The following is a 60,765-nucleotide window of genomic DNA, read 5'->3' as shown; positions in this document are numbered from 1 at the left end:
ACCCTCTCTTGATCCATTGCAGTGTTCCTCTCTGATGGCATCGGCCTGGCTGCCACCTCTTTGTCTCTCTCCGTCCCTGCTGCCCTCTCTGCCCATCTGTGTCTCTTGGTGCTTCTGCCTCCATGTTGAGGTCTCCTTGACTCTGTCTCCAGGTCACTCGTTGGGCCACTGTGTGTGTGTGAGAGTATGCATGTGTATGAGTGTGAGGAGGGATGTGTGAGAGTGTTGTGCGTATGAGTACATGTTTTATGTTAGTGAATGTGAGAGTACATGTGAATGTGTGATCCATGTGAGTACGAGCATTTGTGTGATGAGTGTGTGATTGAGGTGTGATCAGTGTGAGTGTGAGTGTGTGTGATGAGTGTGAGTGTGTGTGCGCACACTCAGGGCACAGCCGCACACCCACCCTTGCAGGTCCGGCTCCGGCCTCACCTCCTCCTCTGTCTCCAGCTTGTTCCAGCCTCGGTGCCCTGCTCACTGCCCTCGGGCACCATTCGAGGCCTCTCTGGCAGGCAGAGGGAAGTGAAGCTGAGAGAGCAGCGTGAAGACCACATTTACGCGCTGGCCTTCCTGGGCCGGGGGTGTTCCTGGGCCTGTTCCCCTCCAGGGGGTGAGCATCTCCTCAGGAGCAGGACCAGGTCCTCTGATCTCTTCAGCCAGGTGTTTGAAGCAGAGTAGCTACTCCATAACCTGCCATTGGAATAACATCAAACGCTAATCACATGTCAGTTTTCACGCATTGGGCCCAGCCTCCTGGTGCATGGTCACAACAGTGGTAGCAGTGCCCGTTTCCTGTGGGATCCTGCCTTCCAGGCATGTGTGTTGTGTTCTCTCCTTTAGTTTTATGAGGTAGGTACTACTGACGTGCCCATTTTACAGGTGAGGAACCTGGGCCTCAGAGACATGAGGTAACCTGCTCCTGATGCCACAGCTGGAAGGGGCAGAGGGCAGGCTGGATTCCAGGTGTTCTAGACGGCACACAAGTGTACCTGGAGCAGGAATCCTCTGGAAGCTTGCTTCAGTCCATTACTGCTTCTCTACCCAACAGTGCACTCGATCTAAAGACTTGGTGCCAATTTACAGCAGGGGAAGCCTGGAGAATGGTGGCTCCCTGGATGTCAGAGCTGACAGAGACTCGAAATAGCATTCTGCTCCAGCCCAGATGGGGAAGTTGAGGCCCAGACAGATTAAATTTGGAGAGAGGAAGACACATGCCCATGGACTGTGGAGCAACGTGTGAATGCTGAGTAATCCAGAGGCCTCTATGGAAATGTCACGTTTCCAAAAGTGTTCAAGCCGGGGCCCCTCCGGGAAGAGGCACCATAGAAATATGTACTAACAAGCCTCTCCCCAGCCTGCTGGGGATAAGGAGGAGCAGGAACAGATTTTAGAACAACAAGAGGTGGCTAGAAAAGGCCCAGGCTGGGAGGAGATGGAGGCCTCCACCTCCAGGGTCTCTTTCACGTGTTGAAAGTCACCAGTACCCAGAAGAGCGAGGCGAAGAGCCGAGTCCTGGGGGTCAGGCTCGGGGCTTAGAGAAGTGCTGGCTCAAGGCTCTCAGTGCAGATGGAAACAATCTGCCATCTCAGCCACTGCTCCTCCCCACCTCGCCCCCCATCTCAGGAATCGGGAATCACCCTTGACTCTGCCCTTCCTCTCACCTCCCCCCACCCATTCTCTACACCCCAACCAGGGCAATCATTCCAAATCCGGATCCGATCTTGTCCCTATCTTCTTTAAAAAATTCTAGTCACTAGCTGTCCTTGCCCCAGGATAAGAGGACCACCCCACTCCCCACATGCTAGGGGATTAAATAAGATAATGCTTCTCAAGTGCTCAGGTGTCACCTTCCCTTGAAAGTTGTCCTCAAGGAACATTAGTCATTGTTTACTTAGAGATCTGTAGTTGGTAGAATGGTGGCCTCCCAAAAGATACGGCCGTGTCCAAGTCCCTGGACCCTGTGCATATGACCTTATTTGGAAAAAGAGTCTTTGCAGATGTGATTAAATTATGGATCTTGAGATAAGATCATCCTGGGTTACCTGGGTGGCCCTAAATCCAGTGACAGGCGTCCTTAAGAGAGACACACAGAGGAGAAGACAGGCCCAGAGGAGGAGCTGATGTGAAGACGGAGGCAGAGGTTGGAGAGATGTGACCACAAGCCAGGGAACACCTGGAGCCCCCGAAGCCAGAAGAAGCAAGGAGGGGTTTTCCCGAGCCCCCTGAGGGAGTGCAGCCCTGCTGACACCTCAACTCCAGACTATTGGACTCTAGAACTGTCAGAGAATAAGTTTCTGTTGTTTAAAGCCACCCAGTTTGTGGCAATTTGTTATGACAGCCACAAGAACCTAAGACAGGATCCAATAGTGCATTTTCCATACCTATATTTAACACTTGCTAAGATTTGTTGTAATTTTACATGACTATCACCCTACTCGCTGGACTTAAGCCCAAGGTCAAGGCTTTTTATTCACCTTCATACTTGGAATGCCAGCCCCCAATAGATTCTCAATAAACCTCAGTGAATTAAGAAAAACAAGTCTGCTGCGTCCTCCTCTCCAACCACGGAACTTCTTCAATTAGGGAACAAATGTCCCGGGCACCCTGAGCCGTGCCAGGAGGTGCCAAAGCCACAGAATCCACCTCATAGTTATTCCTGGAGTTCAATTTTACTTGAAGTGATTTTTTTTTTCTTGGAGGGAGTTGAGTGATTTAATTGGTAAGTAATTTTAATCACAATTTTTACTATGAAACCATCAGGGATTGATTGTGAAGTGGAATGCACAAATTTGTATCTGTTTTAAGGTACAAGACAAGACTGGAAGAAAATGAAGATGCCGCGGCGATCCTGCGGATCATACATCTCCTGGAGGCTCCTCTCTACATCCGTAGGAATGCCAGAGACTCCCGAAGTCCACGCCATTCCTCGGGCCTCCCTGCCGCTGCCCCTGCTCCCTGGGCCCCAGCCACGCTGAGCCCCTCCCAGTTCTGAGCACACACTTCATGCCCTCATCTCTTTGAATTTGCCGTTCCCTCTGCCCAGATCTCCCTTCCCCACTTTGTCCATCTGACAAACTGCTACTCATCGTCTAAGACCCCTGCCCGCATCACCTGCTCTGTGAGGTCTTCTCTGATCCCCAGGCAGGGGCAGCCCCTTGGGAACCTGCTGTGAGGACAGCCTGCTCGTCTGTCTCCCACTCTGGATGAGTCCCTCAAAGGTGGACAGTATGTTCTCGTCCATCCCCTCGCCCTCTTTATGTTTCTTTGTGGTGCATTCTGCCTGAAATGATAGTGTATAATTATTTGTCTGTAAGTCTTATTTCTCCCCCATAGAATGTGAGTTCCGTTGGAAAAGGACCCTATTTTGTTTTGTTTAACTGCTGATTAGCATTTGGTGCTGCTGAGCACCAAGTTGGCCCATAATAAGTGCATTCTTTTTCTATAGCTGCTATAATAAATTACCACAAACTTAGTGTCTAAACAGTACAAACATTATCGTACTATCAAAATCTTGCTATTTTATTATCAAAATGGGTCTCACTGGGCTAAAATCACAGCGTTGGCAGGGCTGCATTCTTTTCTGGACATTCTAGGGGAGAGTCTATTTCCTTACCTTTTCCAGCTTCTAGAGGCCTCCCACATTCCTTGGCTCGTGGCCCCTTCCTCCGCCTCCAAAGCCAGGACCGTTACATCTTTCTGACCATTATTCCATAGCCACGTCTCCCTCTGACCAGAGCCAGGAACGGTTTTCCAATTTTAAGGAGCCATGTGATTAGTCGGGACCCACCTGGATAATCTCCCCATCTCAAGGTCCTTAACTTAATCACACTTGCCATGTAAGGCAACATATTCACAGTTTCTAGAGACTAGGATGATGTAATTTAGGGGAACCCTGTTCTGCCTATCACAGTAGGCTCCTGATACCCAGACAACGCTAATTAGAGCAAGCACCGGGGTTAGTTAATTCCTCCTATACAAATCTTCCCTGGATGTTTCTAATCTCGGTGCTGCACTAAATGACACTGGTAGCTTAAATCTGGAGATTGTAAAGCATCTTAAAAATCTGTGAAAAGGTGCTTTTTTTGAGAGGAAAGAGGCCCTTGAAATCTTTTAATGCAAGAGAAAACTGTAGAAGGAATTCCCCTGCCTGTGGTTCCCCCTCCCTCTCTGTACCATGTTACCTGTTTCAACAGGACAGATCCATTATTCCAGGAAGGCTGGTTGGGAACAAGAGGCTACAATGACATGGAGCCAGCAGAACAATGATGCCTGAAGTTCATGGGATTCATTCCAAGGATTCATTCCATTCTTCTCCAAACCCCCTTTGTGCTGTCCTTAGAATTGTTTCCAAGAAGCACAGTTCAGACTGTTTCATTTCTTCAAAAATGTTTATGGTTTTCCTACTGCCTTCAGATTAGATTCTAAAGTCCTTAGCATCCAGAATATTCCTCGATTGGGTCCCAACCTACTTATCTCATGTGATCTTCACAACAGTCCTATGACATAAATATGATTATGATGTCCATTTTGGGAATGAGACTAGGTTCATAACTTGCCTGAGGTTCCATAGCAGGTAAAGGGCACTGCCGAAGTTTACACCCATCCATCTGACCCCAGGGGCCTGGCACCGAGGCACTGTGCAATCTGACTTGCTCAGGCTCATCCGTCATTGCTGGAGGAATGAGGGACTCGATGGCCTGCCCCTCTGCTTAGATAGGGGTCAAGTTAGCGCTGGACCACAGAGGGTGGGTCGGGGAAAGCAAAGCAGGAGGAGTGAGCAGTACCGGAGGGAGGCTGGGCCTTTGCCTTAAGGGCATGTCTGTTCAAGTCCAGAGTCATCCTCCCCAGCCTGGGAGGTGGGAAGGTGGCCCAGTAGGAGGGGTGGAGAACCAGACAGGGCAACACCCGAGGGGAGGGCTGCAGCCCAGCCAGGAAGGACTCAGGCCAGCTTGATTTACATACTGCTGACCCATTTTCATATCTTAAAATAAGAGACACTGAGCACAAGCTCTGGCAATCATATTTATCAAGTTAGAGCAGACTGAGGCCCGGGTTTGTGAGGCTGAGGTTGATCTGTCCCCCTCGGTCTTTTAGGGCACCCTCCCTTCCCCCTCTCCCAGCGTCTGGGCTTCTCCCCTTCTCTTCTTCCCTCTCTCCCTCCTCCAAACACAGTGTCAGGACCAGATCCCAGAGGGTGATCCACGGGGGCATGGAGTGCTTTGAATGTTATTGCTGAGGTCTTGGGACAATCATTAATTCCTCCTCTTCCGTCTCCTGCTTCTGAGCCACTGGGGAAGTGGACCCAGGAACCGGGCAGATGGGGCATGCAGATCCGCTTCATTAGGGACGGAAGCTGAGTTGGAGCCTGGGGCTCAGGTGTGTGGCCACAGTCTGGGATAACGCTTCGCTCTGGACCTGAACCCCCTCACCCAGTCCCAGGCATGTGGGGTGGCCATAGGCCCCAATGGAGGGGCAGAGCCTGCCCTGGAGGGTACGGAGGTAAGAGAACAAAATGCAGCCCATCTCCTCACCCAGCCAACAAATGTGAAATGAGAGCCGAGCAGATGGGGCTCAGTTCCTGCTCCCCGTTTCACCAGCAGAAAAGTCAGTGAGGCTAGGAGAGACCAGGGGGTCTCTGTAGAAGCAGAAGACCAGGGGGCAGAGAGAATCTCCACTAATAGTGATCTCTGCACACACAGACACACACACCTTCGAACCATGGTCAAAGTCATAGCTCAAAGGAATAAGTCAGCGTGGTGGCATTTCAGACTTCAGTAAATAGATAAAGGATGAAGGTATTTTGTAGGCAGGGTGGCCCTCCAAGCCCCCTTCCCAACATATCAGAGCATATGATCTAAAATGTACAGCAGTGATTGTAGAGAAGAGGTCCCTGCCTCCTGTCCAGGGCTGACTCCTTCCCTGGGCCTGGAGCCCACCCCCCGCGTCCCCCACTGGTCCTTCCCCTTCTCTCCTGGCACTTTCCTCTCAACAGATAAAGCTTCTTCCATCTTAAATCACAAAGAAACAACACTTCTAGACCCTTCATCTCCTCTAGCTGCTACCTTGTGTGCCTCCCTCCTTCTAAGTCACGTTTCTTGCGGAAGTTTGCTAAACCGCATTCATAATGTTTACTTCAAGATCAGGGCCCAGAAAAGGCTCTGCAGGGCCATTTGAGAAGGAAAAGGGGGGAGAGTGCTTGCCCAGAGATGAGGAAAGGACCCCTAGGGTAGAGGGAGCAGTGCGAGCAGGAGTCAAGTCCTGGGAGCGCATGGGAACGGCGAATGAAGATGGATGGCGGGGAGGCGCAGAAAGGGAAGTCATGGCAAGGCAAGAATGGTAGGGAGGGGCCAGATCACAGAAGGCCTTGAATGCCGAGCTAAAACAGCTATGGTTGGGCTTCACATTTTACAGTCATTGACAATTCATTTGAGTAAATCACATGTCCTGATTAGCTATCTTCTTTCACAGGATTGATTTAGGATAAAAGACGGTTTGGAAAAGGAAGAGACCGTCAAGGGAAAACTAGCAAGAAGGCACAAAATAATAACTACAGTACCAGAAGACGGTGGTCCAAATTTAAGTAATGCCGTCTCGGATTCATTCCACAAAGTTCTCAGGCCTCATGCACGAGATGTCATGCTGACTTACACTCAAATTAGACACGTTCAGGTTTTTGGTTAAGCATATCCATGTGTTTTTGCAGATAGTAATTTTTGTAACTATTAAATAATTCATGCTGGCATTGTTTTCCCTTTTGTGTTCTTAAAAAAGAGGCTGTTTACTGCTCAAGTGGTGGCGGAAATAAATTAGCGACCCGCTTTGCCATCCCTTTTCCAGTCTTGCTGTGCCACGTGGGGGATGCCAGGCACAGCAGGCGACTTTCTGAAAGTGTTATAATCAGTAGAATATGTGCTAAGCTTTTTCAAAACCAGACCAAGAACTTAGTCCTTTTTTTTTTTAAAAAAAATTACAGCTTTTCTTTTAATTTTAAAAATTTATTTTTCACTCTATTAAAACTTATCTCAGTGAAATGAGTTCAGAGTAGGTTTTAGCAACTCTGTCTGTCATCCATTCTCCCAAGATGCCCCTGGCTTTACATGCAACCAGCCTTGCCAAGCGGAAGCAAGTGACGGCTTTACTCACAGTTGAGCGAGGACCTGGACCCCCTCTCTGGCCAAGATGGCGCTGACTCTTCCATTCATTAACAGCCCCGTGGAGCCCACACTACCTGTCAGCTTTACATCTGTTTGGACAGGAAAGCTTATAACCCTGCTCTGCTATTTTTAGGAACTGCGAGCGTTGACTCAGTCTTTCTGCTGGCTTGGGGCCCTCTGCGCTTTCTTTCTCGTGCTGTCAGAGACTTGCTCTCCTCTTTGGATAGTGAGCAGTCTCCCGTCTCCCTTGCCCGCTCAGTTCTAGCCTGCATCCCCCTCTTTATCTTTTTTTTTTTTTTCATTTCATTATTTTGTTGAGGTCATATTGGCTTATAATATTTTGTAAATTTCAGGTATACATCACTATATTTCAGTTTCTATATAGACTGCATTGTTTTCACCACCAACAGTCCAGTTTTTATCTGTCACCATACATATGTGCCCCTCTACCCCTTTTGCCCACCCCCCACCCTTTTCCCCTCTGGTAACTACTAATCTGTTCTCCTTATCCATGTGTTTGATTATCTTCCACATAGGAGTGAAATCATATGGTGTTTGTCTTTCTCTGTCTGGTTTATTTCGCTTAATATCATACCCTCAAGGTCCACCCAGGATTTTGCAAATGGCACAATTTTGTCTTCTTTATGGCTGAGTAGTATTCCGTCATGTATACATACCACATCTTTATCCATTTGTCAGTTGATGGGCACTTGGGTTGCTTCCACATCTTGGCTATTGTGAATAATGCTGCAGTGAATATAAGCATCCCCCTCTTTATCATTTCATAGGGCAGGGGCAGGTTTTCAGAGATCCATATTTCTTTGCTTCTCTTGATAAAATCCTCCCCACAAGTCATGTACATTAACCTGGATGGAGTCGGAGACTTTTCATCTTGTTCACAATTTTGCATTAATGTAGCTATAAGTGGGAATTGTTTTTGTTTTTTTTTTTAAATCAAGTCTAAATTCAAATTTGCCTTTAAATGAAAAATAATTACATTTAAGTAACTTTAGAAAGAAAGATATAAAGGAGGATTTAAATGTTAGCTATAAATTGATATTCATTTTTTCATCCTGAGTATAGCAGAGTGACTGGCATAGAAAAGGCACTTAATAAATGCTTGATGGAGGAAGAAAAGCTTAGGGATAAATGAGTACATTCTAAGGTGTTAAGAGCTTGGGGATTTATCCCTCTCAGGGGTAAAACTTGTCATTTAACACACAGAACTTTTCTTTAATAAACTGCAAATAGCAGGGTTCTCAGGCATCTGTCCTGGGGTGGGATCAGAGAGGTTTTCAGCAATTGGGTTGTATTACAGTTGTTGGGATGATTTCTGTCGTAAGTAACCCCAAACTCAATTCAAAATAGCTTTAACAGTAGAGAAAATGTATTGCCTCTGTAACAAGTCTTTATGTAGGCCTCTATCCTGTCTTTGGGTAGGGCAGGTCTAAGCTTGGTGTGGTGGCTCAATACATCTTTAAGGTCCATGTTACTTTCCATCTTCTTCCCTGCCACTCTAGGGTATCAGCTTTGCCATCACAGGCTAACTCTCCCCATGCTGCAAGACGGCACCACAATACAGCATCATATGACATTGCTCCACAAAAGAAGAGGAGCAGTTCCCTCCTGTGCCTCTCTTTTCAGGAGTACAAAATTCTTTCCCAGAAGCTCCTTAGAAGAATGCCCATTGTGTCCTTTTGGCTAGAGCAGTGTCACATGCCCACTTCCAAACCAATCACTGGCAATAGAACTGGTACAGCCATGGACGGCCTCGATCACTCCTGATATAGCACTGAGCCACACAGTGGAGGGACAGACACCTGGACAACATTAGGACTCTGCCAGCAAGGAAGAAGGGAGGGATGGCTATCGGATAGCCCATCAACAGTGTCAGCTCTGATGCCCTTCAAACGCCAGACCCGATTCCTGGCAAAGCCAACTCCCTTGTCGTTTTTCTGAGGAGCTTCTACAAACCAGGGAAATACTTAGAAAAATTTCATCAAGAAAACTACACCAAGATTTGATTGGTTAATGAGCAACATATTTGGGTGCTAAGGACACCCACACTTTTCTTATTTTCTTACTCTCAGGCCCCTTTTCATCAACATTCAGTTGTATTCTGTGACTTTTTTTCATAATTGGTTGGGAATTATGTGGTTGAAGATCTACAATCTCTTTCACAGTTCAGCAACAAAAGTCATTCATTCATTCATTCATCAAATACTTACTATGCTTTTATTAGGCAATGTGGATGCAAAGATAGAAAAGATAATGGGAGACCTCTGCCCTGCTGAGGAGAAAATCTACTAAATGTGCCTGGGAAGCAGAGGTGAGTCTAGAAAAATTTCAGAGGAGGAGGCATTTGAGAAAAGTTCAGTAAGAGTTTGCCAGGCAAAGAGGAGAGGGGAGAGAGGGTGTGTCTTAGTCCACTCAGGCTGCTATAACAAAACAACACAGACTGGGTGGCCTAAACAACAGATATTTATTTCTCACAGTTATGGAGGCTAGAAGTCCAAGGTCAAGGTGCCGGCAGAGTCAGCTCATGGTGAGGGCTCTCTTCCTGGCTTGCAGATGGCTGCCTTCTTGCCATGTATTCACATGGTAAAGAGGGGAAGCTCTGGTGTCTCTTCTTCTCCTTATAAGGACACTAATTCCATCAGAGGGGCTCCACCCTCATGACCTCATCTGAACCTAATTACCTCCAAATATCCCTACCTCCAAATACCATCACATTCGGGGTTAGGGCAAATATGAATTTGGGGGAAACAAACATTCAGCCCATAACAGTGTATCAGGTCGAGGGGCCAGCAAGTACAAAGGCATAGTGTGTTCAGAGAACACCAAGAAGTTCAGTGTGCATAGCGCAGAGGAAAGGGTAAAGTGTAGAGATAGAAGATGGAAGGAGGTGGGATCATGTCAGGCCGAGGCAGTGTGGTGCTCTGGCAAAGAGCCTGGGCTCTGAAGTCAGGCCCCAGTTTGAACACAGGTTCCATTCTTATAAGAGCTCAATGACTGTATTAGTTTCCTCTGGCTGCATTTACAAACTGGGTGACTTTAAACAGCAGAAATGCATTCTCTCACAGTTCTGAAGGCCAGAAGTCCAAAAATCAGTGTGTCCACAGGGTTGGTTCCCTCTGGAGGCTCTGAGGGAGAATCCATTCCCTGCCCCTCTCCAAGCTTCTGGTAGCTGCTAGCAACCATGGGCATTTCTTAGCTCGGGGCTTTGTAACTGCAGTCTCTGCCTCCATCTTCACATGGCCTCCTAATCTTTGTGTCTCTGTTTGTTTCCCCTTCTCTTCTCTTACACGGACTTGTCATTGGATTTGGGGCCCACCCTAATGCAGAATGAGCTCATCTCAAGATCCTTTCCCTAACTATATCTGAAAAGACCCCACTCCAAATAAGGTCACATTCTGAGGTTCTGGGTGGACATATCTTTTGGGGACCATAAGGCAATACTACGGAGGTATTAGATAATTTCCTTAACCTCTTTGAGCACGTTTCCTTATCCATAATATAGGGATAAAATGTTTATCCTAAGGGGTCATTGTGAGTTTCAAATAAAATGCTCTTGAACTGCTGAGGAAGTACTTGGTCTATAGTAAGTGCTCAATAAATGGCAGGAACTTGGACTTTATCCTAGAAGCAACAGAAGGCTTGAAAAGGCAGGTGTTTGAGGAGGGGGAGGAGAGGAGTTACCTCCCCAATTTGTCCTTTTTTTTTGACAGCACAGGAGCACTGGGCTGGGCCCCAGGCAATGCCCTGTCAGGCAGAGTCTCTCAGGATAGGAACACTGCAGAGTTGCAGCTGGCCGCAGAGGAGCAGTGATGGCCCAGGCTGCTGGTCCTGGGTCCCGCTTTGAGAATCATCGTCCTACACATTCCCTCCGTTCCTGAAGCACCCACTGTGCTTTGCAAATAGCGGGTGCTCAGTCCTGGCTGCAATGAATCACACGCTTTGGGTTAAAAAGACTATCAGAGACTTAATACCCATTGATAATGCTGATTGGAGGCTGCTAGGGAGTTAAGTCGGGTCTTCCTGCCTAGTAATTTAAATCATGATGGAAATTAGTTTGATTTCAACCAGATCCATCCCACTAAATACATTTTACAAAACCTCAAACCTTGCTGCTTTAAAAATTCCTTGGCAATATAGTGCATACGCTTCCTAGTGCAGGGTTGAAGGGCTTTGGGGCGTTGGATTAATTTCATCTGGTCTGTAGGGACAATCACAAGTGAGTCACCTTTATGCCTCTAGTAGTGAAAACAGAGTGAGGTTTTAAGTCTTTAGTGGCAATATTGTCAAAGACTGTAATTAGTCAACATAATTGTGAATGCCTCCTGCAAGTCACTGTGAGCAGCGCTTTGAGAGATAAGACGTGGAGACACAATCCACCCCCGAGCTAACCGTCTAGCTGAGGAGGTGAGATAAAAGGGAGGATCTTGAGGGGTGAGGAAAGCTTAGATGTTGGAGGATGCATAAAAGCCCTGCCCATTCCCACACTTTCCTGGGGTAAACACAGGGCCAGGTTGGAGTTTGCTGTATCACAGCTCATGAAGCTGTCGGCACATCTCTTCCCAACTTGAAATCCACCCTCACAAGAGTGTTTATACCATGGATATTGGGCAAAAGCCACAAATCAGGGCTTCCCCGCCCCTCCCTGAGAGCCAGTTTTCCAGCACACCGGAAACTCCTAGGGCCTGACAGAAAAGTTCAAGGCGGCTTCCAAGGGGTAGCCTGGGAGGCTGGAATTTCCTGGAGAAGCCTGATGTGAAGTTGCACCTGACACAGCACCAGAGCCATGGAGTGGTGATGGATGAAAGGGGGGCTGGCCTCATGGCTGGGCTGGGGGGAAGTGGCCTGGAGTTACTGACCCTCCAGGTGGGCAGGGTGCAGAGGTGCTAAGAGGACCAAGGAGCAGAGCCTGCTATATGAATACGGTCATGTGTCACTTGACGGGGGTACGTTCTGAGAAATATGACGTTAGGTGATTTTGTCTTGATGTGAACATCAGAGTGTACTTCCACAAACCTAGATGGTATAGCCTACTCACCTAGGCTATGTGGTACTAATCTTACGGGACCAGGACCACTCTCGTACATGAGGTTCATCATTGACTGAAACGTCGTTATGCGGCGCATAACTGTATAACTGGTAGAATTATATGCAAGAAGTCTGCGGGACATAGTATTTGTTGGCTTTGTAAAATGTCATAAAATAATGGTCTTTTGAAAGGAAGTCAGGTGTTATCTAACCAACAGCCTCATCTAATGATGGAGGAAACCGAACCTCAGAAGGTGAACCCACTTGCCCAAGGTTGCTCTATTAATTAACAGGACAGATAACACTCTATCCCAGTCTTCTTATTTCAGTTCCGCTGCTTCTGTGTTATATGAGAGAGTGAGTTTATGGATATGTAACTACGTTAATTTGAAATTTCAGCCGGAGAGCACCGATTGCTATGTTAGATTGCTATGTTAGCTTTTCAAAAAACTTTTAAGTGACTAAAAGCTTTTTTCCCCTTTAGTCTTAAGTTTCTACTTAATGTAAAGAAGCAAGATTTAATTACAGCCCAGAGCCACCATACTGTAGAGGTCCCCACAAACAGCTTCAGAGTGAGTCTCTCTTTTTTTAAACTGGTGCTATATTTAGTTTTTGGTTTCATATAACTTTTTAAATGATTCAAGTCGTTGACATCATTGGGAAATCTCAAATAATATAGACAAGCAGAGGGCAAAAAGTCAAACCATCCTGATCCCACTCCTAAAACCTACTTCCTAGACAATCACTCTTTACAGTTTGGTGAATATAAACGACTTTTTCCTCCTTTAGTGTAATTCTAACACAAAATGCTTCTCTAAGCTTTGGGTAGAGGTAGGGAGGGAAATAGCCCTTTTATAGCTTCTTGGGTTCTAACTATGACAAAAAAATAAATTAGGGATGTGAAAATCACCCAGAAACAAAATCCTTAGGCTGACATATACTTAAAGGGACCCGTCTGTCCCCCCCATCACCTTAATTTTAATTTCTTAGATTCTCAGGCTTATTTAACCTTCAGTTGCTGGCTTGAGTGGATGTCCCTGAAGACATGATTTTCAAGGTGTTCTAGAGGCATCAGAGGTTCTGCAAGCGTTTGTTCAAAATTTCACTAAAAAAACCCTGTTAATAAATATATCCAAATGTATTACATTCCATATTTTAACATACTGTTAAGTTGTCATGTTAACTCCCTCTTGGCTTGGGCACACCTCAGAAAGAAGTTTCTTTCATTCCTATGCACCCATGCAGCATTCGAACTTGTCATTGATGGGGAAAATTGTACCTCTGTGGTCTTTTAAAAAATACAGGCCTATTTATGTCCATTTAAGCAGCAGGTACAACATTATTTATGAGTATGAAGTAGAATATTTCAAAATTTGGATCCTGAGGCTGATATTGTAGAGTGGGAGCCTGAGTTCTGGAGTTGGGAAAGCTTGGGTTTGAACAGCTTCCTGTGTGACCTTGAGCGTGTCACTTAACCTCTCTGAGCCTCAGTTTTCTTATCTGTAAAATGGTGATAACATTATAAAAGACATCCATGTTCTTCAAAGTCCTTTGGTTGTTTTGGCCCTGAGAACTTCTCTTTGGCTATCTTTCTAATCTAATTAGATTTTATATTAAAAATTATTAGATAATTTTTAAATTATCTAATGTCTTTCCAATTATCCTTCTCAGGACCCCAGCTTCCTGCCCCATCTTATCAAGTCTTTCTTCTTTTAGGCAGCCCCAACTCCTAGAAGTCTTGTTCACTTGTTATGACGAGCAGCTTGGCTCTCTGCCTCACTACACAAAGCCATAGTATTGTCCCTTATATCTAGAATGTTATTAGGACACTTCATTAGACAGAGTCCCTGTCCAGCACTGCCACCAGTATAGTGCCTGGCAGAACCTCTTAACTTTCCTGAACCTCATCACCTTCTCAGGCAAGGATTCTCCCCTCAGCGTCTGTGGGCAGGAGGGAGTAGCATGGGGATTTATCATCTTCTGATATGAACGCTGCCGTCTCCCTTAGGAGGCAGAACTGCCTGATAGGTTGCTTTTATAAGGAGTGATGTTGAAAGTGTGAACTTATAAATTTATCCTAATCGAGTGTCGCTCTTCCTGATTTTCTATAAAGGTCCCGTGGTGCAGTTCACCAGAAACACTGGGCTCTGTTGATGAAAACATTTGACAGCCACTGACTTGGGACTTTCCTATCAGCTCCCTGCTAGTCAGAACACAGAGCTTCTTTTATTTTCCTTTTGAACCACTAAGATGCCTTCTCTCTTTAGGATTTGTTTTATTAACCTTTTTGTTTTCTCTCGTACTCTGAAACCAGCAGAGTGCTCACATCCTGGGGCATCTCTCATCTAATTTCTCTCAATCACAGCAGACTTTTACTTTCTCTTCCCCTCCACATGCTTTCATGGGCTGCATCTGCCGATTTCATAATTATCACTTACAACTAACTGTTTTGGATGCAGGGAAAAATAATTTTCTTAAAGTCACAGCATGCTTTAGAATAGTCAACTGAGCAGAAATTTAACGGAGTGATATCGGAGGTGCACACTATTGATGTAACTAAAACAATGATCAGATTCTAGATATTTTCCCTCAAAATGAATACGACCTTATTAACTCCTAGGAAGAATATATTAATATTTTAATTATAAATACAAAACATCTAAAGAAATCTCTAAAGTCTAGAACTTTTTCCTCCAGGCCAACATGAAAAACTGAGCTTCGTATAATGATAATGGTTAAGTTCTCAAAAAAGAAAATTAATACAGCATTTTAACTACTTGATCTTCACTATGTAGTAGCAATCAGAATATTAATTGAAAAATTGCATATCTTGAGGAGTTCTCAAAAAATGCAGATTTTCCTCTTCAGAAACAAACCTATAGAAAAAAGGAATCTTTCTTCAAAACTTCACAAATGAAAAAAAATAATGCCACCAGAATGTGAGCTTCCTAGGGCAGGGATTTTGCTGGTTCTGTGCTCAGCTATGTCCCCACTGTCTAGAACAGGGCCTGCCACAGAATAGGTGCTCAATAAATCCGTGGTGAATGACTATTTTAACAATAGAGTTTGATTGGAAATTTAAGAAATTAGAAGTGCCCCTGAAAGGCAATGGATCAAATGGAGACCAAAAAGCTAGATAAAGTTCTGCATCTCAAATGGACCCTGAAACAAAATGATTAAACCTAATTTTTCTTTTCAGTTTACAACTGGTTATTATTGGTTTAAAACATAACCAAAGACTGCAGTTGAGGAACACCAAGTATTTGGATATATTTTCATATATAAAATGTTGTAATATACTTATCAAATATTGTACCAGTCTACAGACCACAGCTTTCACATCCTTGCTTACGACCCTTACTATCTATTATTTTCTAACAGTCCTTTAGTTGCAAGTTATAGAAAACAAACTCCCACTAACTTAACCAGAACACGGGCGGGGGTGGAGGAGGGAGGTGAAGATCTATTGGAAGGATTCTGGGGTGGCTGGCGGGCTTGAAGAACAACCAGTTTAGGGGACCTTGGGGCTAGAAGGCAGGCCATCAGGACTCGATCTCTTTCTCAATGTCTCATTCATTCTCTCAAATGTTTTCCATAAAGTTGGAATTGAGCTTGCCAGTTTGGCTCAGCTTGGGTGACATTCCCATCTCATGGACCAATCTCTGAGGCCAGGGAGGAAGGTGGGTCATATGAGAATTTGGCAGCTCCCCTTTCGAACATGTAAGCAGGATGGAGAGGGTAAACAGTTCCCCAAAAGAGTGGTGTGGGCATCCTCAGGAGAGAACGTATATTGTTCATAATGAAAATTAAAGCTCTCATTTGAAACCTTCAGAGATAGACCGCCTTCTGCGGGTTGGCCCTACAAGGCTCTCACTTTCAAATTCTGGGTTCACAATAGTGTTACTTAAGGATTCTTGTTGTCCAGGGACTAGTTAAATGAATTATTAAGTTAATCAGCCAACATCTGCATTATTAAAATGAGTTAACAATACTTTCATCTGAATTACAATTAGTATCTTTCTGTAGGAGATCAAAACACTTTTAAGTATTTAGAGATCACAACTTAATAAGGTTAGAATAGCCTGATGAACCAATGAATAAAATTTCCTCCATTTACCAAGATGTCTTATCAAAGGTCTCAGTTGGTGAGGAACTGGATTGGCTTCTAGACTAGTATATTTTACAGTAAAGACCAGCATCTCGACAAATAACTGTAGCCCACAGACCACTGTTTGATATTTGGCTTTACTTTATAAAAATACACAACTTAAATACATATGACACTCTCTATACAAGACATAAACAATTGTTAGATTTAACATTTTCAGTTATTTCAACAGAAAGCAAATACGCAAATTACCTCGTAAGAGCAAAGGGTTTCTTTAGAAACTCTGCATTCATAGGCCAAGGGGAAGAATGCCCCGAGAGCAATCAATGCAGGAAGCTAACCCAAACTGTCCAACCTTCCAAGTTATTTCACCAACAAGGCCTTTATTGCACAGCTTACTATTGCACTGCTTGTTAGACACAATCTAACTTACACCACAAGTTTAAGCTTTTATCTTCTCTAGAAATGTTTAATGGAAAAAACCAATGTACAAACAGAATTAATATGTCTTACAATTGTGCTAAATATCCATCATGAAAAGCCTGAACCTCTCTTCACTTTGCAAAACTTGCAATGGAAGGTGATTAGCTATATGTTGCAGCTAAATTCCTTTTTAAAAACTTTCATGAAAACGTTGGCAGACGCAGAGTGAGCTAGATGGAGTGAGCGGAGAAGCGAGTGACATTCCAGCGCCTCCTGAGATTACCTGTAAGAAGGGCGCTGTCACTGTCAGAGGCACTGTGCATGCGGCTCCAGCCTTTCTAACTCGAGCCTGAAATGCGTCCCTGCCCCTCTAGACTGTGTCATTGCTCTGTGAGGAGCAGCTACTTCAGTACCGACTCAGAGTCTCCAGGGCTGCTCGCTGACTCTGGCTGTTTTTAGGAAATTTAGCTGCCTTATCGATGGCTCATTTAAATAACAATGAATTAGGTACTAGTTTATGGGTATAAAGCAATATTTGCCAGTTGAGAATTCAATGCATGAGAACATACTCAAGTAAGTTTCCTGAGGTAAATGTAAGCCTGCAAGAATAGTGTGCACTCTATAGAATTATAGCAATTTATCTTGGGTAGCAGCACAACACCCCCAAGTCTGGACTTTCACGTGAACAGGCTAACAAAACCAGGGACACATTTGTGTGAAGAAATAAAATGACCAGGCTGAAGTAAAAGAACTACTGACAGCTGAGAATACCAATTCAAAAGGAGGCACAAGAGGAACAGGAACAAGAGGAGGGTGTATTTTAAAGTGCTTAGGTAGGTTGGACGATTAATGGAAATGCCTTGAGGGATTTCTAACAAGTTTAAAAATGTTAACTCTTGGTGACTCAGACATGGAAGAAATGGCTTTTCTTTAATAATAGCTGTTCAACCTTTTTACTCTTTTTTGAAAAACAAGATTCTCTATAAATTTTTCTTAGCTATTGAAATTATTCTGCTGGTTGTTACTCTCACTGATGTATGTTGAAATCCTAACTGGCTGAAGAATTTTAATAAGATTGAACTACAAAGTACATACTTGCACCAAGAATTTAAATTAATGCACAGAGGTCTGTAAAGTTTTGTATGAAGTTAGTACCAAGAAAATTTTTCATTGCAGATCATGCTTCATTATATCTTGATAGTCTACTCCAGGATTATGGAAATCAGAAAAATTCTAGGACCCTGAAGCTTAACTTTCGTCTTTTCTTTCTTTTACATAAATGAAGTAGTACATGGCCATCTTTAACATTACTAATGAAGGTGCTGGGAACTGAGTCCCAAACCTAAGAATCAAAATCAGACTAAATTTCAACAAATCACTCATTGTGTAAGGATACGAATGGAAGTCACTTATTACGTAAGGATATGAATGGAAGCGCTAAAGAACTCTCTTCGCTATAACTGCTCATCTGCAGAAGGTAGCTGGATCAGGTGACCAATCTAGTGTTTAACAACAGGGCCACATGCTCCCTGAGCTCTCTCGTCAATTGGGCTGACACTGCCATGCACGATCCCTCATTCACATGAGGCCTAAATTCTGTTGCAAGAACAGATCTATGTTTAATTACTTCAGGCATGATGAAGGCCTTAAGCAAAATTTAGGTCCAGAAGAGCTTTGGGCTAGAGTTCTGCAGTCCCAGAAGCTAGTTAAAATTAAAAAGCCAGAGGAAAATCCCACAAGAAATCATATCTCAGATCTCAATTCATAAAAAAAAATATTTTCAATATCACCAAGATGCAAATTCATACTAGAAAACAATGCTCTTGTTTCCTGACAAGGAGCTCAAATGCACCCCAAGTGCAGCCACACAGAGTGAAGCTGCTTGGGGAGGGGAAAGATCCAGAACACTGCAGGAGGCTTGAATTAAACAAAAGTGGCTTATCTTCTTAGATGGTAAGGTAAATGCTATTTGGCGATCAATATAGGATAGCTGTTTAAAATTCACAGACAGTAACGTTTTATATACTTTAAAGCCCCAATTAGTGCAGTGTGGTCACAGCTAAAAATATGAGTGACATAATGAGAGTGATGGTGTAATGAGTCATGCAGTGAGACTGGTCCTGTAAGCTCTGGAAGAAAGGCTCCTAACACGGGGCCTTCAACCATCCCTTGGATATCGAGGAGGAGACTATGACAAGAGATTGTATTTCTTTATGGGAAATTAATTTTCATAACCTGTAGTTAAAAATATTACTATTCAGAAATCTGGAGCCCAAGCAAAAATCACAAAGATTCCTTCCACTCAGGCCTTAAGATCTCTCCCCTCACCCCCACCCAAAGGCTCCATACTTGCCTCTGGTCAACCAGGCCCAGGTCAAGGCTTGTAAGAGAGGATGGAGGAGGCAGTGGCTGGAAGCCAGGGATTCAAGAAGAGAGAAATGATGGCAGATGTGGTCTATAAAAAAAATGAGGAGAAGAGAAGAAGAGGGGAAAAAATAGGAAACTAACACTGATGAGGACGAGGAAGAGGAGGCCTGCCTTGTTGAGAAGCCCCGCTGCCTTTCCCACCTTCTCTGTCAAATGATGCAGAAACAAGAAAAGGCATAAGCCTCATATGGGGGCTGTCCTAGGGCATCAAACATGCCCTAGCCAAGCTGGCCGTGCCCTCTGGGGATGCGTGCACAACTAGTGCGACCTGCAAGCACTTCTGTCTTGGGATCTGATTCCCAATTCCTAGGTGAACGATGCTCCCTACAGCTACCAGCACCCACTTCCACGGCTAGGGAAAGGCCTCAGATCCAGGGCAGGACTAGTAGGCACCAGTGTACCCAGAACTTCACTCTTTTAGGACTGGCTTGTCTCTCCCCCTGGTGGTTGGAGAAGGGGAACAGAGTGAATGTCATAAAAGGGCTGCTCAACGTTGTATGGCCTCGGTTCACAAACTTCCAAAGGGCTGCCAAGGGTTCGTTAATTATAGATTGATGGTTAAAATACCACCTAAGGAACTCATTGTAAAAGGAGTAACTTGCTTGTGAGGTCACACCAAACTTTTAGGGGCTTTGATATTGTCTGCTTCCGTTTTTGTTATTTTCTTCTCTGATGATGAATTTAAAAAAAAGGAAAAAGTGAAAGGGTCCTCTTGCCCTCTTTCCTCCCTCCAGAATCCTCATGGACTTTCCTGAGTGAAGTGCCTAAGGGATGCTACAATTACAGAGCTTACAAATGAAGGAGAAAAACAATTCAGATTACTTGGATATACGAAATGAACTACAGTGTGTAAGTGGCGCTTGGTTCTCTTCACTTCATCTCTGTAAAATGTCTGTGAAATGGTAACAGGCACCTGAATTACTGATTTACAAATGATAACACATGAATGAAAGTGCACTAAGATTTTTGTGGAGGAAAAGTCCGTGTTGGCTATTTTACCTCTAGGGAAAGTCTGTTTGTACTTGAGGCCAGCACTTGTCTTGTTTTCTACTTTCTACTTGATGTTTTTCAGGAGGGCTGTCCGGGCATTCACGACTGCTTTGAAGGCATCTTCACTACCGGGCGCTACACATTTGTCAGGGTGAAGCAGCACAGCAAGCTTCCGATATGCTTTATTGACTTCATCCCTGTGAAAAGAAGCAAAGCTCTACGTCAGTAACAGGGTCGGCCCCCACCCTCCACCCAACGCACTTTAGCTGTTGGATATACAAGAGATAAATAATATCTCTTGCAGTAAGCATATCCCAAATAAGTTTACCCTTTCTCAAAGGTGGGACAAAAGGACTAGGAAACAAACAACAAACAAATAATATGTAACATACAAGTAGGAAAAATACAATGCAAAATGGGTATATAAACGCTAAGAAAACGCTAGGTAAAAAATGATCAGATGAAAACAGACAGTACTTGGCACCTAGGAGGTGCTCAGCAAATCTTTGCTGACTGAAGGAATGAGGGCATGAGGCCATCAGGGCAGGCCCCTGGAGTAGGGTTCTGGAAGAAGGTGGGGCTCAGAGCTTAATACAGCAGTGGGGAAACACAGAACAACTGGCAGAGGCTGGGAACGAAGCATGGACTCGGTATTTAGTTCCACAAGGAAACTGCTGGGAAGTAACAAGAAACAAAGTTGGCCAGGGAGCAGGGGTCAATAAGTGAAGGGCCTTGAAGGAGAAACAACAAAAAAGTTGGATCTGATGAACAACGACAACAGCAGGTGTTTCATGACAAAATGGTGCTGGGCAAGTTGTTTCTTGAATTTGGAGACAGGTGGAAGGTTGTTACAATAACCCAGGCATGGGTACAAGAGTTCAGACTAAGGTGTTTGTGGAAGCAAACAAGGGAAGATAAAAGAGATAACATAAAGAAAGAATTGGCAGAAGCAGATGATGAGCTGGATATACGGGTGGAGAAGACATAAGAAAAAGGGCTGAAATGAGTTCCAGGGTCGTGGAGAATCTGAGGCCCACGGAAGATGGTGACATCACTGATCAAGAAAGAGACACTGGAAAGGGATACCTAAGAGTTACAGTGAGCTCCCTGAGACCAAAGAAGAAACAAGAGAGAAATTAATATTATCCAGAGAGGAAATGAGCAGTAACAATGACTGTTTCTCCAAAGACCAGCAGAACTCCAGGAGAGATCTTTAGGCTTCCGAGCTCCTCAATGAGCAGGGACTGGTTGGGGCAGGGGCCTGGAGACCACCTGTCCCTGTAACTCAGGTGTCAGGCCTCTGAGATCCTTCTAAGTACCCAGCCACTCCCCTGGTCACAGTCTGGCTCTGTCGCTACCACATAGTTTTATTTCTCACCTTTCTTTTGTAATTCAGGGTTCCAGTTATCCCATAAGCCTGCATATGGTGCTTTTCCAAATGCCCTAGCTTTTCTCCTATATTTTTTATCAGAAGGATTTCTAGTTAGGCTCTCCAAATTAGGGAGATGGTGTTTGATATCTTGGATGTGATGGAAAGTCTTACGTGACAACTTGAAGAGACTGAGGTCACGGGGCCATGTTAATAGTTCCTCATGTCTTAGGCATATATTCTAAGGCTTTCTCTGCTTTCTGCTCTTAGGAGAGTCCTTCTGAATTTTGTTTTAACCTTGCATGTAGCCTTTCTACACAGCTGATTCTTACACTACCTAACAAGAATCACATTCTAAGAGTCTCTGTTCTTGAGGCAGGTACAGCATCCTCTCTTCCCCATGAGTGAGTCCTGGGTAGGGCCCCTCTAGCCACTCTGCTTCCTGAGGGAACATGCCCACATGGGGTTAGTAGTTAGGTCTGGTCCTCTGCACTTGGAGTGCCTTTCAAGAATTCTGGGTAGCAAGAGAGACTTTCAAGGAAAATTTTTGGAGAAATAAGACTGAGTCAGGTGTGTAACAAATATATTAATTCTACTGAAGATGAAGATTTTCTTAAAGTTCAATAGAAAAATTCTCAGGGCTGGCCCGGAGGCGGAAGCGGTTAAGTGCGCGTGCTCTGCTGCGGCAGCCCGGGGTTTGCCGGTTCGGATCCCAGGCGCGCACCGACGCACTGCTTGTCAAGCCACGCTGTGGCAGCGTCCCATATAAAGTGGAGAAAGATGGGCACGGATGTTAGCTCAGGGCCAAGCTTCCTCAGAAAAAAAGAGGAGGATTGGCATCAGATGTTAGCTCAGGGCTGATCCTCCGCACACACACAAAAAAAAGAATAGTAAAATTCTCTATAATTTAAAAAAATGTTTTTAGGTTTTGCCCAAATGTGCTCAATGCCATACAAAATTAGTTTGATAGACCCAGAGAAACAAAGGTAAGAAAAGTACATGTTTATATTGCTTAAGGATATGGAACTTATGGAGGTCTTGTAAATTTTGGTAGATTCCAATTAACCTCAGTGAATAAATAAGGAATCAGAAGTTTCTTTATTCTTAATAAATATTGTTCTAAGTTAGTTAATAGGTAAAGTAATAGTTTATCAGTTTTAGAGCCAATATCCCTTGGAGATGAAATGGAAAAATTTAGAATGAGACTATGGAAGTCTAAAAGGACATTTAAAAGACACCAATTAACTTTGTGCTGTATACATGAGGTCATCTGAATTCCTTCACGTGTTTAAAGCATCCTCAGTAACACCCGGCAAGTCAAGGGTGACTAATAACTGTCATCCTCTTCCCCTCCCCTCTTTCCTTCTGCACTTGAAGATATATGCCATGAGACCAAAATGGAGAGGAGACACTTAATGCTGTTGATGCTGATAAGTCAATTTCAAGACACATTTTTTTCTTTTGTGGGAATCAAGGTAAGAAAGTAGAAAGGGAGAAGCATGTGGAGGAAAGCTATGGTGCAAAATGCAAAGGTCTGAGAACCTTATAAATTATAATATGCACAGTAACAGTAGTAGTGTATCATTAAAAGTTATATAACCACTGAAAGTTAGTAAGAGGCTAGATCCCAAGAGTGCTCATCACAAGGAAAAAAAACATTTTCTTTTTCTTTTCTATCTATATGAGATTATGGATGTTATCTAAACTTATTGTGGTAATTGTTTCACAATATATGTAAGTCAAATCATTATGCTGTATGCCTTAAACTTATACAGTGCTGTATGTCAATTACATTTCAATAAAAATAGGAAAAAAGTGATATAACCATACTGAATAATGATTTACTCTTGCACAAGCAACAAAGAGTAGTGATGGTATTTCTTTTTCTCCTGAGTAATTCTTTTGGCTAAAATAAAATAATTTAACATAAATACACACAGATGAGGAACTAGCAGGATTACTGAGAGAGAGACAGACAGAAGCAGAGACAGGCAGACACACAGTGTTCAGGGTCAAGAACCAATGTCCACCACTAACTCCGGGGGTCCTTGAATGTGTTTAGTCTCACTGAGTCCCAGTTTTCCCACCTATAAAATGAAATGTTTGGACAAGTTGATTGCTAATATTCTAAGATTTAAGAATTCTAAGATTTAAGAATTCTCATCTAAAATTCTAAGATTTAAGAATTCTCTTTTGTAAGGTTTTTTTTTAAGGTTACATTAGCTTCAAGGCAAGATCTTCCTAAACAAATGCAGAGCATACCATTTCAGAAAGTATTTATGCATATATACTACATGGTTTCCTTATCAGGCAATTGTGTCCTCTATTTTGTTTCTTTGGTATTCAGTTAATTCCGTAAAGGAGTGTTACTAATTAATCTAATATATTTCCACACATCTTCACATTTCTAGCCAATTACAAGAAGATACATCGCACCTATAATTTTGACGATTGAGTCTTTCTCTGTCGTAGAACCAGCACTAACATCCTAGAGCACTGCTTACCTTGAGGCTCCAGGTTTGACTGCCAACATGTCCCAACTATCTTTACTATTTCGAATTCTGCGAATGGTGTCTGCTTGTTCTTTGGTGAAACTAGCACTGCTATTCGTGATAGGACGTTTCCCGCCATTTTCACATAAATCAACTATGGATACATAAAAGGTCTGCAAAAAGAAAACACATCCCAGAGTAGAACTGATTTTGTGAAAATAGGAATTCCTTTAAGAATCAATTTAAAGAATTTTAATATATTCCAAAAACTCTTAAAATTCATGATAAAGCAAATATGTACATTGGAAGATTTTCTTTCCTTTTAAATATATCTGTTTAAACACAAAAAAGTACAAGGAATAAAATTTAAATGGCTCATAATCCTACCCTCAGATAACCATACTTGAGGTTAAAAAGTAGTAGATGAACAGTTAGAAAAATTCAAATAGTAAAGAAGAGAGTAAAATGAAAACTATGTTTCCCTACCCCTCAAGGTCCTCTCCTTGACATCACCATTGTTAATATTTTTTTGAGTATCCTTCCAGAAAAATTTCCTATTGGTACACCAGTACATACACACATCCATACGCTAAAAATTTACATAAAAGAGAGCAGATTAAATACACTGCTTTGCACCTTGCATTTTTTTCACATAATAATGAATCTTGAAATCTTTCTCTTGCTGCATATAGATGCTTTATTTGTCCTTTTTAATGACTGTTGAGTATTTTACTGTGTGACTGGCCCATATTATTTAACCAACTCCCTATTCTTGGACAAGTCAATTGTTTCCAGTTTTTTGCTACTACAAACAGTGCTTTAGTGGGTACCTTTTTGGGTATATATCTCTGCACACTTCTGGGGATACTGCTTTAGGATAAATTCCTAAAAGAAGGACTACTGAATAAGAGTGCATGTGCATTTTAATTTTGGATTTTGACAAATCTCGTACAAAAAGGCAGTATCAGATTACACCTCCATCCCAGGGTATGCGAGTGTCTATTTCCCCAAACCCTCATCAATACCCGGCACTATCGTACTTCACTTTTGCCAATCTGATGTGTATCTCACAGTTTTGATTTGCACTGCTTTAATTACAAGTGAAATTGAATATCTTTTCATATGCTTATCAGCTTTTTCTTTTTCTGTAAACTGTTCATATTCTTTGCCTATTTTTATGACGTTTTTCAAAGTGGAAACTACTTTTTGATCCTGCTCATATTTCATGCTCTGTGCACAGTTTGTTGTGGAATAACTTCACTCAAAATACTAATTTAATGTACTATAGCTGTTTTTAGATTGAAATATCTCCTTTTCCCTCCATTTCTTATTAAATCTCTTCCTCTTCTTTATCAGGTATTTCTATAGTTCCTATTATTGTCTAAAAATTTTATCTTTCTCTTAGACTCCTCTTTCTTATCTCCAATAATAGCTAACCAACTTGGAAACCTAGACAAGAAGCCTTGACACGTGAGACGGGGTGTCATGGGAAAAGCCACTACATACTAAGACAAAAGAAGTGTTGACTTGGTTTTAGTCTATATTAATATTACTCTCTATTAACAATGAGAATAAGACAAAACCAAGTTCCTTCCTGACATAAAGTGTCTATTAAATATATATGAAACAAAGAAAATGTTTATTAAATTGAACCAGCAGAAAAACACTACTTCTAAGTGCTTACTTAGAGAATAGTTTTGTTACACTCTGTTAGCCCTTTTTTTTTAAACAGACTAATTTATCCATTAGTCTACCCAAGATTTATGTAACAGTATAAAAGCACCTAAAAGGGATCACAGTTCACAGATGTTTGCTTGTGCTATGTATTAGGAAGGTTTTATTCTAGTCTATAAGTTAACCTAAATATAAAAACTCATAGATTTCTGAGGGCCCAAGTATTCACTCATAACACACATGGTTATAGAAGATCAGCTGTGGTGTGGTACACAGAACACTAAAATTGAAGTCAAAAGTCTGTTTCAATTCCATGTCTGAGTTCCAGCCATGATGGAAGAATGGGTACTCAACTAGACCTCCCCCATAAACTACTACAAAAGTGGACAAATATATAAGGTAACTATTTTCAGGCAGTGGACAACAGCAAGTGTAAGATTGCTCCTCGGTTTTCTACCTGGAGTCCACTTCCTGACCATGTCACAGAGAGCTGGAGTCTGAGCAGACACAAAGTCCCATTGAGCTAAGGAGGCAGAGACCAGAGCTTGAGGATGCTCAAGTGGCTAGAATCTGCAGAGCAGGGCATTGGAGAGGAGGAAGCTCTCCAGAGTTGGACCCAGAAGTCCACGTGGGAGTTGTCCACTAGTTTATAGCTGAGGGCTAGGCTATACATACAAAGGGTGAGATAATCTGAGACCTACCAGATAACAGCTACTAGAGGGTTGAAAACAGAACTGAATATATACTAGAAGTCTAGTGGTGCTAGGGGAAGAGCTGCCCTGGGGACACTAGAGCTTGGCCTTGCCAGAGTGGAGAGACTGCCTTAACACCTCATTAATACCCCTAGCATCTAGCTGAGACACCACAGAAAGGCTATGCCTTAGGAGTTAGACTCAATCCAACAAAACCTAAAACCAAGAGCTGACAAGATCTGCAAGAGGGACAGAACTTGGAGGCTGAGTCCTGCCAAATTAGAAGGGCTTGGGAAACACTTTGGGCTTCCTTCAGATCCTTGCTATCAAGGAAAATATGTTCCAAGAATTAGGAGAAAATATACTCTTAATGAGTGAACAGATAAGAGAATCTCAGCAGAGAACTGGGAGCTACACAAAAGAACCAAATACCAACTGAAAAGTACTGAATTGAAAAATTCACTCAGTGGATTTACCAGCAGATTGAAGTCAGATCAACAGAGACTACGCAGTCTGAAAAACAGAGGGGAAAAAAAAAAAAACAGAAGAAAAATAAACAGTCTCAAGGACTGTGGGACAAACCCAAATGGTCGAATATACATGTAACTGGAGTCCCAGAAGGAAAAGAGAACAAGAATAGGGCCAAAAAACATTTGGAATAAATAATGGTAAAAAAAAAAAACAACTTCCCAAATTTGATGAAAAACACCTGCCTACCAATCCAAGAAACTCAACAAACCCCAAGTGAGAGAAATATAAAAAGAACCACACCTAGGTACATAGAACAACTACTAAAAACCAAAGATAAAGAGAAACTCTTGAAAGTAGCTTGAGGGGGAAAAAAGACACATTATGTACAAAGGAATAAGAGTAAGAATGGTCACTAACATCTCACGAGACATGATAGAGGCCAGAAGAGAATGGACCAATATCTTTAAAGTGCTAAAAGAAATTGAATCTCTAAGAGTTACTATTTATACTTCTTGGACAAATCACCACTACTCTTAGATGTCCTCATATGTGAAATGAGAATAATGCCTGTCAGACATTGTTAAGAGTCTCCAACAAGATGAAACATGTAAACTCCCCCAGAATTATAAAATCCTATTCAAATGGTTAAATATCATTATTGCACATATATAGGTACAAATTCACATAGGTCTGTGTACTCAAAAGACTAAAAATACGGCAAACTAACATCAACCTTATTTGGTCTTGAAATAGAAGATACTGATGCCCAATTCAGCCTGTCACCCAAGGATGAAACCTGTCTTCTAGTAGGAGGGGTGACATTTTGTGAGAAGGAAATTCAGCATAAAAGGTTAAACAAAATCCCACTCAATAATTAAGAACAACTCTTTATAGTATAGTTATATTATTTGAAATGCTAAAAATTCCCAAAATATCAGATATATTCATAGGAAAAAATGCATTATTCATGCCACCACTTACTTCCAAATGCATCTATAATTAAGAATTGACTTTATAACATTGTTTAAATAGCCTCCTCCCCCTAAAATTATTCAAGATTAGTAAGTTTTAAGTGACCATCTATTCAGGTTGCAACATGAATACATCCTTCTATTGCCTACTTGATTGGTGAGACCAGATTTTTATGTGTGAATGGCTGGATTCTGTAACGATAGTCTCCTATTCTCTAATTGCACCCCCATGGTCTAGAATATACGATTATATTAGCTATGGCAAGGCAATTTTGCCAAAGTAATGTTTCCATTTGATTATGCATACAAACGTAACTAAAGGTAGTTTTGAAGAAAATCTTTGTCCTACTTAAGTAAGTGTACAATAACTGTTGTTAAATTTGATGATTACACTAGAGAGCTTTTTCAAAATATAGATTCCTGGGCTCCATCACAACATGAAGCTTCCAGGAGGTCTGCAGCCCAATAATTTGTATTTTGAAGAATTTCCCCAGCTAAGTCTGATGATCAGCCAAGTCTGGGGTAAAATACACAGCAGACAGGTGTCACACACACATACACACACACACACTCATTCTCTCTCTCTCTCTTCTTCTCTCTCTCTTTCTCACCAGCTTCTGAAAAGAAAGAGCTTATTCTAATGAGAAATTCCCATTACTTTTTTGCTTCTCATAATGTAAACTAAAATTCGGCATGGGCAGCCTTGACACAAACTCTACAAGAACAAAATGCTAGGTTACCTGGAACATCTCGTTAATTCCTTCTCCAGTTTGTGCTGAAGTTTCAAAGTACAGGAACCCTTTGCTTTCGGCCCAAAGACGCCCCTCACTTTCATCAACACAGCGGTGCTTGGTACAATCGATCTGAAATAGAAAGTTATGGGGCAGAGAGAAGACTCCAACCTTGTCCCACTAGAGTAGGACCCGTGAGGTCTTTGTCAATCCTTTACTGAGGCAAATACTATTCTTAAATGAACCCCAGCACTAGTATATAAAATTACCAGGACCAAAAGGGACAAAAAATTACTAATATTGAATGTGCACTGATTTTCTGTGGCAAAACAAGTGCCTGCAACTGCACTCTCACTTTATCCCGTGAGCAAACTCTGCTCCTCCCCTGTGAAGGCTGGCCTCATAACATCTGCCCCACTCAGGGGCCACGGGCTGCTCTTCATGCCTGTCCACAGTCCACCTTTCACCTGATTACAGCCCTCCTCCAATCAGGTCAGAGCGTGATAATCAAGATCTACCTCCACTGCTCAGTCACCAATATCCTTCCCCAAGTGTGACACCAGAAAAAAAATGGATAAAAGTCCTGATATACCAGGTTTTGTTTCTTATTTTTTTTTAGGGACATATGTTTTTTAATAATTTTATTTTATTTATTTTTTTCCCCCAAAGCCCCAGTAGATAGTTGTATGTCATAGCTGCACATCCTTCTAGTTGCTGTATGTGGGACGCAGCCTCAGCATGGCGGGAGAAGCGGTGCGTTGGTGTGCGCCCAGGATCCGAACCCGGGCCGCCAGCAGCGGAGCACGGGCACTTAACCGCTAAGCCACGGGGCCGGCCCATAGGGACATATGTTTTGAAAAGTTGTTGATTCCTATATCACAGAATAAAGAATTTTTCTTTTCTTTTTATTTATTCCCCAAAACTCAGAGCTGCTCTCTTCCCATAACGAATCTAGCAAGTTGAGCATACCATCTCCAAAGCAGTTACCTTGTTGGCACACACTACAAATACAATATTTTCCATGTTTCCATGAGGTCCAAGGTCTTGCTTCATTTCTGCCAGCCATGCATCAAGGGCGTCAAAGGAGTCTTTCTGCCCAACGTCATAGACCAGTATCACACCCTGTGTGTCCTTGTAAAACTCATTACGAACCTTCACATAAAAGAACAGATGCACAAAATGTATATTTTGTGATTTTATAAAAATATATCTCACAGTCATTAACTTAGCAAAGGGTGTTCTTTTGTGTATTCATAGTATTTACTATTGTATCTCAATATGTACTGGTCTTGAGAGGACTTGTTATAAAATCAAAGTAACATGATAAAAAAAAATCTATTAGTACAGAAGGACTTGCAGTGGAAACACCCCTCCTCATCCCTGCCCCATCCCTCCTCACCTCTAGTTCCACTCCCCAGAGGCAATCAAACTTTAATAGTTGTTAGTTGGCTTTAAAAGAACACAAATTTTATAAAGTTCTTAGGAGGAACTAGGAAGGTGAGCGAACAATTAAAAAGAACTAAATGACACAAGTATCAGCAATAGGTACAGCCATTTATGGATCACATCCCAAAGCTAGCTTCCCCCAGGATGCTAGGCAGAGCTTCCTTCCCTATGACTCTTGGGTCTGTACACCAACTTTAGACCTCCAAACTCAGAGCCTCTGTGTAATGCAGTGGAAAAGAGCGCAGGCTCTGGACTCAGACAGATCTGGGTCCACACTTACTTACTAGTTGTGTGATCTTGAGCAAGTCACTTAACCTCTCTGCGTCTCAGTTTCCTCATCTGTAAAATGGGGATAATACTACTTACTTCAAAGGGTTATTACGAGGATTAAATGAGATAATGAAGGCAAAGCACCTAAATGATGCCTGGAAAACAATGTGTATTAGCACCTTTTCCCTTCCTTCCTTGCATTCATTCTCTGATTGTCCTCCTTTGATGTTTTCATTAGAAATGGCAACTAGCCTCTGGGGCATATCAACAGTTCTGGAGAAGGCAGCATGAAGTACAGGGCACACCCACACGGTAGAGGCAATGACAGGTCAGGTGGGTGAAGAGCAACAACGACAGACTGGGAGTTTCAGGCCAAAATTCCATTAAGAACCTTGACAGAGGCCATGTATTATATGTTCTTTCCAGAAAATTCCAGTACATACTCAGACTCACACTGGATATGTAGTAAGAAATGAAGACATCCTACACACGTCAGGCAGGAAGTGTCTATAGGTTTATGAGCATAGATAGACACCTGGGCCAAGAATGTAGGTACCTATTAATTTGTAGAAACTTAAGAAGCTATCCCCTAAAATTAAAATCAACAAAATCAGAAAGAATTTTGAGTCTTCTCCCCTCAGCACTCACGGTCCTTAGCCCTCCTGCTGTAGTTAAAACGGGGCTCTCCCTTCTTTCCTGAAACTCCTGCTGCCTTGGCTCTCATATACCACATTCTCCAGGTTCTTACCTGATCTCTCTTTCACCAACTCCTCTTCTCTCCATTGCTCCCACTCCAGTCTGCCACCATAATTCTCCAAATCCTGTCCTGGGCCCTTGTGCTTTCTTTTTTAATCCTTCCTTCCAACTCAGCAAAATCAACCACTTGCACAGTTTCATGTCAGAACCTCCAAGATGAGCCATTTCATCTGTGCTTCCAGACCTGCATTTCCAATTAGCTGTAGACTCTTCCAGCTGAATGTCTTATTGGAATCTCAAATTCAATATGTACAACAGGAAACTCTCCAACTTATTCTTTCCTGAACTTTTCCTTCTCTTGAACTTCCAGTAATGAAATTAGCACATCCTTCTCTGACTCATTTGGGTTGAAAGCCTGGTGTTAACCTTTGCAGCCCTCCTGTCCCTTTGCTCAGCAGATTCAAACAATCCAGCAGAAGCTACAACTGCCATGTTTCTTGCATCTGTCACTTCCTTGCCATTTTTATTGCCAACATTATCTCTTGACTGCACTACTGCAAGAGTCTTCTAAGCAATCTCCCTAGCAACATTATACACTGCGGATATGTATCTTTTTAAAGTCCTGGCTCAAAAATTCTTTAGTGTTTCCCCACTGCCAACCTCCCCAAGTTCAAACTCTTTTAATTGACGTTTATAGTGTCTATCAGTCCTCCACCAACTTACCAGTCTTACTATCCTCCTATCCCCTGTACTTCAAACAGATAACCTCTCATTCCCCAAAACTGCCATATGCCTTCCTAAGTCCATCGGGAAACAGACACTTCTTTATCTTTAATCTTCCAAGGTCTAGCTACGATACTGTATCTTTCACATAGCTTTTTCTCCCCAATTCCTCACCATCTAATCTTCTACACCTACAAAACAGAATGTACTCTCTATGTCCCCTGGAATACCACAGCATTTTGTACTTCTAATAGTGCTCATATTACTTCCTGTCTGGTTTTATAGTGAGTAGCACATCCCGCCACTGTCTTCCCCACTAGACTGTAAGCAACATGAAGGCAAGCACCTTGATGCATCCCTCTATGTGTCACCTGCTGGGCCTAGCCAGTGTAAGTATTTGAGACATATTTGTTTAATCAAATGGCTGAACGTGCTATAATAGAGAACAAAAGAAGCCAAAGGGGAAAAGGAAGAATTTGAAAATGCAAATCATGTTGTCCAGAGGGAGATCTGCATGTAAAAAGAGACTTAAGCAAGCTCAATGGATTTCTCTTTCAAAGGACTCATATTCAAGTCTGGATTCAGTAACTAGCTACCTATGTAATCTTGAGTAAGTTATTTTATTACCTCAAGCCTTAGTGTCCTCATCTGTAAAATGAAAAGGTCAAAGTAGATGTCTTAATGGCCCCCTACAGTTCTATTATTCTTGTCTCCCAAAACAGCTTTCTAATGTTAGTCCTGGCAGACTTGCTCCATCTAAATAGGAAGCTAATGGAATTGGGATTATTTAATTCTTAAAGCAGAGAAGGCAAACTTTCTAGTTTGTAGGTTAGAGAAAGCTGTTTGTTTAATATCACTCGGCCTCAAAAAGTTTCTACAGACTCTAACTCATACCAATAAACCCCAGAATTCAGTTGTGTGCATCAGGAGAACCAAGACTAGCGGTCAGATACAGCCCCACCATTCCCTTGGCGCTGCTCTCTGACACCTGCCTCTGAGACTGCTATCTCACATACTAAGTGGACTGTCCTTCCTCAGCAGGCCCTTTGAGTAAAACTGTCACGAGGACTGGTGACAGCGGAAGCTTTGATGGAGGATGGACACCAAGGATTTGAGGAAGCCAGGGATCATAAGAACGGCTGTGGGCACTTCACTAGGTGTGTGCTGAGCAGAGGTATACTTTGGTCAGCTTGGGGCTTAGAAAGAAGATGATGGCTTTGGTCTTGTCAAAAAGGAGGATTTCAGTTATGGACAGCAAATATTTGACAAAAAAGGAGAGATCAAGTCTATTTAGGAGAAAAGGTACTTTAGAAGTGGTGATTTCAAGGAGCATCTATTAATCATACTTCTATTTTTATGAGCTGCTGAAAAAAAGCGTTTGCGATTTCAGGTTGCATTAATAGGAGTCTAGTGTCTAATGATAGAAAGTAACAGAACACTCAGTGCTATTCACTAGTTAGACAGTATCTGGAAAGTTGTATTCAGTTTTCAGCTCCCTATCAGCTAACTAGAGATTATCCACAAAGGACGCTGATAGGTCTAGCTGAGGGAGGAATAAAAAATGTTTTACCTGGAAAAGAGCAGATTAACAAATATTAGAAAGGCTCTCTTGTAGAAGCACAGACTCAGTCTACGTTGCTTCAAAATCAAGGCCAGAATCAGTGGCGAAAGTCAAAGGAAAGGAGTCTTCATAAGGTAGAAGTTATTAACCAGAGTTTTTAACTCTGTAAAGCATTAACTTGTGAAGCAGTGAGACCACATCATTAAAGCTATTCATTCTCCAAACTCTACGGTCTGCACCAGTCAAAACTGTCCTGTGTATCATATTGTCCCTGGATTCCCACAAATGTACATAACTCTTACTTATCCATCAAGACTCAGTTTAAATGTTGCTTCTTCAACAGGACTTCCTGACCTTCCAGATAAGCTAGGTCTGGGTATTAAGTGCTCCCAAGCATTCTGTCATTTGTTTAACATTCTCTAACATATTTATGTTCCATGAGAACAGGGGCTGTGTATTGCGTAGAAGCTGACACATTGGTATCTGGTGAGTGAATGATGTCCATCAATCAGGAGTGCTGCAGAAAGAAATCCTACAATGGGCAGGGGTCTGGACCACATTAATTCTCAGGCATCTTATAACTTTCCATTTAGATGACTTTGGTGTAATCTGAGATTTACGTTAACATTTCCAGTGGTTAGAATCTATGTCAAACTTGTGGTCACCTAGAGCCTCCATGCCTTTTTCACTGACAATATTCTACACTTGTGAAATTGATTTAACCCGCTTTGCCTTTAAAATGAATTCATTTTGCATAAATATTTGGGTATATTCACAAGATGGAAGATTATAAAGCCTTTAAAAGTTATGTTTCCTTCAGGAAGATGCAGTAGATGTACTTTTCCCTATTCTTTCTGCTATGTACAAGTAAAAATCCTGGACATCATATATAAAACATACAAAAGAAGACTCCCAAAGGTGGAGAGAAGGAGCCAGACAAGCGAGGGACCTCAGGACCCAAGGAATGACATAACGGTGAGTTTCCTGGGTTTTCTTTTGCCTTAGATATCCAAGCTGAAGAAGTACTACTTGGAAATGCCAGCGAGTGGAGACAAATAAAAGCCCAAAAAAAAGCCCAACAAAAGCCTACTCTCTTTAGCCAAAGCACCAGGAAAGGGGCAGCCTCACAAGACAAAACCTTTAGGTGATAATTACTCTACTCCAGCCAGACACCTCGGAAAAAATCTGTTTCTCCACCCCTACCCATTTAAGCAAAGGCTGAGTGGAAATTCCAAAAAAATACATTACCAAAAAATACACTAACTGAAATAAGTTTAGTAGTTGGGCTCAACAGCAGAATGGAGGGGACAGAGGAAAGAATCAGTGAACTGGAAGGCAAAACAATAAAAATTACACAATCTAATAATAGAGAGAAAATAAACTAAAAATAAATAAACAAATAAAAAGAACAGAACTTTATGGACCTGTGGGACTACAACAAGATCAGAGTCCAGGAAGGAGAGGAGAAACCGGGTGGGGCTGAGAAAGGACTCAAAGAAATAATGGCTGAAAACTTCCCAAATTTGGCAAGAGACATAAACCTCCAGATTCAAGAAGCTGAGAAAACTCCAAACAGGAAAAAACCCAAAGAAATCCATGCTAACACACATCATAATTAAACCTCCAAAAACAAAAGACAAAAGAAAAATCATGAAAGCACCCAAAGAAAAATGACACTTCTCCTATGGGGAAAAAACATTTCAAATGATAGTAGATTTCTCATCAGAAATCTTAGATGCCAAAAGAAAAAAGCATGCTATTTTTCAAATGCTGAAAGAAAAGAACTATCAACCCAGAATCCCATAACCTGCAAAAATATTCCTCAGGAATGAAGGGGAAATCAAAAAACATTCTCAATCAAGGAAAACTAAGAGAATCTGTTGCCAGCAGACCTATTCTAAAAGAATGGCTAAAGAAGTTCTCTAAACAGAAAGGAAATGATAAAAGAAGGAACCTTGGAACATAATGAAGGATGAAAGAACAGAGCAAGCAAAAATATGGGTGAATATAATAGGCTTTCCTTCTCTCTTGAGTTTTCTAAAGTATGTTTGACAGTTAAGCAAAAATTAAACACTATCTGATGTAGTTCTAAATGTATGTAGAGAAAATATTTAAGACAATTATATTATAAACGAGGGAGGACAAAGGGACATAAAGGGAAGAAATGTTTCTACATTACACTCAAACTGTCAAAACGACGACACCAGTAGACTGTGATAACTTACATGTATAATACCAGAGCACCCATTCACAAAGCTATGTGGAGAGATTTACTCAAAAACACTACAGACAAATCAAAATGGAATTCAAAAAGTATTCAGGTAACCCACAGTAACGCAGGAAAAAGAAAACAGAGAAATGGAAAACAGAAAAGAAAAAATAAAATGGCAGGCTTAAGCCCTAATATACCAATAATTACACCAAATATAAGTGGTCTAAATATACTAGATAAGAGTAGAAATTGGCATAATAGATGAAAAAACATGACCCAACTATGTACTCTCTATAAGAAAGTCACTTCAAATATAATGATATAAGCAGGCTGAAAGAAAAGGATAGAAAAAGATATATCATGCAAACATTAATCAAAGGAAAGCAGAAGTGTCTATATTAATATCAGATAAAGTAGACATTAGAGAAAAGAAAATTACCAGATACAGAGGAGAGCATTATATAATAATAAAATTATACAATGAAGACATAGCAATCCTAAATGTGTATGCACCAAACAACAGCTGAAAAATCTGTGAAGCAAAAACTGATAGAACTGAAAGGAGAAACAGTGAAATCCACAATTATAGTTGGAAACTTCAACACCCCTCTCTCAGCAACTGATAGAACAACTAAACAGAAAATTAGCAAGGATATAAAAGAATTCAAAAACACCACTGACCAACAGGATCTAATAAACATTTATAGAACACTCCAACAATAGCAGAATACACATTCTTTTCAATGCCTGTGTAGCACATATCAAGATAGACCATATCCTGACCCATGAAAAAAAATCCTCAACAAATTTAAAAGAATCAAAATCATACAGTGTGTTCTCTGATCACAATGGAATCAAACCAGAAATCAATAATAGAAAACTAACAGGAAAATCTCTAAACACTTGGAAACTAAACAACACACTTCTAAATAATCCATAGGTCAAACAGAAAGTCTTAAGGGAAATTAAAAAAACCTATTGGATGAATGAAAATGAAAATACAACATCTCAAAATTTGTGGAAAACAGCTAAGCAGTGCTGAGAGGGGGATTTATAGTACTAAATGCATACATTAGAAAAGAAGAAAGTCTCAAATCAATAATCTAAGCTCCCACCTCCAGAACCTAGAACAAGAACAAGCAGAAGGAAGGAAATAATAAAGACAAGAGTGGAAGTGAAATGGCCAAACTAGAAAAGAGAGAAGAGCCTCCATAGGGAAAATAAAAAACCCAAGAAAGGAAAAACAAAAGAGAATGGCCGTGAGATTCATTTTGAGACTACGTAGGACCAAAATTTCCCATTGCTATTTAAGTGGACAGCACAAAAGACCAACAGATATCCATTAAGTTAGGGCTCAGAAGAGAAGCCACAAACACCAGCTAAATTTACCTGTTTTTATACGTGATTTGAATATTGGTTGTTTCAGATAATTCGGGATCTTTCCCTAAACCCAATGATAATATTGGATATAGGTTTTCTCAAAAAGGCTTTCTTACCTCGTAGAAGAAGGGATGTCCAGCCATATCAAAGATGTTAACTTTGATTTCTCGGTCTCTGACTTGTACCCTGAAATGTTCAAATGGAAACAATCCCAAAGAAGGTCATGGTTTCTGCATTCATATTAATATCATTTATGCCATTTACGAATTTCAAAAGGGTATGTGTATGAAATTTAAAAGAGGCTTTCTTAGTGCCTCTTCTTGATTCAAGATAATCTTTACAACAGCCAGCAACTTGGAAGATGATCCTGCCTCCTACTTTAAGAACACTGAATTCATTTGGAATAAGAACTCTCATTTACCTTCACCTTACCTCAAGACACTTCAGCCCACACCCCTTAACTAACAAATGGTAGCCATTGCTATGGTACTAGGAAAAACTGATTTGGGACAAGTAGGAGTGAGATGAAGGAAAACAAAACATTTTACTTCACTTAGTAAGACATCTTAATTACTACTGGTTATGCTTGGTTACCATGCAATACAGTAACAAAGATGCATAATATCAATGACATTTGTTTAATTTTCTTGTGATCTTCATTTGCGTAACAGCAATAGTCAATTTGTTTTCAAAAATTTGAAAATAGAGAAAAGAACAAAAAGAGAAATAACAACCATTCATAATAGAATTAACTATTCTTAACATCATAGCATACTTGCGTCTAGATCTTTTTTTTAAAAGAAAAATCACTATTGGCAAATGAATGAATGAAACATTATAAATAATTCAAACATTAAAGAAAAAATACAAAGATGAAAGTTTACAAGTTATCCCAAATTCTACCACCCAGGAAAAACCTTCATAAATATAGATGAACATCACTGTAGATTTCTTATATGCATAGATAAGACTGATAAACACAAATTTTATTTTATTTTTTGGTGAAGAAGATTAGCCCTGAGCTAACATCCATTGCCAATCCTCCTCTTTTTTTTTTTTTTTTGGCTGAGGAAGATTGGCCCTGGGCTAACATCCGTGCCCATCTTCCTCTACTTTATATATGGGATGCCGCCACAGCATGGCTTGACAAGGGGTGCGCCGGTGCGTGCCCGGGATGTGAACCTGTAAACCCCGGGCCGCTGAAGTGGAGCACGCGCACTTAACCGCTCTGCCACCGGGCGGCCCCTAAACACAAATATTTTTATAAAAATGGGATTATACTATTTCAAAATAAAAAGCATACAACTTACTTTTTATTAAATTTAACAAAAGAAAAAGAAATTGAAGTGAACTGGGAGGAATTATCGAGCTTTAAATACAAATGTTTCCTCACCACAGAAATATTATTTCCTAAAATATCCCTCTAAGGGTAAGAATAGAGATTATTAACAATAAATTAACAGATTAGAGTCATTATGTTTTTTATGTAGCATGTTTCAGTTTAGACAGCATTGATATTACTCCCTCCTATGGAATACAAGGACATCAGCCCTTGCTCTCATTGTCCCTATACTACCTCCTGGCTTGCTTATTATCATTATTCCCTTGTCCAAGTCTGTAACATCCGCTTTCTGTTCTGAAACCATAATTCCTACAGTTGTTTTATATTACTTATATATTTAAATCAAACTGACCACTAAGCATCTTATCATGATTTCTTCATTCTAGAATTCTCTTCCATATTTCACCTATTCTAAGATGCACATTTGTTTTCACTTTAACATCTGTGAAATCAGATGTTATAATCATCTTATAAAAGAGAGTGTGAGAACAGTAAAATAAAACAAAATCATAACAGAGTTCGAGAGCATCTGGAGAAGATCTGCTATAACAATTTTTTTTAAAAATAATTTTACTTATTTATTTTCCCCCAAAGCCCCAGTAGATAGTTGTATGTCATAGCTGCACATCCTTCCAGTTGCTGTATGTGGGACGCGGCCTCAGCATGGCTGGAGAAGCGGTGCATCGGTGCACGCCCGGGATCCGAACCCGGTCCGCCAGCAGCGGAGCGTGCGCACCCAACCTCCAAGCCACGGGGCCGGCCCTGCTATAACAATTTATATTAGAAACTTTTACATTAAAAAGACAGCAGCTGAGAAGGGACGGAACTGAAGTCTATAAAGTCAGAAAGTAACACAAATGTGTTCATACATTGAAACTCAAAAGAGGTCAATTTAATTCAGAAGCTAGATACGGGAAATTATCTTAAGAAAAATGCTAATTCGTTATCTCAAGGTAGTGCTTTCCTAAGTTGTGGCCTTCCTAAGTCAGACCCAGCAAATCAGAATCTTAGTGTGGGTCCTAGGAATCTGCATTTTTACAAACCCGACAAGTAATTCTTAAGCATACTGAAATTTGAGCTTCACAGTATTGAAATCAGGAGGGATGGAACGGCCATCTATTATTCTGACTACCCAAGAGTACCCCTTCCTTCCTCCTCCCAGTTGCGGCTCAAAGGGGTTCCGCCATCTTCTTAGGATCCCACTCTGCTGGCCACAGCTAGCCGAGTTGGGGAAAGGTACCTGTCCTCCCCTGGACAATTAAAACTTTCTCTGGGCTTTTTAAACTTGAGATATTAGTTTTGGTCTCTCTCCGGAAGTAAAATTTACAATGCAAGCCTGAGATCTGCTGGCAGCTGCATAGAGGAAGCCAAAAGTTAGAGAGAGATGTAGTGAAATGATCTGGGTATATTCTGTCCCTGGTTCCAGCCATCTCTGAGGCCCAGCTACATCCTTGCAATTGGATTACGTAAATTGATTAATATCTTTTTTTTCCTTTTTTGCTTGAGTTGGTTTTCTGTCAATTATATCCTCCTGACTCACCAGGGGACAGCCATCTTTTCCAAAAAAATTTCAGCCAGAAACAGAATAATCTGTTGAATAAACCACAGCTCCACAGCATAATAAGGTGATTCTCATTTCTTAGATGAATAAACTAGCTACTTACATGGATTCAAAACAAAACTGCCTTAAACAGTATATCCTACCATATCATTGATGAAATCCTGTGCCCTGAAGTATAGATACACACCACCACTTTAGTCTACCTTCTTGAATGTTGCCCTCATATTCTAATCTTGCAAACTTTCTCTTTAGCTGTATCTATCTTACCTAACAATAAACATATATTGAGTATCTACTGTGCATAAGCACTGTGCCTGGCACTTAGAGATAATTTATTCTAATAGCCCCCTCTTCATGGAGCTTATAATCTAGCAGGAGACATTAAATACAAATAATAATGATATACAAATAATAATGATAACACAAATCAATTTATGATAATACCATAAACAGCATAGAGAATTTTAATATTTCTGTCATTTGCAACCAAAAAGGGTCCTGATTGATAAACGGGGTGGTCAGAAGGCCTTATGGGGAATGGGAGTATTTTACACCTTGAAGAGACTGACAGGTGGAGAGATGAGAGGAAAAGGACATTTCAGTTGGACAGAATGAATAATGGCATTGAGATAGGAAAGTAGGAGGGCAGTAGTTCAGCACGCATGGAGAGCAAGTGTGTAAAGGAATGGAGTTAGAGAGAAGGGGAGGGGCAGGTTGGGGCCAGAACAGCGAGCGCCTGAGAGTCCACCTTTGGGGAACCCTCAATTCTACTCTTTGGTAGTATTATTTCCTGTGAATGTAACCCCTCCTCCCCAAGCTCAACCCACCCTTGATTAGTCTCCAAATAAGTCCCCATTATACCCAATTTTACTCTTCCCAGATTATTTTTGCTAGATTCCAATAGGCTATTAAAGATCATAAACCAATAAAGGAAGTCTTCTAGTAGAAAAGTTTTCACATAATATTTAGCATTTTTAGAGAGAACATTTCAAAATGCTTTAAAAACACATGTGCTAATACGACCTACTCATATAGAAACAAGTTTCCTGACAGGTTACACCTACCAGGTAGGCTTTGTGTAATGTGCTCATCACTGTAGACCCTACAGCTAACACAAGGCCTAGCGAACAGAACGTGCTCAATGATGAACGAATGATATGATCACTACATATCTGTAAAGGTCTCTTATTCTATTCCTATCTCTCCCAATTTATCTTCAGAATCTCTACTTCAAGATAGACCATTTTAGAAGGGTTCTGAATGTCTATGTAATTTATAAGCTCAAAGAAACAATATACTCACTTTGTGACTCCATAGTCAATTCCAATTGTTGCAAGATATTTAGACACAAATCTTTTCTCACAATATCGCTTTATAATACAGCTCTAAAAAAGGCAAAAATACATGCTTTTAGTAAATACACTCTGGGAACATATACAAAATAAGGACATTTCTTCATTACGGTTTCTTTATTCACCACTATGAGAGAGAAAGCATTTTCAAAAGACTGAAAGAAATGCTAAAAGTGAAGATTTTAAAGAAAAATTATTTTTAAACTCTTCACTTAATACCAAACATGGGTATGTTTTCAGTTTAGTTCTCAATCCTTGTGCTCTTTTCTTTTGAAGACCTCTTCTATTCTTTTTTTTTTTTTTTTTTTTTGGTGAGGAGATCAGCCCTGTGCTAATATCTGCCAATACTCCTCTTTTTTTTTTTTTTTCTGAGGAAGACTGGCCCTGGGCTAACATCCGTGCCCATCTTCCTCCATTCTATATGAGATGCCACCACAGCATGGCTTGACAAGCGGTGCGTCTGTGCGTGCCCGGGATCCAAACCAGCGAAGCCCAGGGCGCTGCAGCGGAGCACATGCGCACTCAACTGCTTGCACCACTGGGCTGGCCCCAGACCTCTTCTATTCTTATACTTGCAACAATACCACCAAAACATCAGTCTAGCCTTGACCTCCCTCCCAAGACCAGATCCAAATACCTCTCAGACTAGTTTCTACTTAGATGTCCCACTGTTTCTGCAAATTCAACATGTCCAAAAATGAACTAATCTTATACGTAAAAATAGCTCATCCTGCTGACATCCTAGTTCTGTTAATAATAGCACCACTTTCCCAATTACAGAGGATTAAAATATTAAAATCATGTTTGATTCTGAGCCTTTCTAAATCTTCTTTTGAATGTTTTTTCCATCTTTCTCCTCATTCCAATCCCCGCTGATATCACTTTGGTGTAGGTCCTCATCATCTACTCCTAGACAATGGTAGGAAATTCTTTATTGGTCTTCCCGCCTCCTTTTCCTCCCAACTTAATCAATACTGCACACCACTAACGTATTTCACTTCCCTAACTCAAAAATCTTCAGTGGCTTCTCACTGCCAAGAGTTTGAAATTTAAATTCTTTTGTCCTTTATTCAAGGTCCTCCATAATCTGGCCTTAATCCGGCTTCTCTGTCTAAATCCTTCTATATAACTCTCCATTTCTGCAAAACTCCCAGGACCTGACTTCCTGACTGTTGTCATTACTTTTCCCTCTACTTGGTATGAGCTTTCTCCCTTCCTTCCAAATCCTACTTATCCTTGAAGGCCCAGCTCAAACTCTGAGCACCCAGGTTATAAGAATCTTGCCTGTATCTGAATTCCTCTAGCACTTGACTTATATATACTATTACATATATACATATATAATGTGTTTGCCATCAGTCATACACTGCCTTGTTGTTAGTTATCTTTTCACATGTGTATATTTACCTTATCTCTTCAGCCAGAAAGTAAACTACTTGTGGGCAAGCACTAGTATTTTACTTCTTAACATCTTTTGCAGCAGTTAGCTCAGTGCCAATGAAAAACCAATTTAAAATGAATTGTATATTAATAACAATCCTTAGCATTCGTGAAACTTATAATTTACTTGAAGTACTGGTAATGGAGTTTATTATGCTCAAATCCTTTTCTGATGAACCTCAATCTAAATTAAATAGGACAGCTACTATAAAAAGTACTTAAGCTCATTGTGAACTGAAGGAAATATTTCTTTGGAGTGACTACTGCAAGAGGTTATACTTTTAAAAACACTTTATAGCTTGAAAGCACTTCTCAAATGTTTTCTCTCATGATAGCCTAGAAAAATAAATATAGACTTTTTCTAAATTATTCATGAGATTAGCGACCCAGAAGTCTTTTAACTCCAGTAAGCTATTTAAACACCAGTCCTAAGTGTTTAAAGAGATACATATTTAAATAATTGTATTAATAACCACTCTCTATAACACAAAGAGACAGGGTTCCTGGGTCTTAGGATCTTATAAGCTAAGTTAGATAACATAAATATAGAGAGAAGTTTTTGCTTTCTCTATTTTTCTTAAATAGATTTTTAGGCACTTTTATTTTTTAATGCAGTTCCAATTAAAATCTTAACAGGTTTGAGTCCTTTTTATTCCAAATTATCCTAAAATTCATATGAAAGAACAACTATCTGAGAAGAACTAATCAAAGTATGAAAAAGAGGAATGGGGCAGGGCAGGAGAACAAGGAGGGAATTTGTTTTGACAGATATTAAAATATAGTCTGAAACCAATCAAGACAGTATTATATTGGCATAAGAATAGACAAGTAGATTAGTAGAACAGAACAGAGAGCCTAGAAATATATTCCATTATATAAGGAAATTTAAAAAGCAAAGAAGGTGATACTAAAAGTCAATGGGAAAAGAATGATTTATTTAGTAAAATGTTACTGGTAAATTGAATATACATCTGGAAAAAAATTAAGCTAGGTCCTTAACTTCCCTATATACAAAAATAAATTAAGATGAATTTATGATTTAAGTATTTAAAAATAAAACAATAAAAATTTAAGAAGAAAATATGCAACATATGTACAACCTTAGGGAAACCTTTTCAACCCAGAAAGGAAGCCTAGAACCCATAAAGAAAAGACATGCATAATTGAGTATATATAAATAATAATAATAAAAGCAATTGTATGGCAAAATATCTATAAAAATATTAAAAGAAACACACTGGAGCAAATATTTGTAACTCATATGACTGGCAAAAAGTTAATATCTCTAATGTTACCAAACCAGAAAAATTGATAAGAAAGACACATCACCCAACAGAAAAACAGGTAGAGAGTATAAATTGGGCAATCCACAGAAGAGCAAATCCCAAATGTCCAACAAGCATATGAAAAGATGCTCAACTTCATCTGTAGTCAGTGAAATGCAAATTAAGGTAACAATGAAATTACTTCTCACTAACTAGATTGGTAGTAATTAAAAGAATGACAACACTCTGTTGGCAAGGATTGGGGAAAAGGGTGCTTGCATACTGCTGGCAGAAACACACCTTTTTGAAGAGCAATTGACAATAGCTACTAAAATTAAAAATGTGCTCTTCAACTCAGCAGTTCCACCCCTGGGAACCTAGTACACAGAAATTAGAGTACTAGTATTTAGGATATATATATATATACACACACAGTATTTAGGATATATATATACACACATACAAGCATATTTATAGCAACATTGTTTGTGGTAGAGAAAAAAGCTGGAAACAAAGTGAATTCTCATCAATAGAGAGAATACTTGCATATTACGGACTATTACGCAACCATGAAAAAGAGTGAGTAGAACTATGACAGGTAACTTGGAGAGATTACCATAATCTATTATTAATAGAGAAAAGCAAACTCCAGAGAAGTATATACAATATTGCATGATGGGGGTACTTTTGACTGCAAGTAAGAGAAACCCAATTCAACTGATTTAACAGGAAAATATTTATTTAATATAACTGGAAATCTAGAATTAGGGCAAGCTTCAGAGTTGGTTGATATGAAGAGTCAATGGTAAGCACATTAGGAAATTTCAGATCCTAGAGGACACTGAGAACTGGACTGGGGCTTCGGGTAGGTTGCTGCCAATGCAGAAAGCTGAACTGGATGTAAACAAAGACCAAAGAGAAATTTCAGGGTTCTTCCATAGAGGGGATTAAGCCCTTGGGAATCCCCTTTTTCTTATTGCATTTCTAGAACCTCTAAAACAATGCTGATAATAAAGGAAAATAGCAACTATCCTTTTCGGTACCTAATTTTAATGGAAATAGCCTTAGCATTTTACCATCTGGTATGATGTTTGCTGTTGGTTATTAAAAATAGTTTGTCATATTTAAGTAGTTTCATTTTATTCTGATTTTGCTTAAAGTGTTTATTAGGATTGACTACTTGATTATATCATGTCTTTACAGTACTGAAAATATTTTCTCTAGTATGGGTAATCAGTTGATGTAACAAATTATGTTGATTAACTTCTTGATATTGAACCATGTTTGCATTCATGGAATAAACTCTACTTGCTAATAGTGAAATTTTTTTGATATATTGCTGAATTCTAGGTGTAGATATTTAGAAATGACGCCTTTCTATGTATATGTGAGAATGGTATATACTTTTCTTTTTGATACTATATCAAGTTTTGCTATTTAAGTTACCATGACTATATAATAAATTGGAGTGATGTTCATCATTTTCTTTGCCTTGGAATAACTTAAGTAACTGAAATTATGTGTTATTTAAAGCTTAAATAAAGCTTATTCATGAAGCCATCTGATTCTGATACCTTTTTGGATGGTAAATCTTTTAATTTCTTTTCTAATTTCTTCTTATGTGACTGGTCGATTGGGTTTTCTACTTCTTTTCGGTTAATTTTGGTAATTTATATTTTGCTAGGAAATCCTCCATTTCCTCTACATTTTAAAATGTGCTCTTATAGAACTGTACGTAGTATTCTCTAATCATTCTTTTAATCTCTTCCAGTATGTGATAATGTCTCCTTTTCAGTACTCATCTTGTAATTTTTTCTTTCTCTATTTTTCTTAAATAGATTTTTAGGCACTTTTCTTTTTCATTAATATTTCCAGAGAATTCTCTCTTTCTTTTGGTTTATTTCCTGTCCTTTTTCTAACGTCTTATGTTCCTTTAGTTTTTAAATCAAGATATACCATACCACAAAATTCACACTTTTAAGGTGTACAATTCAGTTGTTTTTAGCCTATTCACAAAGTTGTGCAACCATTAAGTTTCTTTAGTTTCCTCTCTCTTCTTTAGAAATGAATAAGATAATGCATCTTCCTTTGACTACAGCTTTAATTTTGTCCTGAAGGTTTTGGTATGGATTCTCTCCTTTTCATTGCTTTCTAGTTATTTTGTCATTTGTTTTGATTTGTCCTGTGATCCAAGGATTATTTACTAGGGCATGCCTTAATTTTTAACTTAAAATTATTTATCTGTATATCTTTCTATATTCTCCAAATTCTTTAAAATAAATATGTGCTACTTTTACAACTAAGGCAAAAAATTTTTTTAAGGTATATTTAAATCTTTTATCCGTCTAAAATTTATTTTGAGAAAGGAATGCATTAAGAATCCACTCCACTCCCAAATAGTAAGTAGTTGTTCCAACAGTACTTACTAAATGGTCCCTACTTTCCCATGAATTTACTACATTTGTTGTAAATGGAATTTCCTTATGTGTTTGGGTTTATTTCTGAACTCCAATCTGTTCCACTGATGTCTCTATACTTCCTTTCCAGTATCGATAGGAAAAGTTTGGTAACTTTAAAATATGTTTTAATACCTGGTAGTGTTAGTCTCCCCTCATTTCTTTTTTCACAATTTTCTTGGTTATTCTCACCTTTAATTTTTCACAAGGACTTTGGTACCTTTTATTATCTTCTGAAGAAAAAAAAATCCCGATTGGTATTTTAACTGGAATTGAATTATATTCGTAGATTATTTTAAAGAATTGACATCTCTAAAATATTTGCCGTTGTTAGTGCCATCAAGCTGGCTGACTCCTAGCAACCCTGTGTACAGCAGAGTGGAACCCTGTCCCATCTTTCTGCACCATCCTCTCACCTTCTGGAGCTATACCAGACAATGCTCCGCTGTTTTCACGGCCAATTTTTTCAGAAGTGGGTGGCCAGGTCCTTCTTCTCAGTCTGTCTTAGCGTGGAAGCTCCACTGAAACGTGTCCACCATGGGTGACCCTGCTGGTATTTGAAATACTGGGGGCACAGCTTTCAGCATCACAGCAACACACAGCCACCAGAGTATGACACATGGGTGGTGTGGTTCCTGGGCCATGGTACTCACCGCTGAATCTTAACGACTAGATCACCAGGGCTGGCCTCTAAAATACTGAGTGATCCTAATTAAGAGGAAAGTATATCTTTTCATTTGCCTAAGTAATTTTACATACCTTTGTAGAGCTTGAAATGTTTCATCATATAGGTCTTATTTCTTCTTAAGTTTAAATCTAGGTACTGTATTTTGGTTATTAGTGTAAGTTAAAATAGTTTTTTTATTACACAGTCCAAACAATTATAATTCTATATAATAAAGCTATTAATTTTTTAATAGCTTAATTCTCTTTGGGTTTCCAGATAAACAATCATTATCATCAGCAAATAATGATAATTTTGCCTTCTCCTTTCCAGTATTTCATATTTTATTTTCTTCTCTCGTCTAACTGCATTAGCTAATAACTCCAGAACAATGGTACATAAATGTGGTGACGCTGGGCATTTGGGGCTATTTCTAACGTTGCATCATTAGGCATAGTAAAACTACAAAAGTGGTGCATGCTCACTTAGCCAGTTTAGTAAATAACCTTCTGGAGGCTTTATTCTTTTCTTTTTAGTGCCTGGAACATAGCTGATGTTCAATAAGTGTTGACTTTCTATGAATGCTATGTTAATACTTACATACATATGCACAGAGGATACATAAATATTACAGGATAAAGCTAAATGGAAAGAAAAAAAACTAATAAACATTTACTGAGCAGCAGCTATGTGCAGGGTACTGGCCTAAACACTCCCATGAACAGCTCTTTTGGCATGTAGATCCTATTCCGGGTTGATTTTGACAGCATCCAATGATGGAAAGAGCACTGCAGCAGGAGTGTGAAGACCCAGTTCTAGTCCTGTCTTAGTCACTGGTTTAATGACCTTGGGAGGTTCTTAACCAACACCTCCCACTTACCCAGAAGGAAAGACAATTTGAGTGAAGAGGAGGCAGTCTTAGAATTCATTTGAGGAAAGGCCTCCGATCACCTCTCGCCCTCCCTTCCCCCATACTACGGGAGAGCTCATAGCTGATATCCAGTAGAAGGACCATAGAAAACGGCAGTGGAACTAAGGCTTCTTTGAGAGAATGGATGTGATGACACTACCACAAATAAAAATAAAACAAAATAACGCTGCCTCCTTGACATCCTTTGCATCTCCTCCGTGAAACACCTCAGCATCTTACGACTGAAATGTAGATTCTGGGCTCCATGTCTGCAGAGCAACATTTTATAAGTCCCAATCCTCACACGCACCCCAGTAAATTCCCTTCGGCTCCCAAGCACTGCTGGGGGTAACTAAACTTTTCTTCTCCACCTCTAAGTCGTGGACGGTTCACCTAGAACGCAGATATGGTATCTAAGACCTGACATAAGGACCTAGGCCTCCTTACTCTCTATGGATACATTCAAGGGTTAGAGACCACAAAAGCCACCTTCTTATGGAGAGTGACGTCAGTGGAGGAGGGGGGCAACCCACAGGTCAAAAAGGTCAGGAGAGTTTTCCTAGCGGAGCCGCGTCACCCAGGAGGAGACCCCGGCCTGCTGAGGGGCGGGGAGGAGGCTGGGACCCGGGCTATTGAGTGGCCGCCCTCCCAGCCAATCGGCACGTCGCCCCGTCGCGCTGAGGTCCCGCCCCTCCCAGCGCCGTACTCACTTTTCCCACTTCGGCGTTGCCCATGGAGATGACTTTGATGCGCAGGGACTTGCCAGCCTCCTTCCGCTTCGGCATGTTGGCCTCCATTGCCCTCGCTCTCTCGGGGCCACCCGCCTCGGTCTCTCCTTGTTCACCACGCTGGCCCGTCCCTCAGGCCTCCTCGTCCAATGGCGGAACTGCTGCTATCGTCACCACCTCGGCCCCGCGGCTCGCCATCCCTGCCGCTGTTTGGCAACCGGCGCCGGCGGTTGGGAGGGCAGGGAACTGGGGGAGGGAGGAGACAGTCTCGCGATGCTGGAGAGGGGCGGCGTGACGTCATCGCAGGCCCTGGAGACGAGGCTGTGGTTACCTGTCCCCCGGGGTCGCGCGAACTAGCTGGGCTGAGTCCCTTGGCAGGAAGGCGGCGTCCGGGGGTGGCTGGGTGTACTCTCCGTGGGGAGCGCGGCCTTGGGTTCAGGGCGCTAGGACACAGGCATTTGATGCGTTTGCAGCCGGGTGGTAGAAACCTGTTGGCAGTTCAGGGCAGATCCTCTGGCTGTGAGTATCTGGAATTACGGGTTAGTTCCAGGCCCAGCCACGCCGAAATTGCAAAGTAGACCACGGTCCGTTTTGGGGTGTTTTTTCTGCATTCTTCAGTCTCGTGGGCCCGTCCACTCCCTCCACCCGTTCCAATATTATGTTTCCGTTGCTGAGGCAGGGTCAGGAGCCAGGGAAGTGGGGAAGTCAGAACCCTGGTTCTGGAAGAGGGGCCTTAGGCAAGATCTGAATCCAGTTCCTTTTTTGTTGTGAGGAAGATCAGCCCTGAGCTAACATCCATGCTAATCCTCCTCTTTTTGCTGAGGAAGACCGCCTCTGAGCTAACATCTATTGCCAGTAGTCCCCCCCCCCCCAAAGCCCCAGTAGATTGTATGTCATAGTTGCACCCATTCGTATTATTTTTAAAAAATAGGTTGTCCATTTGGAGTCAGGACGGGTTTTAGTTTAGGCGGTGCGCTTCTATTCCATAGTTCTAATCTGTAGGAGGAAAGCTCAGACAGGACGTTTCTTACACTCTTGCAGCTTTATCAAGGTGTGTGTGATGGCTAGTAGCTGTAAACTCCTTCATTTTCCTCTCCCCGCCACTTCCATCCAAACTTAGCCACACCTTCTGTTCTCACGTTTCTTTTAGTTGATAGTAGGACAGTAGGATAATAATGGATTCTAAGATAACCAGTTTTCTCATTCCAGGAGATAAGAAAAGCATCTGCTTCAATAAAAATCAGTCTGAGAGGAACTGTAATTCTTTGAGTCAATATCTTCAGTTATGGAAGGTAAACAGAACTTGACAGATGATTATTAGGTGCCCTGAAAAAGAATGGCTGCCAATTTCCCAGTAAATGACAAGGGCAAAGGTAGTATTGCTTCTGTTCTCACATAGCTTTAAACATCTTAAATACATTGCAGGAAGACAGTGAATAAAGGCTCAAAATTTCGTAATTAAGTTAGATTTTCAATCATTTTAATTTTAAAATTTAATTTTAAAACATTAAATGCTTTTCAGAAAAAAGCTTATTCTGGATTGTGTTCATAATCAACAAGTAATATAACTTGTTCAGTGAAGCTTCTAAAGTTCTTTACAAATGTGAAATATAAGTCCTGGTTAGAATTTTGATAGTTTAAAGCTTAAAAGAATTGGATTTATACTGACTCTCCAGATGCTGATCTCAGTATGATTTAATAAATTAAATCAATAAACATCTCTCTCTTTGATAGTTCACCTTTGACCCTCTAATAGAACTGGTATTGTGGAGGAAGAATTGCAAAATGTCAAATCTTCAACTATTAAAGACTGATTAGGCATGATGCTATTGAGCATAAGAGCAGTAAAACATGGTGAAGATTAAAATTTATTAACATTTTTTCATATTGATGTTTTCAGTGTTTGAATATGTGTAGCCATACTTTCTACTAGGTGTGTTAAATTAGTTTGGAATTGAAAAAGCAAGAAAGTTAGCTTTCTTTCCCACTCTCTGAGATAAAAAGGAGAAGCATGAATTACTGTGTATGGAATGGAGCTGGAAGACATGGTATGGCGTTGAGGAGCACGAGCTCTGGAGCCAGCCCTGTTATACTTTATGTTGGCGTGACATGGGCATGTGGTGCTGGTAAGTATTGCAGGAAATAAAGCACATGAAGTACATGGTAACCCCCCAATAAACATTAGCCATATGCTTTCATTTGCTCGTGTTTTTTATTTTTATGTATTACGAAAGACTCTACATATTTGTTTTTAAAAGTAAATTATGAAATATATTGGACATACTTAAAGATATAAAGAATAATATAATGAATAGCTATATATCCACCACCTATCTTAAGAAAAAAAAATCACCAATACTGTGTATACTTTTCCCCAGTACATCCCTCCTCCTGCTCCACAAAACGTTGCAACTATATGAATTGGTGCTTTTAATTTCCAGGCGTTTAAAAGTTGTTTTACTACATATGCATGTACAGCTTAAAGTGTAGTATTGTATTGCATCTTTTGGAGATCTTTATTTTGAAATAATTTCAGTCAGAAAAGTTTCAAGAATAATAGAAAAAAATCATATTACCCTTTATCCAGATTCATCAGTCGTTAACATTGTGCCTCATCTACTATACCATTTCTGCTCGCTATCCGTATATGCATGTTTTTCTAAATCATTTGAGAGTAATTTGCAGACGTGTTTCTTTATCCGTAAATACTTCAGTGTGTTTCCTAAGAACAGGGACTTTCTCTTACATAGCAACAGTATACTTAGCAAAATCAGGTAGTACTATCATCTAATCCCGTGGTACCCAACCTGTGCACTGAGGTGCCCCACAGCCTCACAGTGAATTCACAGAGGGATATCTGTGAGATATTTTACAATCTAAATTTTCAAGGCAAACCAAATGAAATCTGTGCAAAACTACTTGCTCAAGGTTGTTTACAATTCCAACAATAGATGGCGCCATATTCCTTTGATATGTTGTATATTTGGGAAGCTGGGTTTTTCTGTGGTTGTGATAAAAAGCAAGTACAGTGCAAAAATCAGTGTGAAACAGGAAATGAAGATGGTCTTATCCAATCTGATTCCAAGATTTGAGAAGTTGTGCAGTACCCAACAGGTGCACAAATCCATTAGTAAGCAATTGTGGTTATTTAAGAATGAAATAAAAAATATTATTTTTCTTTCAAGTTACATGTGTATTATGTTTTCAAATGGCAACTAAATTGTTAGGGCATAAATACTTAATAAGGTGTTTGGACCTAGATATTTCTTTTGGCCATGAAACACCATGAAACAGTTATTGAGACACTATAGGGCTCCTTGAACCAAGAACATTTGGTAAACTTTGATCTAACCCACAGTTCATATTCAAATTTCGCCATTTGTCCCAATAATATCCTTTATAGCTATGTCATCTCCACCATCCCCACCTCCCGCCCCCAGATCTGGAGTCTAATCCAGCATCCAGTTGTCGTATATCTTTAGTCCTCTTTTATCTGGAGTGGTTCCTCAGCTTTTCTTTATCTTCCAAAATGACAATTATTTTTAGAATATCCCTCAATTTGTGTTTGTCTGGTATATTTTTCTGATTAGATTCAGTTATATTTGGCTAAAGTACCACAGGAAAGACATTATGTCATTTTAAGAGCATCATATCAGAAGATTGGTAATGTCAGTCTGTTCCATTCATTAATGATGTTAACTTGAGTGAGTTGGTTAAGGTGTAAGGTATTGTTCACTAGGTTAATCCACAGTAAAGAGACTTTTTCCTTTTGTAATAAGTAATTTGTAAGGGATTACTTTGAGATTATATAGATATCGTTTCTTCGTTGAGATTTCATCTGCAAATTTGTAGAATCCAATGTTGATTCGTGGCTGAAGAGATTATTACTATGATGGATGCAAAATGGTGATTTTCTAACTCCATCATTTCTCTTACATTTATTACTTCGTAGTCTACCATAAGGGAGAGCTTTCCTTTCTCATTCATTCATTTACTAGTTTATATCAGGATGGACTCATATGTGCTTATTTTACCCTAAGAATATTCTATTATTACTATTATTTATTTTGATGCTCAAGCCAGCTCTTGTCTTTTTGATATGTCTCCATCATTTTTTGACTACTTCCTTGCTTTCTGGCACAAGAATAAGCCCTGGTTTACTAGGTCCTTTTAGTGGAGAATGGTATTTAGAAACCAAGATCTGGGTGCTAGTTGTGCTCATTGATACTGGATGCCTTTGCTTTCAGCCCTTTCAGTTTACTGAGCCAAAATAATACATATACGTATATACATGCATCTAAATCCATATATTAAAACATAGTTCATACTGATATCCACAATTTTAGCACAACAGGATTCATTCTAGCCTTCTCCCTTTCTATATTTATAACTCATTCTTCAACAGTGAGAAACTGGCTCCCATTATCCTCAATATATTTACTCATTTGCTCAGTCCTACAATACACGGGAAGTAGTTTCAGAATTGCTAACCCATACTATTTCAAAGAAGAGAAACATTTTGAACTAGAGTTCAATATTTGTTTATAGCTATTTTTGTCTTAAACTTCCAGATGTAGTTATTACATAGTTTCATATAAGTATTGGGTTCAAAAGTTAGTTGAGTTAATCCTTTTTTTTTTCCCTTTGGTGTGTTTATGGTTTTCATTTGAAATACAGTTAAGTTCATTTGTTTCTCTTTGTACTTTATTTTAGGTTTTTTCCCCTTCATTACTGTTGACTTTATTTTATTCATTTTTTTTGAATATGTGAAACTTAATGTAGTTTCAAAAGTAAGATTATACAAACATGTACTCAGAAAAGTGTCACTTTCACCCCCATCCCAATCCTCTTCACCTCTTCCCACCTACCTCCTGTGGGCAACCAGTCACGTTAGACTCTAGTTGATTCCTTCTTGTGTTTCTTTTTATAAAAAGTAAGCAGTTACATGTGTATTTTCTTATTTCTTTTTCTTTCTTAAAAGGTAACTGTGTGTGTGTGTTCTTTTGAACTTTGCTTTTTTCACTTAACAGTATATCCTGGAAAGCATCTCATGTTAGTTCACAAAGATCACATTTATTCTTTTTTACAGCTACGTAGTACAGTACTCCATTGTGTGGATATGCTATGGCTTTTTCGATCAATATATTTATGGGCATTTATGTATTTTCATATTGCTGTGCATGTATCTTCAGTGTAAATTTCTCAAAAAGTGGAATTACTGAGTCAAAGGTAAATGCATATTTAGTTTGGTTGTATATTGCCAAATTCTGTAAGGTAACATTTTTAGAATTTTTCATCAATGTCCTTAAGTAACATTGGAATTAAGTAATATTCTTAAGTAATATAATAACAAATTAAGTAATTTTGTGCTACCTTTACCTATTTTAAATATTAGTGTTATACTTGCTTCATAAAAAAACATTTGGAAGTTTTGTTTCATTTTCTATGCTCTGGAATAATTTATGTTACAAAATTCATACATTTGCAATAGTAGAGAGACTAATGTAATCAACACTCCATGTACTCATTTCCTAGCTTCAGTAATATCAACAATATCAGTTGTTCTTAAGAAAGAGGGATTATCCTCCCTGGGCCAGACCTAATCAGGTGAGTCCTTAAATGGGAAGGGCTTTTCCTGGCAAGAGATATTCAAAGAGTGAGAGGGCTTCAATATGAGGGAAGTTCTCCACTGCTGGCTTTAAAGATGGAAGAGGCCACATAAGGACCTAGAAGTACGCTCTCAGAGCTAAGAGCGACTACCAGCCAATAGCTAGCAAGAAAATGGGCACCTCAGTCCTACAACCTCAAGAAACTGAATTCTGCCAAAAACGTCATGAGATTGGAAGGAGCTCCAGAGCTGCAGGTGAGAACGCAGCTATCTGATACCTTGATTACAGCCTTGTGAGATTTCTGACCTAGAGAATCCAGCTACTCCGCGCCCGGACTTCTGACCTACAGAACTGCGAGATGTTAAACATCTATTGTTTGAAGCTGTTAAATTTATGGTAATTTGTTATACAGCAACAGAAAACTAATATACACAGTGAAAAGTTTTTATCTACAGATTCAATTTCTTGAGAAGTTCTGCTTCCAGTATGGCGTGAAAGTCCCTCCATATGAACTCTCCCAATGATAACTATAAACTCTGGAAAAAATGCAAAACAACTATCTGGGGATTCTAAAGAGTAATAACAATCAGGCAGATGATGGAGGGGAGTCAAAAACTTGGAGAAGCGACTGACATGGGATGAGTTTTTCCTGAGCCATACCAGAGCCTTAGAACATACTGCCTCTGATCAACCCTTTCTGTCTTACATATTGGTGCACAAGACTTTAGTTCTGAGCATGTACTACACCATCTGGGGTGTGAATGCTACCATCTAGACCTCTCCACACTTGTCCTGTTACCATCCCAAGGACTGTGGCAGTTTGTATTTTCCAGAAATGGTTGAAACAGTATCTCCTGTCCCATATATTATTTTTATTTTTGTAAAATTCAAATATCCATAATTTACCATTTTAACCATTTTTTTTTAAGATTTTATTTATTTATTTTTCCCCCCAAAGCCCCAGTAGATAGTTGTATGTCATAGCTGCACATCCCTCTAGTTGCTGTATGTGGGATGCGGCCTCAGCATGGCCGGAGAAGCGGTGCATCAGTGTGCGCCCGGGATCCGAACCCTGGGCCGCCAGCAGTGGAGCGTGCGCACTTAACCGCTAAGCCACGGGGCCGGCCCCCATTTTAACCATTTTTAAGTGTACAATTCACTGGCATTAAATACATTCACAATGTTGTGCAACCATCACCACCATCCATTGCTGGAACTTTTTCATCTTCCCAAACTGCAATTCTATACCCATTAAACACTAATTCCCAAACCCCCGCCACCCCCCTCCCCCATCCCCAGCCCCTGGCAACCACCATTCTACTTTCTGTCTCTATGAATTTGACTACTCTAGGTACCTCTTATAAGTGGAATCATACGGTATTTGTCCTTTTCTGACTGGCTTATTCACTCAGCATAAAGTCTCCAGGGTTCCCATATTATTCTTGTAATGGGACTGACACTCTTCCCCTTGAGAGTTGGGGGGAGGTCCATGTTCCCTCTCCCTTGAATCTGGGTGGCCTTGTGACTATGATGTAAGTGACGTTATGACACTTTCAAAGCTAGGTAATAAAAGGCAATGCAACTTCCTTCTAGTTCTCTTGGAATGCTCACTTTTGGAATCCAGACATCAAACTGTGAAGGAGTCCCAGCAGTTCATGGAGAGGCCAACAGAGAGAGGAATTGAGCTCCCATGCCCATCCACCACCACAGCTGAGCTCCCATATGACAGCTAGCACCAACTTGCCAGCTATGGGATCCAGCCATCTTGAAAGTGCCAAGGCAATGAAACAAGGATGCCAACAAGAAGTGGAATGTAGCAATAAAGAATATGTGGCAAGTGATACTCAGTAATATAGACAGGTAGAAAATTGCCATCAACCTCACCAAGGAATTTGGGCTCAGAGCAAGGTGTCAATTCCTTGGGAGACATCCTGGGATACCAGGTGAATTACTGAAACAGCTCAAATGCTATCTTCCTCCTGTTCTTTGAATTCTAAGTTCATTTGAACCTCATGGCCTTTGTGCTTAGTTTCCCTCTGCCTAAAATGCTCTTCCCCAGATCTCCAGGTGCTTCAACCATACTGGTCTGGTTACCTAGGGAGGAGAGACTTTGGCACAAATCAATGTTTCCAACTACATATCCAGTTGCAGTTAATGACACCCAATTGCCTAATAACAAGTTTAAGAAAGAAAGAAGGGAAGGGATGGGAAGGGAATGACAAGAAATAGAAGTAAAGTAGGAAGGAAATCTCTAGTGCTATGCTATTTTTACCCAGCTCTCTTTAACAGTTTGGGTAAAGATACAGCAGAGATTTTGACAAAAGTTGTACGTAACCATAAAAAAGTAGGGACTATGCTGATTATGATGGACAACTGAAAGAAGATTTAAAATGATCCATCTGCTGCTGATTAGCTATGCATATTAGCAGCTTGATGCAACTTTAACATTTGCAGTTAAAGTCCATCAAAACTATTTATGTTCACATTTCTATGGGGCTGAATTGCTTTTTCTTAGGCTGTGTGTATGTTCAGCTTTGGTGGGTGCTGCCAAACATTTTCCAAAGTGGCTTTATCAGTTTACACTCCCACCAACAGTGAATGAGAATTCCACTTGCTCCAAATTCTCGCTGGCCCTTAATTTTTTGTGTGTGTGTGTGAGGAAGATTAGCCCTGAGCTAACATCTGTTGCCAATCTTCCTCTTTTTGCTGAGGAAGATTGGCCCTGGGCTAACATCCGTGCCCATCTTCCTCTACTTTATATATAGGATGCCTGCCACAGCATAGCCTGATAAGCAGTGCATAGGTCTGCACCCGGGATCCAAACCTGCGAACCCTGGGCCGCTGCCGAAGCAGAGTGCACGAACTTAACCATCACGCCACTGGCAGGCCCCTCACTGGCCCTCAATTTTGTCAGTCTTTTAATTTTAACCTTCCTTATAGGTTTGTGGTCATATCTAATTGTGGTTTTCATTTGTCTGTCTCTGATGACTGATGAGATTGGATGCCTTTTCCTACGTTCATAGCCCATTTCCTCTTATGTGAAATGCCTCTTCAATTATCTTATCCCCTGTTTTATTGAGTTGTTTATTTTTTCTTATTGATTTGTAAGAATTCTGTACATATTCTAGATAAATATCCTTTATTAAATATATACACCTTGCACAAGAATGTTTGTTGCAGTAGTACTATTTAGTAATAGTCTGAAAACTGGAAACAATTTATTTGTCAGCAGTGGCAGAGTGGATAAGTAAATTGCAGTATGTTCTTACAATGGAATGCTATACTATTGCTCTACAATACGAACTACTGCTATGGATCTCATAAATGTAATGTTGAATTAAAGAAGCTAGACACAAAAGAGTATGTACTGGATGATTCCAATTATATAAAGTTCAAAAACAGATAAAACTTATCAGCAGTGTTAGGAGTCAGGATTCTGGTTCTGGTTATCTTTGGGCATAGTGAATGAAAAAGGATGTAAACAGGGTTTCTGGGTGCTGGTCGTGTTCTATATGTTAATTTGGGTGGTGGTTACATAGGTGTGTTCATGTGAAAATTCATTGGGCTGCACCCTAATGATTTGTGCACTTTTCTGCAGTATGTTACACTTCAATGCAAAAAAGTTTACAAAAACAATTCCTACCTAATTTTCACAAGGGCCTAAGGGCTAAAAAAGCAGACTTGGCCTGATGTTTTTCTCTGCTCAGAGTTTCTCGTGCTATTCTTGTGATGATCTTGGTGTCCATGGAAACCAGACAGAGAACGTGTGGTAGGGAAGCAAGGAACAAGGGATGGGAGCCTGGGGAAGCAGCACGTGTGACAAAGGAACAGACACTCAGCGGGCATCTTCTCCCCCTGTACTTTCAGATCCCACTCAAGCTACAGCCAGTTCCCTGCCAACGCAAGTCTCTGCTTATGACAACTGTGACAACGATTGCTTGTCATAACTTACTGGGAATCCACCCCATAACTAGTTCCAGCTCACCCTCTCCATTACTGGTTTCCATTTTACTCAACCCAGCAGGAAAGTTGGCCTGGCAGGGACTTGAAATAGAAAAAGACTTCTCTGGATGAGGCACATTAACACTTCACTAACCAGAGATCACTTATGGGGAAACCTAAGCTCTGACGTGGAGCTTTACTGAAGGCATATGCCTAAAAAGGCCTTTGAGCATGAGAGTGAATGTTAAAGAGTCATGCATTAATGTGTAAGCACTTGACTTGAAGCAGAGTCCTTCAGATCCTTGCTCAGAGCTTATTAATGCTTATTTTAAACATAATTATGTCACCTTGTTATCTGATTTTCTAGGTCTACAAAAAGACAGATTAGAAGTGAGTGGGTGAAATTATCCCCTAAGGGTTCACATGTATCTGGCTCTGTTATGTTTGAGAATTATTCTGGATATATCTGATATGAATGTATGTGTGCAACTGTATGTGTGGAAGTCTATGTGTATACCAATGTGTTGGTTGTGATGAATGTGTGTGAGGGAGCATGTGTAGATTTGCATCTTGTGCATCTGTTGGTTTGGTGTGTGTATATTGGCTATATGGTATGTGAGGACATTTATGAATGAGTTTGTCATTTCATGTGTTTATATACATACGTGTAATCAGATGTAAAACATGTAAATCAGAATTTATACTTATGGGAATACATAGGATGTATAAGAGAGCATCTATGGGGCTGCTTATAAGTTTGTATCTTTGAGCGAAACTGTAAGTTTGTATAATGGATTTATGTAGGGATAGTCATAGGCAAAGTTTTCAAGTCATATGGTCGGACCATATGGAATTGCCATTTTGGGGGTTAAAAACAGTTACATATTCAGTGATTTTTGTATGATTCAACCTAATGTGTGTGTGTGTGTCCATGTGTATACATACATACATAAATTCAAGCTAGCATAGCCTCTGTACCACATTAGTATTACTCTCAGAGCTAAGAAGGAGATGACCACCATGGGTGTGAGACCTGGGAAGAAATTTGACATCAATTTTGAAGGAAGGATAAGATATAGAAGGAATGATGACTAATGCAACAGAAAGTTACAATAGGGGAATAACGTGAAATGAGATTGAATGTTCTTTACTCTGGGAAGCCTTCTCCAACACCTGTTTTAAACCCATCCACCCCAAGTTTGTCTCTGACATGGGCTTCTACAGCCCCTGTGAACTTCCTTTATGATAACACTGGTCACACTAAACTGTGATTGTTGTTTTAAGTGGCTATCTTCCGCACCAGACAGCAAGTTCACTGAGGGCAAGAACTAGGTCTCTGGAGTTCACTTATTTTCTGCTGTACAAAGCTTGGTACAGAATAGAAACTCAATATTTGTTAACGAATTAGATGACTAAAAGTGAGATAGATGTTCTGACAAAGCTGTGCATATGTAACTTTTGTTCTGGCGGCAGTGTGGGACTTTTGTTCTGTGCAACTGACAGACATTTTGGAGAGGGGATTATCATGCACAGAATATGATTTTATAAATATTAATTTAGGAGTGGTATAAAGAATAGACAGAAATAGGGATGGTTAGAAATCAGAAGCCCAGTAGTTACCCAGGTATGTGGTAATAAAAAACCTAGATCATAGTGCCAATGGGAATGGAAGGTAGGGGAGAGATGAAAGAAGTGCAACGGAAGAAGACTCTTGGTGATTGCTAGGTATGGGGGAAACAGAGAAAGAGCAGGAAAAGGTGACCCCAAGTTTTGGAGCCTGAGTGACTGAGATAATGATGATAATGCTGATAGACATAAAGAGGCCCAAGGGTAAACAGTGTAAACATTGGTGAGCTCTGTTTTGAATAGTTGCAGATTTGGGGTATGTTGGATATGAATTGAGGGTAACAAACAAAAGGACATCCTAATAAAGATGACCAACAGGCAGTTATATATGTGACAAGATCCCAGGCAGGAAGCCTAGTGTGGAGATAGTCAGTCATTCTCTCAAGAAATATTCACTCAGTACTCATTATGTGTCAGGAAATAGTCCAGGTGCTGGGCATACAGCAGTGAACAAAACCAAGTTTCGGCCAACTTTTATAGTTTCCTTATCCCTGTAGATATATTTAAGCTACTCTTTTACATATTTAAATATAATAAGCATAGTTATATTATAATCAGTATCTAAAAGTTCTATGCTTGAAGTCTTTGCTGGTCTGTTTCTACCGTCTATTGTTACTGCTGAACCTCACTCATGATGTCTTATTTCCTTCCATGCTTGGTTATCTTCAACTTTGGGTTGAAAAATTATTTGTAGGGATCTCCTGAGAATTAAAATGAAATCTCCTGAGAATTAAAAAAATTTTAAAGTCTAAAGAGGTCAGTTCTCCTTAAATTAATCTATAGCATCAATGCCATTACAAGTACAATCCGAAAAGGTACCTGACAAGATGATTCTAAATTTTATATGGAAGAGTAAAGGAATAATAATTGTTAAGACACTCTTGAAAAGAACAAGTTGGGGAAACTTGCCCTACCAGATAACAAGACTTATTTTAGACCCTCCAAGATTAAATATAAATTTACCATTCATGTATTCAGATTGTCCATAATGATGTCACACCATATCTATCCTACCTCATAGTCCACTGCTCCTCAGC

The 60,765-nt window shown here is 40.4% G+C and overlaps 1 protein-coding gene across 2 annotated transcripts; it reads right to left on the bottom strand.

Annotated features, from left to right (window-relative positions):
- Positions 1 to 16,428: 16,428 nt before the first annotated feature.
- On the bottom strand, positions 16,429 to 48,765 carry DNAJC27 (DnaJ heat shock protein family (Hsp40) member C27). Of its 2 annotated transcripts, XM_058551669.1 has the most exons (7): positions 48,534 to 48,765; positions 41,039 to 41,121; positions 36,950 to 37,019; positions 29,533 to 29,697; positions 28,555 to 28,677; positions 24,019 to 24,179; positions 16,429 to 20,342 (listed from the first exon to the last, which is right to left on the bottom strand). In XM_058551669.1, the coding sequence occupies exons 1-7, from the start codon at positions 48,618 to 48,620 to the stop codon at positions 20,210 to 20,212; spliced, it is 822 nt and encodes a 273-aa protein (XP_058407652.1). In that variant the 5' UTR covers positions 48,621 to 48,765; the 3' UTR covers positions 16,429 to 20,209. The 2 variants fall into 2 exon arrangements, with proteins under 2 accessions (XP_058407652.1, XP_058407653.1); XM_058551670.1 differs by lacking the exon at positions 24,019 to 24,179 and having other exon boundaries at positions 20,284 to 20,342.
- Positions 48,766 to 60,765: the final 12,000 nt, after the last annotated feature.

This window comes from Diceros bicornis, chromosome 12 (assembly GCF_020826845.1).
Source record: "Diceros bicornis minor isolate mBicDic1 chromosome 12, mDicBic1.mat.cur, whole genome shotgun sequence".
Lineage (NCBI taxonomy): Eukaryota > Metazoa > Chordata > Mammalia > Perissodactyla > Rhinocerotidae > Diceros > Diceros bicornis.
The sequence above is the reverse complement of the archived record's forward strand: the minus strand, read 5'-3'. Positions and strand labels throughout refer to the sequence as shown.

Bases quoted from the DNA above. Each gene is read 5' to 3' on its own strand.
- DNAJC27 (XM_058551669.1), bottom strand. From the start codon at position 48,620: ATGGAGGCCAACATGCCGAAGCGGAAGGAGGCTGGCAAGTCCCTGCGC. The intron at 24,180-28,554 runs GTAACCTAGCAT...TTCTTTTTGCAG, and splicing joins GAATTAACGAGATGTTCCAG to ACCTTTTATGTATCCATAGT. The intron at 20,343-24,018 runs GTAAGCAGTGCT...TTCTTTTCACAG, and splicing joins GTCAAACCTGGAGCCTCAAG to GGATGAAGTCAATAAAGCAT.